This window comes from Helianthus annuus, chromosome 3 (assembly GCF_002127325.2).
Source record: "Helianthus annuus cultivar XRQ/B chromosome 3, HanXRQr2.0-SUNRISE, whole genome shotgun sequence".
Classification (NCBI taxonomy): domain Eukaryota; kingdom Viridiplantae; phylum Streptophyta; class Magnoliopsida; order Asterales; family Asteraceae; genus Helianthus; species Helianthus annuus.
Window position 1 is genome coordinate 85,892,366 of NC_035435.2, and position 72,089 is coordinate 85,964,454.

A 72,089-nucleotide genomic window follows, 5' to 3' on the forward strand; every position below is an offset into this window, starting at 1 on the left:
AGACTGTGTGCGAACATGTGGACAGACATACGCCATCAACAAAGGATTATACGCTGCTTTTCTTTCATAATCCATACTAAATGACATAGAAGAAGCTATTCAAGACTCCAGCTGGGTGAAGGCCATGCAGGAATAACTATTTCAGTTCTGAAAGCTCATAGTGTGGGAACTAGTTAATCTACTGGAAGGCAAGTATCCAATTGGCACAAGATGGGTTTTCCGCAACAAGATGGATGATAGGGGTGTGGTTATCAAGAACAAGGCAAGATTGGTGGTTCAGGGTTTTCTACAAGAGGAAAGGATTGATTATGAAGAAGTTTTTGCTCCGGTTGCAAGACTGGAAGCTATTAGAATCTTTTTGGCATATGCATCGTACAAAAACTTCAATGTGTTTCAAATGGATGTGAAGAGTGCATTCCTCTATGGTAAGGTGAAAGAAGAAGTGTATATCCGTCAACCTCCTGGCTTCGAAGATCCACACTTCCCGAAATGCTACTATAAGTTAGACAAAGCTCTATACGGTCTTCATCAAGCTCCATGGGCTTGGTATGAGACTTTGTCAACATATCTTTTGGAATGTGGATACATAAGAGGAAGAATTGACATGACACTCTTTACAAAAAGAATCGAAGACGATGTAATGTTGGTTCAGATTTACGTAGACGATATCATCTTTGGGTTGACAAATGAAGCTCTTTGCAAGGAGTTCGAGACGCTGATGAAAGAAAAGTTCAAAATGAGCATGATGGGCGAGCTCAAATATTTCTTGGGATTTGAAGTGAAGTAGAGAGAAGATGGGATCCTCATTCATCAAGCCAAATACATTAGGGATATTCTTGCCAAATACAGTATGACCGACTGTAAAACAACAAGTACACCGTTTGCATCTCAGACTGAACTCACACATGAACTTCAAGGAAAACCCGTGAACAAGTCCTTTTATCGCCTAATGATAGGCTCTTTAATGTATCTGACCGCAAGTAGGCCTGACATTATGTGGGTTGTCTGTATATGTGCTCGCTTCAGACTAACCCTAAAGAATCTCATGTAACTGCGGTTAAACGAATCTTCCGCTATCTAAAAGGAACACCTAAACTTGGTCTTTGGTATCCTAAAGATAGTAATTTTGATCTTATTGCTTATTTTGACAGTGATCATGCAGGTTGTAAAGTTGATCGAAAATTGATATGCAATAAATGCAACATATAAATTGTATCAACTAAGGTATAAAACAACCCTTTTTAGTACTAATGTTGAAAAAATGCGTTTCTTTGTTTACTTTCGATTTTTAGGATTAAAAGAGCTTAAACAAACAAAAGGAACAAAATAATGGCAAAAACCAGCATAAATACAGAAGAAAGGAAGTTGATACACTATACATATAACAACCCTCCAAAATATTTCCGACACCCTGAAAATATTTAAAGTGTTCCTACACGTCTTAAAATACACCCCGTATGCGAAAACCGAGCCTAAAATACCATATATAATCAAAAATAAAATAAAATTCAAGTTTTAAGGGAGCTCGCGGGCCGCGAAGGCGTTTCCTTTGTCACACCCCCCAAAATCCACACGCGGAGTACCACCGCATGGGGCGTGACATGACCAGGATCAAGCCACCAATCATATTGAACAATAGTAAATGTAATTCAACCAAACAATATGAAAGGTGTCCCAAAACAAAGTATAGATTCAATGTTTAGCGGAAGCATAAATTGTAAAACCCAACATAAGTTATAAGTTTGAAGTGTCATAAATGTTTATTATGGCATCCACGATCCATGTCCACAACGACCGCGCCTCCCAGCGCAAGCTCCATGAGTACCTATTGACCTGCAAGGCATGTAACAACGAGTCAACAACAAAGTTGAGCGAGTTCACAGCTGGTTGTTTAGTTATAGTATTCGTTTCACAATTCACATGTTCGTTTTGTAAACCATGTATCGTATTTATTTGTATCGCGGCCTTCCAGGCATGTTTGCGAAGATTAGTGGGGGTTTCCCATGCATTCTAGACTAGTTACGTTTGTATCGCGGCCCTCCAGGCATGTTTGCGAAGATTAGTATTCGTATCGCGGCCATTCCAGGCATGTGTGAGAAGATTAGTGGGGGCTTCCCATGTGTTACTAGTCTAGCTGTATCTATAAGTGACCTTCCCCTAACGAGGTCAGTGGTACAAGTTCCAGTAACAATGAAAGAACAGGTGATCATTTAATCCCATTCCCAACCCTGGGAATCCCATGCCTTGGTAAGAGTGTGAACTCACCTTGGTTTGCTCGGCAGATAAACAAAAGGTCACTTGAGCTGTATGGGGTCAACCACGTCCTAACATGGTTACCATACAAGTCAGGTCTATGGTTCACGTAATGCACGTATATGTTCTACACGTATACTAACAAGTTGCATATAAGTATTGATCATGGCATACTCGTGTAAACACGGCAGCTAACAGTACATACATTATATGTTCAACAGTAGAAATCACGTAACAAACAAAGCCCAACAGTGCGACCTAATTACTTAGGCCCGTAACAGTGTGCAAGTATAACAGTATATACGGTTAAATGGTCTCGAGTCGAGACTAGAGATCTCGAGTCGAGACTAGGCGGTCTCGAGTAGAAGTCTTGGTGTTCTCGAGTCGCAACTAAGAAGGTCTCGACTTATGCATTTATCACTCGAGACTGGGTGGTCTTGAGTCAGGTCTCGAGTCGCAACAGGACTCGCAACCGTGGTCTCGAGTCGTGTTGTTGGGGTGCTGGTGATGTGGTCTTGAGTCGAGACTGTGAGTTCTCGACTCGCAACCCGTGTCGAGATCATGAATGTAATAGATTTCCTTATTTTCAGCTCAATTATCTCTGTAACATTTGCTAACAGTTTTGGCAATTTCAACTTAGATCAAATCAACCATTATTCAGCATTCAAACATATTCATATCACCGTAATCATCATCAATTCAAGAACAATTAATCAATATCATACGGAACATACGATCGGATCATGTGATTAACGAATTCAAAGACTATCATGTAACCTATTGCTTATCAATCCCGAATCAAACTAATCAAAGCCAACCCTAACAGTTTCATGACATATATCCACCTTGAAATCAAACACATGTTCCAGATTTACGAGCACAATTTCATTTATAATTTTACTAGCATAGCACCCTAGATATTACATAGATCATAACAATCACAACTTGATGTTTCATAACAATTTAACAAGACACTAACCAGAATACAAGATGGAGCCGGGAAGGTCTTCGAGAGAGAGTTGTCGTCGGGTTCAAAGGAAAACGAGAGAGACGGAGAGGCGATTAGGGTTGATGTGTGTGTTGGTGATTTGTAAGTTATGAAATTCAAAACCCCTAAATGGGTTAATGAACATGCACAAGAGAAGTGGGCCGAACCCATCTTCGGGTTGCCCATGTGTTCTGCGTACAAGATGTGTGGCCCGAATGGGCTTGTGCAATTAGGACAAGTGTTATGCAACTATACTTATATCATTCACATAAAATCACGTAGCACATAATATAACAACGTGGTAACATACATTGAAATCAAGCACATCAATCAATTGTCACACCCCGACCACGTGGAACATACAAAACGTGGCGGAAACGTCGGGGAGTGTTGTAACAGAATCAATTGTTTCAAATCCATGGCATTTGAAGTTTCGTGTTATTAATCAAACATGAAAGTTTACATTGTTTTAAACAAGAACCAAGTAGTACATAACATAATTTAACTAGTTCTTGTCTTGTTTTAAGTCACTAAGGCACAGGTCCGCCTAAGTATGTCTTGATAAGTCCTATGCATCATCTCCTGAAAACACATGTGAAAATAGGTACGTCAGCATAAAAATGCCTGTGAGATACATTGGTTTTGTGAAAACGGAATTCATGACTTATGTTTGAGAAAATGTTTAGTCATGAACCTTGTAATTTGCTTTGTCTTGTAAATCATTTGAAAAACAATAAGATCGGATGATATGTATAAATAAGAGAACACTGTATGGTTAAACGGATAACCATGTAAAATGTGTTTGTATAAGATAATTCGTTTGTAAAACAATTGTTGGTGCACTACATCTGCTGATTGCGTCTAAGTGTCTAGGATCAGGTCTTATATCGTATTCTATAGCATAGGGCACGTAATACGAGAAAACAGGAGTCTGTATAGGTTTTATTTGCCTGGTCCGCTTATATGGTCATAGGGTTTTAGGTTCGCTTATTTGGCATGTCGGTCCGCTTATGTAGACTTGCTTGGTCCGCTCTTATGGTCATATGACACATAAGCGGACCCAAATGCCTATATATAGGGGTCGTTTGAGCGGTCCTTAGTAGGTGATTGTCGAATTCCACACCGAAGCTCTGCCGGTGTGACGATTGAGCTGTAAAACGTTTCAAATCAATAAAACAAGCAGTTAGGAGGAAGAATAAGCTATATCTACTTGCATTTCTTATTATTCCGCATCTGAAACGCAAGAGACAACCTCTGAACGACTCGTTCGGGTCAGCAAACGATCCTACAAGTGGTATCAGAGCTTGGGAGGAGGTTTTCTGCAGACTATAGCCGGATTTCATTGTTTTTTTCTCTCTTCTACACCGTCTTTTCTTCGTTCGGAAAGTTTTAACGGTCGAAATTGTCTCAAAATTTCAAGGATTGTACGCATCTGTATAACGACAAACCCTGGAAAGTTTCATGTTAAAATTCGAAGTTTTAGTGGGTCAAATCGTGTTCGTCATGTTGTTCGCTCGTACTGACGTCATCATGATCCGCTCATAGATCACTGTCTGGTTCGCTCATTTGTACACATTTTAGTCTGGTTCGCTCCAAATTAATAATTTGGTTCGCTCGAGCATACATTTTTGCTTCTGGTTCGCTTCAAAATCACTTCAGATCCGCTTATCTGTCAACACTGGTTCGCTCCAAGGAAGTCTTTTGGGTCCGCTCCAAAGTACATGGCCGGTTCGCTTTTGTGACCAAATTAGGTTCGCTCCAAAATACGGTTCGCCCTTGTGATCATCTGGTTCGCTTATCTGATTAGATCGCTTTTCTGTCACTTGCCTTGAAAAACGTGCCGAGTTAATATGGATTCCGAGTTTTACAAAGCTTTTGCTACATCGACTACTCTAGCCGCAATTGCTCAAGCAATGAATTTAGAAAACGAGACGGGAACGACTCAAAAGCCCCCTAGATTGATGAGCATAGAGGAGTACTATGGGTGGAAGGATCGGTTTGAAAACTGGGTTCAGGCAAATCATCTCAGATCGTGGAAGTGCATATTGAAAAAGTACACATTGCCTCGAACAGATTTGCAGGTTGTTAAAGTGATATCCGAGTTTACTGATCAAGAACGAGCGATGTATAGAGCTGAGAAAATGATGATCAGTTTGTTGCAGCAGGCGGTTAAGGAAGATATAATCATCTTGTTACAGCACGACAAAACTGCTAAGTCGATATGGGATGCTCTTAGGGTTAAATTCGAGGGAAGTGAAAACATGATCAAAAGCAAGAAAGCATTGTTAAAGAAAGAGTTCGATTTGTTTAGCAGTTTGCCGGGAGAGGATACTAAAAGCTAATCGAGAGATACTGTCACTTGGTGCGATCATTGTCTATGTTGGGAGTTGAAAAAGGTCGTGAGGAATGGGTGGATAAATTGGCTGACGCGTTACCTTAGAAAGAGTGGGGAACGTATTTGATGATTTTGAAGAATACTGGTGTATATGACGGGCTGACTATTTCACAGTTCATTGAGAAAATTGAGAGTCAGGATCTTGAACAGCAAAAGATCGCAAGAATGAACAGTCCGAGTGGTCAACAGGACGTGAAGATGTACTACCGGGGTAGTGTTCCAGTTACTGAATCTGAAAGAAGTCCGAAGATTCAAACTGCATTCAGTGCTGGTGATTCAACTGAAAAAGCTGATCAGGGTTCGAACAAGAGTAGCAGCGGGTTTTCATCGTTTCCGAGTGTGAATCCGAAAGAGACTAACACGAGTTTTCAGTCTCCAAGTACAAAAACCGGAAATGGATACATAATTCAATGCAACATAGCTCTTAATCTTCCAGAAGGTCAAAGCTTCTCTGAAGACACGGCTAAAGACCACATGGCACTTCTGGGATCAGTTCTGTTATCATATGAAGGTCTTGTTGCTGGTCGGATCGGCAATCCTATGCTTACTAAAGAGGATTACGATCAGATAGACGCCGAAGAAATGGAACTCATGGATATTAAATGGTGTCTTGCTAGTGTTCTTCGACGAGCTGAGAAATTCAAAACCATTACCGGGAGAAATGACTTTCTTGATGCTCATGTCTCTACTTTAGGTTTTGATAAATCTAAAGTTACTTGTTTTCGATGCAGGGAGAAAGGCCATTTCAAGCGGGAGTGCAAGGGAAGAGAAGCTAACGGAGCACAGAATCCATTCGGGAAAGATGATTACTATCGCAAAGCTATCTATCAGCAAGTTGGTCAATCCCAAGAACCACAGACAGCTCACGGGAGAAAGATTGAAGATCCGAAGAGAGCATGTTTGGTAGATTTCAGCTGGAGTAATTACATATCATCTGAAGCCACAGCAGCACGCATTAGTGATCAAGATGATGAGAAACTACCAGAAGGTTTCAGTTGGGATATGTTTGTAGATAAGAAGGGAGAGGTCAAAGCCTTCATTGCCAAGATTGTCCGAGAGCCAGATTTGTTTGCTACTTGGATGAAATCTATTGGAGAGACTATGAAAAGTGAAGATGAAAAGTCTGTGTCATCTGATGAAAGTTCAGACAGTACTGATAAACTTTCAGAAAGGTCTGGGGAAGTGTTAGAAAGTTCAGATGAAGGTTTACAAAGTTCAGATGAAGACTTACAGAGTTCTGATAAAAATGTACAAAATGAAAATGTTCAAGAAAAAGAAGTTGTTTTTGATAAAACACCGTCTGATTCTGATGTATCAGATGGTGATTCTGATAAGTCTGTACAGTTTGATCAATCACCTGATCACAGCAGCAGTGATGATGAGGAAGAAAAACATATAAATGTTGCAAAAACTCATCTTTCTCCTGAAAGTTTTCATTTTTATTTTGCAGAAAGAATGGAGAAACTAAAGGAGAAACGAGCTGCTAAAGAACAACAATCTGAATCTGAAGGTGATATTCAAAACGCTGAGATTGTTGCTGAGAAGATTACTGAGGTTGTGAACGAAGAAGAAAAGGTGATTGAAGTAGAAAAAGTGGTAGAAGTTGTTAAAACAATCGAAGTTGAGAAGATTGTTGAAGTCGTCAAGCCGTGTGAGAAGTGCTTGGAAGATTGCAAGAATTGTGTAGCTAAAGACGACATCATAGCTGAGTACGAGAAGAAAAAGGAGCAATTACTGTTCAATCTCAACTATGTGAAAGAATCTTACGATGTTCTGAATAAAACAGTAACTGGTCTCCAAAAGACTAACTCAGAGAGAGAACAAGCACTGACGATGTTGAATGCAGTTTTAATGACAAAACAAAAAGCAATAAACTTCTACATCGAAGAAAGTGCTAAGTGGAAGCAAGAGTTGGAGACGGAATAGATAGAGAATGAGAGAATTAGACGTTTATTACAAAGTTATTCTAGTTCTGATTATCTCATTGATCGTATTTACCCAACTGTTGCAGGTATGGAAGCTTTCAAAGATGAGAAGCTAAAAAACAAGAAAGACTGTGGTAAGAAATCGACTGTTAGTTACAACAAATGTCCGCCTCCGATTGGGGATGGTTATTCACCTAGGAGACCAAATGAGGAGCAATTGGAAAAAGCAGTCAATATAAAGCTTAAAACCGACACAACTGACGTTTTACCAGATAACATTGATGTCACGTATACCTCGTCCGATACTGATGATGAGTCTGAATTAATCAAAAAGGTGGTCGATCAGGTGTTGGATACTGATGAGGAGTCTGAGTCGAAATCTGGGTCTGGAAAGCCAAAGTCGTCAGTCAACAGTCAAAATTCGTCGGATAAACGGTCTTATAGTAAAGAATTTTTATTGTCAAAGGCAGATTTGAATGATGAAACATTCGAAGTTGTGTATACTTTGAATGGTTCGGACGAATTATATTACAATAAAGAGTTACCGATAATGAGTATTAAAACGGAACTAGTAAACAAAACTTTCAAACTAATAGAAATTAATATTCCAGAATTAAAGGTTTTGAAAAGTTTTGAAAAATCTAAAAAATACACGTCTAGAGTTCAGCAACGTTTAAATAAGAAAAAGGGCAACAATTCTGGTCGTGGTTTTCAAAAGAAACCTAACCATAATCGTAGCTACAAAAAGAAAGGTCTTGGTTTTGTTCCACCAGAAAATGATAAAAATATGAAAAATTCTAAAACAAAATTTGAATTTGTGTCAGGTGGAAGTGCTGAGGAAGAACAGCAGAAACCGTTCTGGAGACAGTCTAATAAAGAGTTTCTTGCTGAGAGAAAGATGAATGGAGCTGATATTTGTTATCAAAGAGAGACTAGAACCTGTTATAGATGCAATGAAACTGGTCATATTGCATGGAATTGCTCGAAAAGTGCCAACTCAAAACAGGGAGTTTCTCAGAAGTTGAAAGAGAAAGTTGTTGATGTTGACACACCAACCAATAGACCTAAAATTTTTAAGAATTCAAAATTTGAGGTTGGTGAATGTTCAAAGAAGAACAAATATGAGAAGAAAGGAAAAGACAACCAGGTGTGGGTTGCGAAGAAAGGTGAAGTTAATGTTAGCGATGAATCTGGTTCCACAAAGCCAGAAGAGCCACAGGTTGAAAAGAAGATCTCAGTGAATGATGAGGAGTTTCCGTCATTAAAGTTTGAGGAAGTGAAGAAGATAGTCGGAAAAACTGAGATTTCTAATCAGTTTTATAAAGAAAAAGATGAATTTGATGTCGAGAAAACATTCAACGGGAATGTTAAGAAGATATTTGGGAAAATGTTAAGTGGGAGAGCTAAAGGGGTAAAAGATTTATACGCGACTAAAAAGGCAACATACAACCCTACGGCTCAAGAGCTGAAGGCCATCAAGTCTGAAAAGACTTGGATGGAAGTCTGCTTCCCATGATAGTCAAAGGACTACGCCGGAGATCCAAAGTTTATATCGTGGATCAAGAATCGGCATCTTTCTAGTGTTTGAAAAGTTTGTTTGTAAGATTTTGAAATGTGTTTAATGTTTGCAGGATGAAGGACTACGCCGGAGCTTCCAGGTTGGTAATTGCGAAGCAGGAATCGGCATCCTGATTGGTAAAATGGTGATGTAGACGTAACATTCCTACAAGTGGTAACCTTGATCTTACAAGTGGTATTTGTGGTTATATTTTGAGATGTTTGTATTTTTACAAGTGGTACAGAAGGTTCTAAAATGCAAATGGTAAATCAGGGACATTAAATTGTACTTGATTTACTATTCATGGCAAAAGATAGACAAGATGATGAACCACGTCCCCGTTTTTAAAATGATAGACCGACAAGTGGTTTTTATCAACACAAACTCATTTTTCGGAAAAGTCATTTCGATTAAAACAAACTTAAGTGTTTTGAAATCTAAATGAGAAAATGGTTTGTGATAGGGGGAGTTCTGATTGTTTGTGCCGAGTGAATGGCGATTTGATGTGATTCAGTGTCAGTTGTCAAGTTTCTGTACAGTTTGTATTGTTTTCTATGTTTTTCAAGTGGGTCAAGAGTCTTAGTTTTCAAATTTCCTTTAAAATGTGTTTGCATTTTAGGGGGAGTAGGGAAATTTCTAAAAATCCAAAAACATTTGAAAATTTGAAAAAGCCAAAAACATGATAAAGTTCAAAAATGAGTTTCGTTGTAAAAAGAGGAAATGATAGTACATCAGTGAACTATCACGGCACGCTAAAGAAATGTAAAGTTAAAATGTGATAAACAATCTTACTGCGGATGTGTCAGTAGATTTTCGCACATTTAGTAAATTGAAACGAGATATAAACCTAAATCAAACTTGCTTGAGTCGTGGGTAACTATTCTTGGATATATGGGTAACCCCCGAAATCTTGTTTGAAAGGTCCCATATTCTGAAATACTAGGTCTTTATACTCAGTGATATCTGGGGTATTATCCCGGGACTTCTGCTGAATGGAAGTTCTGACCTAGTCCCCGGATAATACTTTCTGCATATGCTTGAAAAAGCGCAGCCCTCAGCATGCTGATGAAACAATAAAATTGATAGTCGCTGCTGTTGAATTTCAAAAGATCCTCTAAAGGGGACCCACCAAAAGTCGAGCCGTCATCTCTCTGCTGAACGGAAGTTCTGACCTGAGCTCTCACGGTTTCGCATCTACCCCTTTACAGATATCATCTGTGGTATACTCACCTGTAAGACTGAATATTTGGGATCTGGATACGGGAGTATATTCAAGTGGAGTGATACACAATTAAGTTTAAGTCTCTAAAACATTAATCTCATATCTTGAATCAATTGAAATTTGTGTTGAGAATTTAAGTGGACAAACATACTGACAATCTAGGTAAATTGTTTAAAGCTTAAAATGAAATCAAGCTTAACGGTGTTGGTGATTAGTCTCAGAAACTGATATGATCCTCTTACACGAACTCACAAAAATATTGTTTGTAAATATTTTCTTTACTGCATTACAGGTTTCTTTATTTCAAAATCCAAAAAGATTTTAGTGTGTTTTAGCTAAATTTTAAAAATGTCAAAAAGATTTTCGACAACTGATGTTGGAAAACTGATTTTCAAAATTCCAAGTGCTAAACATGATGAGCAGCATTTGAAGGGGAGTGTTTGTGTAAATCTAACTGTTTTCGTTAAATCTAACCTTCTTCAAGTGGTTCATCTTAGATATTTGAGAAAGAGCCTGAGTTGTTGCAATTATATGTTTGTTTAGTGAAAATGAGAGTCAAATGTTGGTGCAGAGTTATTTGAAATATTTGTGAAAGAAATTTATTTCAGGGTTGAGATTGTGCAGGTAGCTAGGTTTCAATATATGAAGATCTCTGATGGAAGAGAGTCAAGTTTCTTTTCTGGAAATCAATTCTGAAAAATGAGTAGAGTCAGTTTCTGATTCTAAAGATTACTTCAACCGTTGATGCTGATGAACTTAAGGAATCAAGAGATCTGATCAAGAGAATTAAAGTGTTTTAAAGCCAGACAACGATCCTGAAGATGTTACTGAAGAACAAAAGAATGCCAGTAAATCGAGAGGGGGAGTCTGAAGATTGAAAGAAGATAAAGCCCAGAGACTGATCTAGACGGAAGATGTGAAGACACAGTTTCGTTGTCAGGGTGTATTTGCGACTCCGTCAACATCTGAGGGGGAGTCTGTTGGTGCACTACATCTGTTGATTGTGTCTAAGTGTCTAGGATCAGGTCTTATATCGTATTGTATAGCATAGGGCACGTAATACGAGAAAACAGGAGTCTGTATAGGTTTTATTTGCCTGGTCCGCTTATATGGTCATAGGGTTTTAGGTTCGCTTATTTGGCATGTCGGTCCGCTTATGTAGACTTGCTTGGTCCGCTCTTATGGTCATATGACACATAAGCAGACCCAAATGCCTATATATAGGGGTCGTTTGAGCGGTCCTTAGTAGGTGATTGTCGAATTCCACACCGAAGCTCTGCCGGTGTGACGATTGAGCTGTAAAACGTTTCAAATCAATAAAACAAGCAGTTAGGAGGAAGAACAAGCTATATCTACTTGCATTTCTTATTATTCCACATCTGAAACGCAAGAGACAACCTCTGAACGACTCGTTCGAGTCAGCAAACGATCCTACAACAATGTCTCGTGAAAAGTGTGTTATTTGTATAAAATGTCATATGTCTCAAATTGAAATGATTCAAATAACGCTACTATAACACCCCAAAACCCGAATGTTTATATTGTTGTATGTCCCTTTAGGATATATTATGAAATAAGTAACTAGGCTAATTAACCTAGTTAAAGGAAAGGTAAAAAGCTAAGAAAATATGAATATGGTGCCAATTATGTTTAATTATCAAACTTGAGGGACTAAGATTGCCAAATTTGGATATGGGATTTATAAAACAAAAAAAAATCTCACTCACACTAGGGGTGTGTGTGCGTGAGTTCGATCAGGAGGGAGAAGGAAAGGGTGAAAACCCTAGTTCCCAAGAAAGCTTCAAATTGACAAGGAAATTAGGATCAAATCCGATGCATGAACTCGTTTTCTTGATGATCTAGCCCTAGGAAACATGTGGTAAGTTGTAATTTATGATTCGATGATCTTGCTATGAAGTGGGTTATGATCAATCCATGAAATTGTATGAAATTGATCATGTAGATGTGTTAGAATCACAATATAGACCATGAACTATGCAAGATACTAAGTAATTTGATGATTTTGGATGAAACCCACTTGTAGTAGTGAAAATGATGATATGGATAATCATGCATGTTCAATAAGATTGATGTATGATGTTGTACGTAATGAGTGAGTGTTAGTTAATTTGGGTATAGTATGAAAATTACATGATTCTAATGGAATTTGATGATCTTGGTATGAACTAGTAATATTATGCATAAAATACTTGTACTATGTGCATAGGAAGTAGTATGCACTCCAAGTGTATGATGAAATGTCTAAGTGAAGTGAGGATGTGAGATTTAGGGAGTGGCTTGATATATATGAATGACGTGTGATAATGATGTAACTAGTAGTATACTAACTTAAAGAATGTGCTTTTGATGGAACTAGTGCAAGAATTCGGGTTGAATGTATGTGTTGGTCAAGATTATGCATTAGAGGCTTTTACATTGTGCTTGAACGGGCGATGCTCGCCATGTATTTGTATTAATCACTTAATTGCGATCAAGAAGTGAATGTGTATTAAATGTATAACATATGACCATGTTAGTAAAGGATGATGTTATTAATTACATTAAGTTGTCTAACTTAGCAATGTTGTTGTCAAAGTGTAGAATCATGAAAGCATAAGTATGTGTAAATTGATTTTGTGTATATTATGTATACGACTAGGTGATCGTGTAGTTGTATGTGTCAACAACATTATGTATGAAACGAATGTGATGTTATTAATATGGTCTACTATATCAATACGAATGCTTCTTCAAAGGTTAGAAGTTATATGCTAGAAGGTTGACTTTCTGAAAGTCAACCGAGGAATTATAGTATGATTAGGCATTTTGACACAAGCATAAGAATCAAGAGATCATGGAAAGTGTGTTAGACCAATTATGTGTTATATGTGATAATGATTTTGGATTTCGAAGATATTGAATAATGTGGTTGACAAATCATGTCATATGCATGTTAGTGAAAGTCAATGGTTATAAGAGTTGGTAAATGTGTGTTAATTTGAATGGGCACGAATACTAACATTATTATGGCATGACGACATGAAGAATTGGAACCACACAAGCATGGACCAAGCATGGAGGAATAGCGGGTCAAGATGAGGCAAGGAAGCGGTTTCGAGCACGGATGCACAAGGTAAGTGACTCCAGACTCACTTCTTAGTATACACAAGAATTTTATTGTTTTTGTGAATAAGGGAAATTATGTATGATATAAGATAAATGAAGGTATTAAGATAAGTAATGATCTAGATAGTCGAAGATAGTATGTGGGACCAATCGGGTCGAATAAATAAGAATAAGTGAGGACTTGGTAATAAAATATGTAATGATTAAGGACCCGGGCAAGGGTTCTTAGGCTAATATGTAAGGAATTGTTTTACGGATGTTTAGAAACAAGTTTCAAGTGAAACGGACGCAAAACGAACAAGTTATGCGAGTTTTAGTATTAAATTGGTAAGCTGAACTGGGCATCACCGTAGCTTACGGTGCCACCGTAAGCTACGGTGGGAGCTGGGTTTCCTTTTTCTGCCGTAAGGCAGTCTAGAATTACCGTAAAGCTATTGGGGCCACCGTAAGCTACGGTAGCCACCGTAGCTTACGGTGGAGGTCTGATGTAAATGTAAAGTTTGTGGACTTCTTTGTTTTTCCTTCGAATTCGGACCCCGTGGACACATTCCAAGCCTCGTTAAGTCCTTATAAGGTTCCTCAACCCTACTGAAAGGCTTGGTAAGTTACGGGTGAGTTCGGAACTCATTCTTAAGATCCGAAACATATCCGAAGGATATTTTAAAAGCGTTTATGACATGTGATTAAGTTCGGGATGTGTGAGCGAGTACGCGGGGTAATGAATTAAGTATGCGAGTAGGTATGTTTGTATGTAGTAATGTATGTATGTATGTATGTAAGTATGTGAGTAGGTATGTTTGTATGTAGTAATGTATGTATGTATGTATGTAAGCATGTAAGTAGGTATGTTTGTATGCCGTAATGCATGTATGTATGTATGTAAGTATGTGAGTAGGTATGTTTGTATGAAGTAATGTATGTATGAATGTGTGTAGGTATGTATGTACGTAGTTATGTATGTAATGCTTACGTAGTTTCAATACACTTAAGTATTGACGTTATTAACAGTGTGCCTCGAGAATGAAATGTAGTGCAGGTACTCCATCGAGGTTTCGCTAAGGATTAGACACCCGGATGGAATGACTAAATCTAGAAAGATAACGGGATGGAAAGAATATGTGGATAGAACATATCGAGACTACATGATTAAGAATCTTGTTTGTATATAATGTATGCTAATGTTTCGAATGTATGTGGTGGGTGCAGGTTGTACGAATCACAGATTGTCATCACAAGGAGTAGCGATCAAAGACCGAGTTACTAGATAGATTGTGCGGGAACGCTTGTGTATGTAAATTGATCGACATAAGTTATGCATATATTGTAAAAGTGTTATTTTATAATGAACTTTCAAGTAACTCAAAACGTTTATAATAAAAGAAATTTTGTGGTACGTATTTCCGCTGCGTCTTTTCAGTTATAACGTGTTAGGGCGTTACAAGTTGGTATCAGATCCCTGGTTTGAGAGAAATCAAGTATGAGGAGGTAAATGCTTGAACTCAAACCGGTGTGCTCTTGTGACAAGGACCCGAACAATCCAAGACTCGATCAAGATCTAAGGGTAGATGCCAAGGTAAGAATGTGGTTAAGTATGTATTTGAAGATAACTAACAGTATGTTATGTGTAAGGTAAGCATGATTGCTTGGAAAGGATGATCTGTGAATGCGGTCTAGCACCAGCACCAAGGTATGTAATATCATATATTGACCGAGGTACGTAGAATTAACATATGGGTGCATGAAATGGTAAAACCTATCAAGTAAAAGGAAAATTTTAAATGAAATAGAATAATAAGAGTGGTAATGAAGTTTTGGAAATGTTACACGTGCCGAAACTTAATTCTTGGACATAAAGTGGCGATTACACGAAGACACGAAACGAGTACGTGGATTGTGTACCTGGCCAGTACACAAGAACCGTATGATGTTCGTGAGCCCGTGATAATTGCTACCGGTATGTCCGTTAGAATTAGGTAGTAGGTGGACGTGAGGGTGAAGAGAAATGTAAGACTTTCAGAAATGAAAGCACGAATGATATGTTAGAATCCGCGAGACGGATTCGAAACATGAAAGAAATGAAAGTATGAATGATATGTTAGAATCCGCGAGACGGATTCGGAGCATGAAAGTAATGAAGTATGAATGCAACGCTTGAATCAGCGAGACGGAATCAAGGAATGAAAGGCTGAATGAAATGTTTGGATCCGCGAGACGGATCCAAAGAATGAAAGAGGTGAATGCAATGTTTGAATCTGCGAGACGGATTCAAAACGTAGAAGGTATGCAAAGTATGAATAATGTGCTTGAATCCGCGAAACAGATTTAAGATATAAAAAGGATGAAATTAGTCCACATCAGAATATGTCGATAGTTTGACCGTGATTGTGTTAAATGAGTCATATGGGTAAATGTAAAGTAAATAAACAAAGAGAGTGATTGTAATGGGCATGCAGACCTAAGTTGTAAAACGAAAGAAGGAAGTTTTGAACAAGTTACGTGTTAAATGTGTTGGAAATCGACTCTTAGGAGTCAGAATGAATGACGGGCTATGACCCAGACAATGGTTTAAGTATGAACAAGAAGGGTAAGTTTGTTAAGAATACGAAAATGATGTAATGAATGTTTTTATAAGTAAGCATGAATGGAAGGAAGCACGAATGTGTACCTCAATGCATCTATGATAAGTAAGAAAATTCAGTTTAACCTTAAAAAGTCAAACTGCAAAGGTTGACGAAAAAAAAATAACCAAAAAAAAAAAAAAGAGAAAGAAAGAATTGCGTGTAAGAAATGGAATGTAAGATATGTTATAGCATGTACGCAGGAAATATGTAAAAGAATTATAGGTGACTAATCACCGAGTGGACTCAGTATTTGAATGAGATATGCTAACCGCCAATTTTGTAGGTGGTGATGTTAGAATTCCTAGGGTGATGAAACCCATTGAATTGGGGGAAGGATGTGCACGAGCGGAAGCACACTACACGGATGAAGGAAATCTGGCCTGGTATGGCTAGTACTCGTGAAGAAGCGGATAGATCTGGTTTGCGGACCATCTAATTATGAAACGAAATCGAGGTTAGTAAAAGGTGTAATTCATATTGGATAGGTATGGATTGGTAGGTTGAGAAAGACCTACGAAATGACTGAAAGGGTATGAATGTTATAGTATGGAAAGTTTAATTTTTAACAATTGACATAAGAAGAATGTATGTCAATAAGAAGTGAATTTCAAAATGTTTGTAATAATCGTCGGGTGGTATTGAACTTAAATGCTCGTAACTGTGGAAATTCTAATAGAATATAAAAGACGACAAGTGTTATTAAGAAATGCTAATTTTGATGCTCGGCTTGTTGGCCATGTTCATTTGAACAAGACATTGTAGAAAAGATACGCATGGCATAAATAACAACAGTAACCATGGAAATAATGCTTAGTCTTCGTGGTTTAAGTATGGATAAATAAGTTAAGAAGGGTGAATTAGCTGTAATAATAAGTCCTTTAATGATTATAGTATGCGTATGGTAATATATCGACCCCTCCTATGAGCTTAGAGGTAATCGGGAGTAATGATAGTAATGGAATGTTTAGGATGGCTCATAGTGATCAAGATGAAAGATAGCGTATAATGTATGAGTAGTATGAAATAAATCGATTTATTTCGATTAGCAAATATATCAATGAAATATGCTTAAATAGGAATTTAGAAACAAACCACAGACTAAGGTTTATACAATTAATAATTGTATACAATTGGAATAAATTCGATGAAAGAAATGTTAGTGATGATATGTGTTAAGAGCTAGTATTATGAAGTAAAAGACACTAATAAGAGCTCTGGAGCAGAGTCTAACATAAGTATAATTATGAAAGTAATTTACGTAATATGAGGGCATAGGAACGATGTGTACAATTACGTTCATGAATGAATAACACCTTTGCCAAGATCCCGAATGCGTTTAGGTGGTAGTAAGTATTGTGAATGAACAACCTGAAAGGGGTAAGAGTAGAATTGGTCTAGTTTGAATGAGAAAGGTTTCGGGGACGAAACCTCATTTAAGGAGGGTAGACTTGTAACACCCCAAAACCCGAATGTTTATATTGTTGTATGTCCCTTTAGGATATATTATGAAATAAGTAACTAGGCTAATTAACCTAGTTAAAGGAAAGGTAAAAAGCTAAGAAAATATGAATATGGTGCCAATTATGTTTAATTATCAAACTTGAGGGACTAAGATTGCAAAATTTGGATATGGGATTTATAAAACAAAAAAAAAAAATCTCACTCACACTAGGGGTGTGTGTGTGTGAGTTCGATCAGGAGGGAGAAGGAAAGGGTGAAAACCCTAGTTCCCAAGAAAGCTTCAAATTGACAAGGAAATTAGGATCAAATCCGATGCATGAACTCGTTTTCTTGATGATCTAGCCCTAGGAAACATGTGGTAAGTTGTAATTTATGATTCGATGATCTTGCTATGAAGTGGGTTATGATCAATCCATGAAATTGTATGAAATTGATCATGTAGATGTGTTAGAATCACAATATAGACCATGAACTATGCAAGATACTAAGTAATTTGATGATTTTGGATGAAACCCACTTGTAGTAGTGAAAATGATGATATGGATAATCATGCATGTTCAATAAGATTGATGTATGATGTTGTACGTAATGAGTGAGTGTTAGTTAATTTGGGTATAGTATGAAAATTACATGATTCTAATGGAATTTGATGATCTTGGTATGAACTAGTAATATTATGCATAAAATACTTGTACTATGTGCATAGGAAGTAGTATGCACTCCAAGTGTATGATGAAATGTCTAAGTGAAGTGAGGATGTGAGATTTAGGGAGTGGCTTGATATATATGAATGACGTGTGATAATGATGTAACTAGTAGTATACTAACTTAAAGAATGTGCTTTTGATGGAACTAGTGCAAGAATTCGGGTTGAATGTATGTGTTGGTCAAGATTATGCATTAGAGGCTTTTACATTGTGCTTGAACGGGCGATGCTCGCCATGTATTTGTATTAATCACTTAATTGCGATCAAGAAGTGAATGTGTATTAAATGTATAACATATGACCATGTTAGTAAAGGATGATGTTATTAATTACATTAAGTTGTCTAACTTAGCAATGTTGTTGTCAAAGTGTAGAATCATGAAAGCATAAGTATGTGTAAATTGATTTTGTGTATATTATGTATACGACTAGGTGATCGTGTAGTTGTATGTGTCAACAACATTATGTATGAAACGAATGTGATGTTATTAATATGGTCTACTATATCAATACGAATGCTTCTTCAAAGGTTAGAAGTTATATGCTAGAAGGTTGACTTTCTGAAAGTCAACCGAGGAATTATAGTATGATTAGGCATTTTGACACAAGCATAAGAATCAAGAGATCATGGAAAGTGTGTTAGACCAATTATGTGTTATATGTGATAATGAATTTGGATTTCGAAGATATTGAATAATGTGGTTGACAAATCATGTCATATGCATGTTAGTGAAAGTCAATGGTTATAAGAGTTGGTAAATGTGTGTTAATTTGAATGGGCACGAATACTAACATTATTATGGCATGACGACATGAAGAATTGGAACCACACAAGCATGGACCAATCATGGAGGAATAGCGGGTCAAGATGAGGCAAGGAAGCGGTTTCGAGCACGGATGCACAAGGTAAGTGACTCCCGACTCACTTCTTAGTATACATAAGAATTTTATTGTTTTTGTGAATAAGGGAAATTATGTATGATATAAGATAAATGAAGGTATTAAGATAAGTAATGATCTAGATAGTCGAAGATAGTATGTGGGACCAATCAGGTCGAATAAATAAGAATAAGTGAGGACTTGGTAATAAAATATGTAATGATTAAGGACCCGGGCAAGGGTTCTTAGGCTAATATGTAAGGAATTGTTTTACGGATGTTTAGAAACAAGTTTCAAGTGAAACGGACGCAAAACGAACAAGTTATGCGAGTTTTAGTATTAAATTGGTAAGCTGAACTGGGCATCACCGTAGCTTACGGTGCCACCGTAAGCTACGGTGGGAGCTGGGTTTCCTTTTTCTGCCGTAAGGCAGTCTAGAATTACCGTAAAGCTATTGAGGCCACCGTAAGCTACGGTAGCCACCGTAGCTTACGGTGGAGGTCTGATGTAAATGTAAAGTTTGTGGACTTCTTTGTTTTTCCTTCGAATTTGGACCCCGTGGACACATTCCAAGCCTCGTTAAGTCCTTATAAGGTTCCTCAACCCTACTGAAAGGCTTGGTAAGTTACGGGTGAGTTCGGAACTCATTCTTAAGATCCGAAACATATCCGAAGGATATTTTAAAAGCGTTTATGACATGTGATTAAGTTCGGGATGTGTGAGCGAGTACGCGGGGTAATGAATTAAGTATGCGAGTAGGTATGTTTGTATGTAGTAATGTATGTATGTATGTAAGTATGTGAGTAGGTATGTTTGTATGTAGTAATGTATGTATGTATGTATGTAAGCATGTAAGTAGGTATGTTTGTATGCCGTAATGCATGTATGTATGTATGTAAGTATGTGAGTAGGTATGTTTGTATGAAGTAATGTATGTATGAATGTGTGTAGGTATGTATGTACGTAGTTATGTATGTAATGCTTACGTAGTTTCAATACACTTAAGTATTGACGTTATTAACAGTGTGCCTCGAGAATGAAATGTAGTGCAGGTACTCCATCGAGGTTTCGCTAAGGATTAGACACCCGGATGGAATGACTAAATCTAGAAAGATAATGGGATGGAAAGAATATGTGGATAGAACATATCGAGACTACATGATTAAGAATCTTGTTTGTATATAATGTATGCTAATGTTTCGAATGTATGTGGTGGGTGCAGGTTGTACGAATCACAGATTGTCATCACAAGGAGTAGCGATCAAAGACCGAGTTACTAGATAGATTGTGCGGGAACGCTTGTGTATGTAAATTGATCGACATAAGTTATGCATATATTGTAAAAGTGTTATTTTATAATGAACTTTCAAGTAACTCAAAACGTTTATAATGAAAGAAATTGTGTGGTACGTATTTCCGCTGCGTCTTTTCAGTTATAACGTGTTAGGGCGTTACAAGTTGGTATCAGAGCCCTGGTTTGAGAGAAATCAAGTATGAGGAGGTAAATGCTTGAACTCAAACCGGTGTGCTCTTGTGACAAGGACCCGTACAATCCAAGACTCGATCAAGATCTAAGGGTAGATGCCAAGGTAAGAATGTGCTTAAGTATGTATTTGAAGATAACTAACAGTATGTTATGTGTAAGGTAAGCATGATTGCTTGGAAAGGATGATCTGTGAATGCGGTCTAGCACCAGCACCAAGGTATGTAATATCATATATTGACCGAGGTACGTAGAATTAACATATGGGTGCATGAAATGGTAAAACCTATCAAGTAAAAGGAAAATTTTAAATGAAATAGAATAATAAGAGTGGTAATGAAGTTTTGGAAATGTTACACGTGCCGAAACTTAATTCTTGGACATAAAGTGGCGATTACACGAAGACACGAAACGAGTACGTGGATTGTGTACCTGGCCAGTACACAAGAACCGTATGATGTTCGTGAGCCCGTGATAATTGCTACCGGTATGTCCGTTAGAATTAGGTAGTAGGTGGACGTGAGGGTGAAGAGAAATGTAAGACTTTCAGAAATGAAAGCACGAATGATATGTTAGAATCCGCGAGACGGATTCGAAACATGAAAGAAATGAAAGTATGAATGATATGTTAGAATCCGCGAGACGGATTCGGAGCATGAAAGTAATGAAGTATGAATGCAACGCTTGAATCAGCGAGACAGAATCAAGGAATGAAAGGCTGAATTAAATGTTTGGATCCGCGAGACGGATCCAAAGAATGAAAGAGGTGAATGCAATGTTTGAATCTGCGAGACGGATTCAAAATGTAGAAGGTATGCAAAGTATGAATAATGTGCTTGAATCCGCGAAACAGATTTAAGATATAAAAAGGATGAAATTAGTCCACATCAGAATATATCGATAGTTTGACCGTGATTGTGTTAAATGAGTCATATGGGTAAATGTAAAGTAAATAAACAAAGAGAGTGATTGTAATGGGCATGCAGACCTAAGTTGTAAAACGAAAGAAGGAAGTTTTGAACAAGTTACGTGTTAAATGTGTTGGAAATCGACTCGTAGGAGTTAGAATGAATGACGGGCTATGACCCAGACAATGGTTTAAGTATGAACAAGAAGGGTAAGTTTGTTAAGAATACGAAAATGATGTAATGAATGTTTTTATAAGTAAGCATGAATGGAAGGAAGCACGAATGTGTACCTCAATGCATCTATGATAAGTAAGAAAATTCAGTTTAACCTTAAAAAGTCAAACTGCAAAGGTTGACGAAAAAAAAAAATAACAAAAAAAAAAAGAGAAAGAAAGAATTGCGTGTAAGAAATGGAATGTAAGATATGTTATAGCATGTACGCAGGAAATATGTAAAAGAATTATAGGTGACTAATCACCGAGTGGACTCAGTATTTGAATGAGATATGCTAACCGCCAATTTTGTAGGTGGTGATGTTAGAATTCCTAGGGTGATGAAACCCATTGAATTGGGGGAAGGATGTGCACGAGCGGAAGCACACTACACGGATGAAGGAAATCTGGCCTGGTATGGCTAGTACTCGTGAAGAAGCGGATAGATCTGGTTTGCGGACCATCTAATTATGAAACGAAATCGAGGTTAGTAAAAGGTGTAATTCATATTGGATAGGTATGGATTGGTAGGTTGAGAAAGACCTACGAAATGACTGAAAGGGTATGAATGTTATGGTATGGAAAGTTTAATTTTTAACAATTGACATAAGAAGAATGTATGTCAATAAGAAGTGAATTTCAAAATGTTTGTAATAATCGTCGGGTGGTATTGAACTTAAATGCTCGTAACTGTTGAAATTCTAATAGAATATAAAAGACGACAAGTGTTATTAAGAAATGCTAATTTTGATGCTCGGCTTGTTGGCCATGTTCATTTGAACAAGACATTGTAGAAAAGATACGCATGGCATAAATAACAACAGTAACCATGGAAATAATGCTTAGTCTTCGTGGTTTAAGTATGGATAAATAAGTTAAGAAGGGTGAATTAGCTGTAATAATAAGTCCTTTAATGATTATAGTATGCGTATGGTAATGTATCGACCCCTCCTATGAGCTTAGAGGTAATCGGGAGTAATGATAGTAATGGAATGTTTAGGATGGCTCATAGTGATCAAGATGAAAGATAGCGTATAATGTATGAGTAGTATGAAATAAATCGATTTATTTCGATTAGCAAATATATGAATGAAATATGCTTAAATAGGAATTTAGAAACAAACCACAGACTACCTTAACGCGTCGTTCGCGTAGAACGCGTTTGGAACGCCTAACATCGTGACCACAAGGTATAACCTCGGAAGGTTACCGCTATGGTCACCTAATGTGTTTGGTCGGATCCTAATGATCGACCAAATGGGTCGGGTTCGAAACTATAAGCGATGGTTTAGATCGCTTACCTTACGACCCTATATATGCACTAAACTAAAAGTGACGAGCTAAGCATGTTAGAACATGCTTAACTAAGTTTAGAAAACAGGTTTGGCATCAAAACATACGGCTTTGATGCTCACGAGTAGTTTGGTTACAAAATACGCAAGAATGCGCATTTTGGCCGAAACTACGACTCGTCACTGAGCCTAGATAACGTGGTAATCAGTAGGTATAGTCGCCATGGACTATAACCATCGTGATCACGCTCACGTTATGAAGTTCCAATGAACTTCGTGTTGACCATAGGCTGGTCAACGCAGAAAGTCAACAAAACGTTGACTTTCAGACTCGAAAAGCGAATAAAAGAACGAAAGAACACTTACGAAGGGTCCCCGAATGCTAATCTAGATCAAAATGGCTCAGGTATGAAACAAAGGTTCCAACTTAGAGCTCTTGATCAGATTGTGTGGGTTTTTGCAAGAATGGGGGTGGGGTATTTATAGTATTTCCCGAACCGTTAGGATCGTTTCTTGAAAAACGTGATCGAATCTCGCGCGTACACTTGACGAAAAGTTGTGGTTACTGAAAATGGCCCCTAATGAGCTGAAAGGGCAAGTATGATTTGTGTGGTTGTGGTTTAATCAGCTGAAATCTGCTGACTAATTGATCTTATCTGTTCTGGGAGTCTGACACGCCCCGTGTAAGGATTTGGGCAATCCTTACGCGCCCCGCCTGGCCCTGTCTGATCTTCACCACTTGCAGAATTTACAGTTTTGGTCCCTGTCGCGTATTTAAGCCATTTCTGACACTTCTAAGGCCCGTAAAGCCAACTTTAAGGCCCTAAAATGATGCCTAAACATTGTGGACATGAAACATGCCCAAAAATATGTCGGATGTTGGTTCGTTTGGCCGTACGATCGCGATGTTCGCTTAATTACGACGGAATGCGCATAAGCGCGAAAGACGATCCAAATGACGCGACGAATGGATTTTTCTCATGCCAAACACTAAGACATAATATTAGGATGCTTACATAAATTTTTGGGTGTTCGGATGTATTCAGAACGTAAGTTATGCGCGAAAGTGCAAACTTGTGCACTTTTTGACACTTTTAGTCCCTGAATGACCCAAAAGTTTATTTTAGCATACCAAACCCCTCAAAGCCTATTTCTAAGCTATGTAAAGGATATTTATGGTATGTTTAACTTATGGACATGTTCCGGAATGTTTGTTACAGTTTAAATTGGCATACTTTCGCAGTTTGTCAAGTTTAGTCCCTGTAAGCGAATTAACTTGTTTTTGCCATACCAAAGCCTTCAAAACTTATTTCTAAGTTATGTGAAGGTTATTTAAGGTATGTTAAGTATATGTAGGTGTTCCAGAGTATTTTTCGCATTAAACTGAGTACGTTTTCGCACCAGTTTGCGTATAATTCTCTAGAAAGCGTTGTAGAGTTTGAAATTGAACAAGGATTGATATGTGCAAAAGATACACATATTTATACAAAATCCCAAGTATGAAATACAATATTTCATCAGCTTGGTATTTGTTTGATGGTCGCGGTGACACAGGTGTCACAGTCTCCCTTACTTTAGGAAATTTCGTCCCGAAATTTATTCGTAGGAGTCTATTAGTGACTTTGCCAAATACCCACCAGCGATATGCAAGGTAATATCCTGTCATTTCCTTGACGGTCACTCTTCAGAAACGAAAATGAACAGACGGAGTCATTTTCCTTGATGAGTATTCTTCAGAAATGGAAATGACGGAATAAGCAAACGGATGTTCATTTCCTCAACGGACAAATCTTCAGAAACGAAAAATGAACAGACGGAGTCATTTTCAATGGTTGCTTCATCAGAAATGGAAATGAAGGATTACACAACAGATATTGATTTCCTCAACGGATAAATCTTCAGAAACGAAAATGCATTAACGGAGTCATTTTCAACGGTTGCTTCATCAGAAATGGAAATGAAGGATTACACAACAGATATTGATTTCCTCAACGGATAAATCTTCAGAAACGAAAATGCATTAACGGAGTCATTTTCAACGGTTGCTTCATCAGAGTTGGAAATGAAGGATTACACAACGTATATTCATTTCCCCAACAGATAAATCGTCAGAAACGAAAATGAGCTAACGGAGTCATCCTCAACGGTTGCTTCATCAGAGTTGGAAATGAAGGATTACACAACGGATATTCATTTCCCCAACGGATAAATCGTCAGAAACGAAAATGAACTAACGGAGTCATTTTCAACGGTTGCTTCATCAGAGTTGGAAATGAAAGATTACACAACGGATATTCATTTCCCCAACGGATAAATCGTCAGAAACGAAAATGAACTAACGGAGTCATTTTCAACGGTTGCTTCATCAGAGTTGGAAATGAAAGATTACACAACGGATATTCATTTCCCCAACGGATAAATCATCAGAAACAAAAATGAACTAACGGAGTCATTTTCAACGATTGCTTCATCAGAGTTGGAAATGAAAGATTACACAACGGATATTCATTTCCCCAACGGATAAATCGTCAGAAACGAAAATGAACTAACGGAGTCATTTTCAACGGTTGCTTCATCAGAGTTGGAAATGAATAGGGTTAACTCTAGACACATGACAGAACTTGCTGTGATTTCTATGCACTAGATTCCATAATTATGTATGCATCCATAATTACGTAATCCCTTGCATAGTCCACACAGTTTGTTTGTTAATGTTTTGGGGAAGGATATCAAACTTGTGATGAGGGTGAATAGACTTCCATCGGTTCCCTTTAATTAGATCTACAGGAGATCTTCTTAGTTAGGCCACCAAGGAGTCCTTTCAGCTATATCATCACATGATATCCCTAGCCAGATTTTTGGATCAATCTGTTTAGCTAGACCACTCAAGGGGTCTAATTATGAAGTAGTACTTTATAATCCGAGGGACTTAACTATAACATAGAAGTCCATTGAGGATTTTAAGTAATACCTTTGGGTATCCTACTATGAATCTCTTGTACAAGGATATGTAAGATTCTACGAAGATTTGGATAACATAATTTGGATCACACAACAACACATAAGGGAACACATAAGCACATAGTCACATAATTGTTTAACTTGATTATAATTTGTTATTAACTTGTTATTGATTGAATACGGATATGGAAACCAATCGACGGGTCTCAATGTTCACTGGAATCTCTCTGAGAAGATAGAAAGATCTCCCAAAATTCGATTTTTGATTATAAGGAATCACCACATTCGAATTAAGGTATACAACAATTAAAGACTTACGGGAAATCCTTAGGTACCCTATTAAGGATTTATAGTGGTACTTTGGGTATTTGTCATGTGTTGTAACTTGCGCCTTGTACTTCGTTTCCTTTGAATAAACGGGTACTTAGGAATTACGTGGAAGACGCAAGAGATCATAGAATGGGAGAATTTGGAGGTAGTTTGTTCTTCAAGGAATACGGTTTCTTGATTGACGGTATTGTAAGGGGTATGTCGTTTATACATGCAACCATAGAAATACATTGCAATAAAATATTTATTTATAAACAACGGTAACAACTGTTTCTTGGATCTTGACAACAAAAGAAACTAATACATAAGACGTGATTATTTCTAAACGATGTTGTCTTCTAGTTAGTCAGATGCTCATCCCTGTGCTGGATTTGCATTAGCAAGCTTTGGGCAATTTCTTCGGAAATGACCCATCTCGCCACAGTTGAAACAAGAGCCTGGTAGAAAACGACCTTGAGCAGGATGGTTGCCAGCTTGGTTTGGTGCAGCTGCAGCTGGGCAGACTTTTGCTGTGTGGCCTATAAGTCCACAAGTTTGGCATTTGCGGCACTGTACATTGGCGTGATGATGGAGGCTACATTGGTTGCACAAGGGTGCAGTTCCATTGTATGGTTTTCTAGCAGGGGGTTGAGCTGGTTGGTTGGGGATGGCTTGACCATTGTGAGCGACCACGGCGAAGTTCTGAGAAGCCTTTCGCTTCTTTGACTTTTTAGAGGATCCAGTCTGTTCATCCATGGTCTTTGATTCCCCGATTGGGTTCGATTCCCTGACCGGTTTCTTGACACCTTTTCGGAAAAGTTTACCTTTCCTGATCTTTGATTCAGTCAAGGTTGCAGATAGCTCAATGGCCTGTCTAACTGTAGTAGGGTTGCTACCAGTCACAATGTCTTGTATTGAGTCAGAGAGGCCATCAATGTACTTTTCGATTGCCTTATCCAGAGGTGTAACCATATCCGGGCATAACAAACTTAACTCCTCATAACGATCCGTGTAGGCTCGATGCTCACCGCTAACTTGCTTAAGATCGTCGAACTCCGTTTCCAAAGCCCTGATCTCGTGACGAGGACAGAATTCCTTCATCATCAGAGCTCGAAGCTCTTGCCATGTTTGAGCCAGTGCCACATCGGCACCCCTATCTTTCATCAGACCATTCCACCATGTCAAAGCTCGTTTCTCAAAGATGCTAGATGCGAATTCTACCTTTCGCTCGTTTGTACATTGAACATGTCTGAAGGTGTTCTCTAAACTCTCGAACCATTGCAGAAGTGCAGTCGCTCCTTGAGACCCAGAAAACTTTGATGGCTTAGCCGAGTTGAACGTCTTGAAGTTGCAGAGGGCATTATGGTTGTTGTTGGCTTGGTTCCATTGAGCAAAGAGGTTTGGGAATTGAGCAGCCATCTGCTGCGCAATGATCTCTGCCAGTTCTGCAGTCGCTATCTGGGTTTCGCGTCGAGGAGGCATTCTGAGTGAGAGACAAGAAAGAAAACAAATGAAATGGCATTGGGTAAGAATAGGATGTTACAACTACCGGCCATAATCATGGTTGATGGTCATTTGTTTGAATCCACGAAGCAAACAAACGACACCAAGGCTTGAATCAAAGCAAATAGATCCTCATAGTGTATCGCGAAGACATGCTCGCCTATAAGTGGACACTCACCCCAAGAGTTCCCAGGTAAAAGTGACTGGTCCGATTATGTGGATTTGTACGAACACTCTAACCTTAGACAGAAATCCCAGGGTACAGGCATTCACTCTTCCAGTTTGCACGTGTTCACACTATTTAGGACCCAAAACTTTGACGAGAGTTTTGAAAATTCAAAGGGGTTCAAAACCTTATAACAGAGGGTTCAAAACCTAGTAGTCAATCATCCTAGAACAGATGATTAGTTTTCAAAGCGGTTTTGAAATTTATGTTCTTGTTGTGGTCGTCGCCTAAGGATAGGTGACGGTATTGTTTTATGACTAAACGCAAGTAAACTCGCGTTAGGGTCCTAGGAAGGTTATAGACTAGGTCAAAGCATTACTAATAACCTAATTCCCTATAACCATTGGCTCTGATACCAACTTTTTTGTCACACCCCGACCACGTGGAACATACAAAACGTGGCGGAAATGTCGGGGAGTGTTGTAACAGAATCAATTGTTTCAAATCCATGGCATTTGAAGTTTCGTGTTATTAATCAAACATGAAAGTTTACATTGTTTTAAACAAGAACCAAAGAGTACATAACATAATTTAACTAGTTCTTGTCTTGTTTTAAGTCACTAAGGCACAGGTCCGCCTAAGTATGTCTTGATAAGTCCTATGCATCATCTCCTGAAAACACATGTGAAAATAGGTACGTCAGCATAAAAATGCCTGTGAGATACATTGGTTTTGTGAAAACGGAATTCATGACTTATGTTTGAGAAAATGTTTAGTCATGAACCTTGTAATTTGCTTTGTCTTATAAATCATTTGAAAAACGATAAGATCGGATGATATGTATATATAAGAGAACACTGTATGGTTAAACGGATAACCATGTAAAATGTGTTTGTATAAGATAAGTCGTTTGTAAAACAATGTCTCGTGAAAAGTGTGTTATTTGTATAAAATGTCATATGTCTCAAATTGAAATGATTCAAATAACGCTACGATATGTAATACCATACAAACACTTATATATAGGAAGTACCAGCGGCGTATCCACCATGCTTGTATCATATTACACACGCCTCGTTACTTAATCACTTACTCAAACCAAACCATCAAGATGAAATGTTTAACAATTGTAGAAATGTTCATGTATAGTCAAACGTCTATTGTCAAATGTAAATCATGTCAACGGATACAATTGGTTCACACGGTTCAATGGTTACCAACGGTTTATATAATCAAACGGGTTTAGACGGTTCACATAGTCAAATGGTCACAACGGTTCAAAATGTAGCATAATGTGTTCATATGCTGGATGAGCATATGCAACAGAAATGCAATGTAAAACAATGTACTAAGTACGCACACAATGGGCATACATAGCATGTAATGTAAAGCAATGTACTAAGTACGCACACAATGGGCATACATATCATGTAATGTAAAGCAATGTACTAAGTACGCACACAATGGGCATACATAGTATGAAATGTAATGTAATGCAATGTACTAAGTACGCACATAATGGGCATACATAGCATGAAATGTAATGTGAAGCAATGTACTAAGTACGCACACGATGGGCATACATAGCATGAACACAATGAAATCATGTACTATATATGTACTATCGAACATAGCAAGTACATGATGTGCAAATCGGAAAGCGTGAAAGTAACAAGTAGGCACATGTGTTTCACCCCAAAACAGTTTGGAAAACAGTAAAAGAGGGGTTCAATGTACTCACCTGAGATTGCTTTGAAGTCCTTGTATAACAACGAAATAATGCTAGAGGTCACGGAATATCAAACGGCACCTAATAGGTAGCTATGTTAATATACCGGACCTAAATCGGAGGATCGGATAGTATGCGGGCTCGTAAACCAAACGAGTATGGAGACTCGTGTAATATGGTTTAATAAAGCCTTTATACTAAAGTGAAACCTAATCTAAGTGCTTACGGCCCGTTACGACCCGTTTAGGTAGCTTATGCTACCTTAACGCGTCGTTCGCGTAGAACGCGTTTGGAACGCCTAACATCGTGACCACAAGGTATAACCTCGGAAGGTTACCGCTATGGTCACCTAATGTGTTTGGTCGGATCCTAATGATCGACCAAATGGGTCGGGTTCGAAAGTATAAGCGATGGTTTAGATCGCTTACCTTACGACCCTATATATGCATGATGTGTGGTAAAATACACATATTTGTCCCGTGTAAATTGTATAGTTTTTGTATAGTTTTTATTTGGTTTTATTTAGTTTTAGTGTTATATTTGATTATTTTGTGTTGGGCTAGGTCCTGGTGCAAATGGAGCAAAAATGAGTAATAAAGAAATAACCAACCAGTTGGGTAGAGTAGAGCGCCAGTGACAGAAGTAAAATTACCGCTATTTTTCGTGAGTGGGCCGAACCCGCTATCTTTATGTTATTTTGAAAAGAAAGGCTGCCATATAACCCAACAATTAAACAGAAGGTTATGGAGATATGGAAGTTTGGAAATTAAAGATGAGTTACGTTGATATATATCTTGGTGAAAAGTGGGCTCTACTAATCTTGTGGGCTAGGTCATTAAGCACAAAAAGAAAATAAATAAAGAGTGAGGGACTTGGCTAATACTCTCGACAACAGCAACAACAGGGATTGGGCCTATTATTTATTGGAAAAAATACATAGATGGACTTGGGGAGAATTAAGGAATAGTATTCCATATACCTACTGCAGCACATTATTATTATTATTATTATAAAATGATATAAAGAAAGATACGAATAAAAAAGGAGAAGGGGGCTGTACTCTTAGACGGCAGAAAGAAAGAAGAACAACATTCTGTTCGACGGCAGAAGGTCTTTAAGGAGAAAAAAAAGCTTAGTTCAAGATTCAAGGCTAAGGAACGGGATCCCAGTTCACTTTGTAAACGTGTTAGTTCGGTTTAATTACTTTGTGTTATTAGACTCTATGAACATGTTTTCATTATTGTTTGAGACCTGTTTATCGTTCTTGACTATGATTATTGGCTAGTTATTTTTCTACCCGGGTTTGTGATGATTATTCGTGTCAATCAGTAATTTCTCGGTTTTGGTAATTTTATTGATGGATTAATATTAAAGTAAGAGACCTAAATATTTTTGACTAGATGTGTGTGTGCATACTTTATTCTAATTTATTGTCGTTCAATCGTTCCTCATGTGTCTTTGTGAATGTCTTTCATGTATAGATGCATGTTAGGTTACCTACTTTGTGTTTGTAACTAGTTTATGGTTTACTGAGCTCGTATCCCATAGGAACATTGTTTGATAATTTAGAGGAGTTTAGTGTTCTACCTATTCTTGAGACCGGGAGGAGATAGATAGTTAGGATTGTCTTTGGTGCTAGGTATTTAGGTGCAGTGAGACCTGGAGGAGATCTGTCTAAGTGGCCTAGTATTATTTGTTTTCCTAAGTCTTGTCAAGTGTTTTTAGGTTACCCCGTGCACTCTACGGTGTATTGTGATTAGTGAGACCGAGAGGAGATCTAGTCTTTGGGTACTTTAGTATTGTTGGAGAGACTGGGAGGTGATCCAACCCATACCAGTGAGCTTTATTTGACCTTTAGGACCTTAGGAGAAGTTGATGAGACCGGGAGGAGATTCAAAATATCTTTAGTCTTAGAGTGTCGTATTATTAGAACCTGGTTCCATCATAGTCACCATTGCCGAGAGAAAACCGATAGTCGCGAATAGGATTCCAAACCTAGGTAGTACTTTCTCATCCTTGATTTCACCTTAGTAGCCTTCAGCCTGCGTCTAGATAGTCTAATTCATCTTAGTTAATTCCTTTAGTTTAATTAATTAAAACTTCAATATCCAATCAAATCAAATAAACCACTTAAGTAACTAGTTGAGTCAGAGTCTAGTTTAGCGTCGCTAGTGTCTCATGGGTTCGATACTCGGACTTCATTAGGCTTTACTACGTACGATAGGTACACTTGCCTGTCAGTGGTCTAGCAGTTAGATAGTCTTAATTTATAAATATAAAACTAGGGTGTCTAGATTAGGTTTAGTTTTTATAGACCATAATTTGCACATCAAGTTTTTGGCACCGCTGCCAAGGACACTTAGGCGATTGCGTTATTAGCTTTGACTGATCTTATTTGTTTAATTGGTCTTATTTGTAATTTGAGTCCTAGAGTTTGTGTGTATTAGTAGTGTGTCGAGTCATTATTTTTGTAAATATATTTTATTAGTTAGTTAGTTTTTTTCCTTTCCTTTCTCTACTTTGTGCTGTTTTGCTACTCTCTTCATGGCGGGTTATCATAGCGAGTACCCTCCATATGTTTGGGCGTTCGTGGAATCATGTCAAGTGTTCGCTCAGATAACGTCAACAGCACAGGACCAAGGAGATCCGAGGTTTCCCGAAATGTTCACCATTCTTGAGCGAATGATAGAGACACTGAGTCAAATGATTAAGGAAAACATGAATCAGCATGTGGATCTAAGGTGTCAACACTGTGGTGGACCACACTGGTATGAAGATTGTCCAGTTTACATGAATCAGAAGAAAAATCAAAGTACAATGTGGTTTACATGGGATGATTACTATGCTAATAATATTGGCTTTGAGAGCTATGAAGGAGTGAAAGAAGAAGAAGTTGAGGAAGAACAGGTTAAAAAAGAGCTTCCGGTGATCCAGAGTTGTCAGATTTAGAATTGGAGACGACAATGGACATATCAGTCCCACCTCCGGTTCAACAGGACGTAACGCCTAATTGGTATTCCACGCCATGGTATTATGGTCCTGAACCCATTGATGATGACTTCTGGAATGATGATGAGGGGGAAGACGTGAATGAGCCACTTGACAAGATGGAGAATGAGAGAGAGATGCATATACCATCTTGGGAGGAGGAGTTTGGTGATGAGTTGGTTGGTTTTCAAATTCTTGAAGATGAAGAATTTGACCCGGTTGGTGATCTAGCATATCTGGAGACATTGCTTGAAGAGAAGCCGACCATGGAGGTCAAACAAATACCAAACGCAGAAGAAGAGAAAGTGGCTGACGAGTTTAATAATTGGCCCGTGAAGGATTTAGATATTGGATTGCCACATACACCAACAAGAACACGGGAGAAGGCACGAAGGAACTTGGATCGACAAAGTTTGAGAACACAAAGATGGTGCAAAAGGAAGTTCAAGGAAACACGAAAGTGCAGAGACAACCATCTTCCTCGTTACATGCATCGTATCAGGTTTCTTCCAGGTAAGTTCAAATTTTGGTGGTCTGACCCGTTTAAAATTTTTAAAATATTTTATTATTCCACCAATAAACTTCTAATTATCTTTGAGGACCGAGTGGAACTAAACGGGTTGGACCGGGGTTGGATAAAGGAGAAACCTCCTGATTAAATTAAAGTGTGGGTAGTTTGTAGAGTTTGTATATTTAGTCATTTATTTTGTACCATGAGTCTAACTTAGTAGTTGTGAGTCGTTTGTTTTAGAGTCGGTACTGCTTTGGTTTTGCTTGTTTTTGTTAATGCAGGTTTGGATATGTACCACCCGTACTCAATCTCCATTCGGGTGATTTTGGAGCTGCTTTTCAAATTTCAAGGCATTTACCAAGTGTACTAGTCAGAGTCAAAGCCGATCGCGAATGGAATGCTATACGATCGAGCTGGATTGGACGAGAGTTTGGAGCTTACACGTTATAAAACCAGCTAAGTCCTTTCCAATTTGCCCTTAGTCTTTTTATTTCTTATTTATTTTTGTCTTTTGAGTCGGTTTCCATCCTACATTGAGGGCAATGTAGAGTTTAAGTGTGGGGATGGAAAACTGTCGTTTAGGTCTTAGTTAGTGGGTCTTGAGTCATAAAAATTTAAAAAATAAAAAAAATAAAACTTAAAAATGAAAATAAAATAAAAAAAATCAAAAAAATGTCTTTTGAATAAAGAAGTTTGCAAAATTAATACGGAAAATGATAGAAAAGATGGGTTTTTGTTCGGGTTCAAATAATGATAATATGAGATTAATTAAGTCGAGCTTGTGTCTAGTTAGGGATATGTGAATAGGCCCGGATTTGGTTTTAGGTCCCTTTGATTTAATATTACCTTAATTGTCGGTCTACTGGTGGGTACTCATCTGGGAAAAATGGGAAATTGAAACCGCCAATAAGAGTATAAGGAACACCGTTATAAGTTAAAACCGTTAAAATTTTTAATGATGAAAAAAAAGAAAAAAATGAGCTAGAAACTGAATGAAAGTAGCGCAGGCCTATGTAATCTTGGTTGGGGATAGCGACTCTACAGCCGGAATGCCTCTGGGATGTGTGAAATCGAACTTGCAAAGAAAGAAAAAGTACCGAAGCCTAAGTAATCCGAGTTGGGGATAGCGACTCTACAGCCGGAATGCCTCTGGGTTAGGGAAAGCAACGTCTACGCTCAAGAAAAAAAAACAATGAAAAGAAAGAAAAAAATAATGCTGAAAAAAAAAAGAAAAAAATATTTGATTATAAATTCTCTTGGTTTTGATATAAGACGGTTGGGAATTGGTCCAGTGATCGTTCCTTTTGTTCTATAAGCTTGAGGTGGGATTAGGTGGACCGTAGCTTCTAGCGTGAGACCCTAGGTAGATTGACCGCACTTGAACTAAATTTGCATGATAAGGGACTTAGAACTGAGTTTGGGTTTAAAGGGACAAGCATATTTGCAATCGCGGCTAACACAAGTTTTGATTTTAACAAGTATAAACAAGTTTTTTTTGACCCGAGTATTTATCCATCTCTGATTCCGTATGCATAGATTCTTTTTCAGGGACGAAAAAGGTTTAAGTGTGGGGATATTTGATGTGTGGTAAAATACACATATTTGTCCCGTGTAAATTGTATAGTTTTTGTATAGTTTTTATTTGGTTTTATTTAGTTTTAGTGTTATATTTGATTATTTTGTGTTGGGCTAGGTCCTGGTGCAAATGGAGCAAAAATGAGTAATAAAGAAATAACCAACCAGTTGGGTAGAGTAGAGCGCCAGTGACAGAAGTAAAATTACCGCTATTTTTCGTGAGTGGGCCGAACCCGCTATCTTTATGTTATTTTGAAAAGAAAGGCTGCCATATAACCCAACAATTAAACAGAAGGTTATGGAGATATGGAAGTTTGGAAATTAAAGATGAGTTACGTTGATATATATCTTGGTGAAAAGTGGGCTCTACTAATCTTGTGGGCTAGGTCATTAAGCACAAAAAGAAAATAAATAAAGAGTGAGGGACTTGGCTAATACTCTCGACAACAGCAACAACAGGGATTGGGCCTATTATTTATTGGAAAAAATACATAGATGGACTTGGGGAGAATTAAGGAATAGTATTCCATATACCTACTGCAGCACATTATTATTATTATTATTATAAAATGATATAAAGAAAGATACGAATAAAAAAGGAGAAGGGGGCTGTACTCTTAGACGGCAGAAAGAAAGAAGAACAACATTCTGTTCGACGGCAGAAGGTCTTTAAGGAGAAAAAAAAGCTTAGTTCAAGATTCAAGGCTAAGGAACGGGATCCCAGTTCACTTTGTAAACGTGTTAGTTCGGTTTAATTACTTTGTGTTATTAGACTCTATGAACATGTTTTCATTATTGTTTGAGACCTGTTTATCGTTCTTGACTATGATTATTGGCTAGTTATTTTTCTACCCGGGTTTGTGATGATTATTCGTGTCAATCAGTAATTTCTCGGTTTTGGTAATTTTATTGATGGATTAATATTAAAGTAAGAGACCTAAATATTTTTGACTAGATGTGTGTGTGCATACTTTATTCTAATTTATTGTCGTTCAATCGTTCCTCATGTGTCTTTGTGAATGTCTTTCATGTATAGATGCATGTTAGGTTACCTACTTTGTGTTTGTAACTAGTTTATGGTTTACTGAGCTCGTATCCCATAGGAACATTGTTTGATAATTTAGAGGAGTTTAGTGTTCTACCTATTCTTGAGACCGGGAGGAGATAGATAGTTAGGATTGTCTTTGGTGCTAGGTATTTAGGTGCAGTGAGACCGGGAGGAGATCTGTCTAAGTGGCCTAGTATTATTTGTTTTCCTAAGTCTTGTCAAGTGTTTTTAGGTTACCCCGTGCACTCTACGGTGTATTGTGATTAGTGAGACCGAGAGGAGATCTAGTCTTTGGGTACTTTAGTATTGTTGGAGAGACTGGGAGGTGATCCAACCCATACCAGTGAGCTTTATTTGACCTTTAGGACCTTAGGAGAAGTTGATGAGACCGGGAGGAGATTCAACATATCATTAGTCTTAGAGTGTCGTATTATTAGAACCTGGTTCCATCATAGTTACCATTGCCGAGAGAAAACCGATAGTCGCGAATAGGATTCCAAACCTGGGTAGTACTTTCTCATCCTTGATTTCACCTTAGTAGCCTTCAGCCTGCATCTAGATAGTCTAATTCGTCTTAGTTAATTCCTTTAGTTTAATTAATTAAAACTTCAAAATCCAATCAAATCAAATAAACCACTTAAGTAACTAGTTGAGTCAGAGTCTAGTTTAGCGTCGCTAGTGTCTCGTGGGTTCGATACTCGGACTTCATTAGGCTTTACTACGTACGATAGGTACACTTGCCTGTCAGTGGTCTAGCAGTTAGAGAGTCTTAGTTTATAAATATAAAACTAGGGTGTCTAGATTAGGTTTAGTTTTTATAGACCATAATTTGCACATCAATGCACTAAACTAAAAGTGACGAGCTAAGCATGTTAGAACATGCTTAACTAAGTTTAGAAAACAGGTTTGGCATCAAAACATACGGCTTTGATGCTCACGAGTAGTTTGGTTACAAAATACGCAAGAATGCGCATTTTGGCCGAAACTACGACTCATCACTGAGCCTAGATAACGTGGTAATCAGTAGGTATAGTCGCCATGGACTATAACCATCGTGATCATGCTCACGTTATGAAGTTCCAATGAACTTCGTGTTGACCATAGGCTGGTCAACGTAGAAAGTCAACAAAACGTTGACTTTCGGACTCGAAAAGCGAATAAAAGAACGAAAGAACACTTACGAAGGGTCCCCGAATGCTAATCTAGATCAAAATGGCTCAGGTATGAAACAAAGGTTCCAACTTAGAGCTCTTGATCAGATTGTGTGGGTTTTTGCAAGAATGGGGGTGGGGTATTTATAGTATTTCCCGAACCGTTAGGATTGTTTCTTGAAAAACGTGATCGAATCTCGCGCGTGCACTTGTCAAAAAGTTGTGGTTACTGAAAATGGCCCCTAATGAGCTGAAAGGGCAAGTATGATTTGTGTGGTTGTGGTTTAATCAGCTGAAATCTGCTGACTAATTGATCTTATCTGTTTTGGGAGTCTGACGCGCCCCACGTAAGGATTTGGGCAATCCTTACGCGCCCCGCCTGGCCCTGTCTGATCTGCACCACTTGCAGAATTTACAGTTTTGGTCCTTGTCGCGTATTTAAGCCATTTCCGACACTTCTAAGGCCCGTAAAGCCAACTTTAAGGCCCTAAAATGATGCCTAAACATTGTGGACATGAAACATGCCCAAAAATATGTCGGATGTTGGTTCGTTTGGCCGTACGATCGCGATGTTCGCTTAATTACGACGGAATGCGCATAAGCGCGAAAGACGATCCAAATGACGCGACGAATGGATTTTTCTCATGCCAAACACTAAGACATAATATTAGGATGCTTACATAAATTTTTGGGTGTCCGGATGTATTCAGAACGTAAGTTATGCGCGAAAGTGCAAACTTGTGCACTTTTTGACACTTTTAGTCCCTTAATGACCCAAAAGTTTATTTTAGCATACCAAACCCCTCAAAGCCTATTTCTAAGCTATGTAAAGGATATTTATGGTATGTTTAACTTATGGACATGTTCCGGAATGTTTGTTACAGTTTAAATTGGCATACTTTCGCAGTTTGTCAAGTTTAGTCCCTGTAAGCGAATTAACTTGTTTTTGCCATACCAAAGCCTTCAAAACTTATTTCTAAGTTATGTGAAGGTTCTTTAAGGTATGTTAAGTATATGTTGGTGTTCCGGAGTATTTGTCGCATTAAACTGAGTAGGTTTTCGCACCACTTTGCGTATAATTCTCTAGAAAGCGTTGTAGAGTTTGAAATTGAACAAGGATTGACATGTGCAAAAGATACACATATTTATACAAAATCCCAAGTATGAAATACAATATTTCATCAGCTTGGTATTTGTTTGATGGTCGCGGTGACACAGGTGTCACAGTCTCCCCTACTTTAGGAAATTTTGTCCCGAAATATATTCGTAGGAGTCTATTAGTGACTTTGCCAAATACCCACCAGCGATATGCAAGGTAATATCTTGTCATTTCCTTGACGGTCACTCTTCAGAAACGAAAATGAACAGACGGAGTCATTTTCCTTGATGAGTATTCTTCAGAAATGGAAATGACGGAATAAGCAAACGGATGTTCATTTCCTCAACGGACAAATCTTCAGAAACGAAAAATGAACAGACGGAGTCATTTTCAATGGTTGCTTCATCAGAAATGGAAATGAAGGATTACACAACAGATATTGATTTCCTCAATGGATAAATCTTCAGAAACGAAAATGCATTAACGGAGTCATTTTCAACGGTTGCTTCATCAGAAATGGAAATGAAGGATTACACAACAGATATTGATTTCCTCAACGGATAAATCTTCAGAAACGAAAATGCATTAACGGAGTCATTTTCAACGGTTGCTTCATCAGAGTTAGTGTTCCGGAGTATTTGTCGCATTAAACTGAGTACGTTTTCGCACCAGTTTGCGTATAATTCTCTAGAAAGCGTTATAGAGTTTGAAATTGAACAAGGATTGATATGTGCAAAAGATACACATATTTATACAAAATCCCAAGTATGAAATACAATATTTCATCAGCTTGTTATTTGTTTGATGGTCGCGGTGACACAGGTGTCACATCAATCAAGTAACGTTCATACAAGTTGCGTCAAAACACAAAGAAAGGTTCTGGAATACGGGTTGTCACATTATCCCCAAGTTGAAAGAAATTTCGTCCCGAAATTTGGCACGTACTCACTGAGGAAGCTAGTTAAGTTGCATTGTTTTCCTGGGGTGTCACATCCTCCCCCCGTTGGTTTGGAATTTCGTCCCGAAATTCCACAGTAGCTTCAGCCTCAGTTGTGGTTGTACTGTTCGCGAACAATTGGGGATACGTTTGTTTCATTTGGTCTTCGCGTTCCCAGGTGAACTCTAGGCCACGACGGGAGTTCCAATGAACTCGAACAAGAGGTATTCTAGTGTGCTTGAGGACCTTAACATCCCGGTCCGTGATTTCGACTGGTTCCTCGACGAATCGCAACTGTTCGTCGATAGTGAGCTCCTTCAAAGGAACTATGAGGGTCTCATCTGACAGACACTTCTTCAGATTCGACACGTGGAGAACGTTGTGAACTCCACCGAGTTCTGTCTGTAGGTTTAGTTTGTAGGCCACTTTGCCTATTCTTTCTAGGATTTCGAACGGTCCGACATACCGCGGATTGAGCTTGCCTCGTTTTCCAAAACGAACTACACCTTTCCAAGGTGAGAATTTGAGTAGCACTCGATCCCCAACCTGGAACTCGAGTGGTTTCCTGCGCTTATCAGCGTAGCTTTTCTGACGGTCACGAGCTGCCGCCATTCGTTGTCGTATCTGTGCAATTCTTTCCGTTGCGTCTACCACAAGTTCTGGACCAGTAATCTGACTATCACCCACCTCTGTCCAACAAAGAGGTGATCGTCATTTACGCCCGTACAATTCCTCAAATGGAGCGGCTTGAATGCTGGTGTGGTAACTGTTGTTATACGAAAACTCCACTAACGGGAGATGTTTTTCCCAGCTGTTGCCGAAGTCAATTACACATGCCCGAAGCATGTCTTCTAGAGTCTAGATAGTGTGCTCAGACTGCCCATCCGTCTGAGGGTGATAAGCTATGCTCATGTCTAATCGAGAGCCAAAAGATTTGTGCATCACTTGCCACAGTTCTGAAGTAAATCGTGCATCACGATCATAGATAATAGAAGTCGGCACCCCGTGCCTTGAGACAACTTCCTTGAGATATACGTCTGCTAGAGTGGAGAACTTATCCGTTTCCTTAATAGCCAAGAAGTGTGCAGACTTAGTGAGTCGATCCACGATCACCCAAATAGTATTATCCCACGTTGAGATCTAGGCAGACCGGTAACAAAATCCATGGAAATTTCCTCCCATTTCCATTGTGCTATCTTTGGTTGCTGAAGTAGGCCTGATGGTTTCTGATATTCCGTCTTGACTCTCGCACAAGTCAAGCACTTGCTAACATAAGTTTCTATGTGGGCTTTCATGCTAGGCCACCAATACGTAGTTCTAAGGTCGTGGTACATCTTATCTGAACTAGGATGTACCGAGTAGCGAGACTTATGTGCTTCATCCATTACAAGCTCGCGTAAATTGCCATAAAGTGGAACCCAGATGCGTCCCATCACGTAGTAGGCGACGTCTTCCTTTTGTTCTAACCGTTGCCTTGAGCCGCGTAGGGCTTCAGCCTTGACGTTTTCTGGTTTCAATGCTTCTACCTGAGCATCTCGTATATGTGCTGGAAGACTAGACTGGATGGTAAGTTGTAATGCTCGTACGCGTCTAGGCGTAGTGTCTTTTCGACTGAGGGCGTCAGCCACAACATTGGCTTTGCCTGGATGGTACTTGATGGCACATTCGTAATCGTTCAAAAGTTTGACCCATCTTCGTTGACGCATGTTCAATTCCTTCTGCTTGAAGATATGCTCGAGACTCCTGTGATCGGTGTAGATGGTGCACTTGGTACCGTACAGGTAATGTCGCCATATCTTAAGCGCGAAAACAACAGCTCCCAGCTCTAAATCGTGCGTAGTATAGTTCCGTTCGTGAACCTTAAGTTGACGTGACGCATAAGCAATGACCTTGTCATGTTGCATTAACACACATCCAAGACCTTGAATGGATGCGTCGCAATATACCACAAAATCATCTGTGCCTTCAGGCAATGAGAGGATAGGTGCGCTGTAGAGCCTATCTTTTAAGTGCTGAAAAGCTGTTTCCTGTGTATTACCCCAGCGATAGGTGACACCCTTCTATGTCAGTAGTGTAAGCGGTTGTGCAATTTTTGAGAAGTCTATAATGAACCTTCTGTAGTAACCTGCCAAACCCAAGAATTGGCGAATTTCCGTTGGTGTACGCGGTGCAGGCCAGTTCTTAATCGAGTCTACCTTGGATGGATCCACATGAATCCCGTCCTTGTTTACCACGTGGCCTAGAAAGTGGACTTCACGAAGCCAGAAGTCACATTTTGAAAACTTGGCATATAACTGCTCCATTCGAAGGAGTTACAAAATGAGTCGTAAATGCTGCTCATGTTCCTCCTGACTCTTAGAGTAGATCAGAATGTCGTCGATGAAAACTATTACAAACTTGTCCAGGTAAGGTTTGCACACTCTGTTCATAAGATCCATGAAGACTGCAGGAGCGTTTGTTAACCCGAATGGCATAACTAGAAACTCGTAGTGGCCGTAGCGAGTTCTGAATGCTGTTTTGGAGACGTCCTCATCCCGGACTCTCAGCTGATGGTAGCCTGACCTCAGATCTATCTTCGAATAATAGCTCGACCCTTGCAATTGGTCGAACAGGTCGTCGATGCGTGGAAGAGGATAGCGATTCTTCACAGTCACCTTGTTGAGTTCACGGTAGTCAATGCACATCCTGAAGGTACCGTCTTTCTTTTTCACAAATAGTACTGGAGCTCCCCAAGGCGAAGAGCTAGGACGAATGAAACCCTTATCCAATAGTTCTTGCAGTTGCTTGGACAGTTCTTCTAATTCTGATAGAGCTAAGCGATACGGCGCACGAGCTATTGGTGCTGCTCGAGGAGCTAGCTCGATCTGGAATTCGACTTGGCGATGAGGCGGTAGCCCAGGTAATTCCTCTGGAAACACTTGAGGAAAGTCGCGTACTACAGGAATATCCTCTAATTTCTTCTCTTTCGATGATGCGTCAGTAAACAGTGCCAAAATGGCAGTGTGGCCCTTTCATAAACACTTCTGGGCCTTCAGGAAGGAGATGATGCCAACCACGGCACCACTCTTGTCGCCTTGAACTTCGAGAGGTTCTTTACCAGAACGGGGAATACGAACAATCTTCTCCTTACATAGGATCTCTGCCTGTTGTTGAGACAACCAGTCCATACCAATGACGATGTCGAAACTACCCAGAACTATGGGAATGAGATCGATAGAGAAAGTCTGACCAGCGAGGATAAGATTACAACCCTGAACTATGTGGGTGGCCTCTAGACTCTTACCGTTGGCTAACTCTAAGACATGCTTGGTGTTTAAGGGTGTTGGTGTGCGCTTTAACAACTGACTAACTTTTTGAGACACATAACTGGTATCGGCACCCGCATCAAATAATACAGTAACATAAAAGTTGTCGAGAAGGAACTTACCCATCGCCACGTTAGGATCATTCCTTGCATCACCTTGACCCAGCACAAATGCACAACCCCTAGCGCCGTTGTTATCATTGTTTCCCCCGTCGTTGTTCCCATTGCCCTGATTATTGTTGTTGTTGTTCTGATTCTGGTTTAACTGGGGGCAGTCTCGCTTGAAGTGGCCTTCAGCACCACACTGATAACATCCCCTGTTGCCTCGCTGCTGTTGTTGCTGCTGGTTTCATGGAGCTGGTTGTTGTTGTTGCTGATTCTGATTCGCAGGTCGTGAGCTCCTGCAATCTTTAGCTTCATGGCCCATCTTGAGACATCTCTGACAACGACCCTTGTTGCACTGGCCATGGTGGTGCCTGTTGCATGTGTTGCACTTTGGGAGGTTTCCTCGGTATCCACCCTGTCTTTGATTACCAGAAAATTGCTGACCAGGGCTCTGGTTGTTATCAGTCTTTCGCTGCTGTGCCTGGGACTGAGCTGTAGCTGAACCCTTGCTGGAATCCCCATCCCATTTCCGCTTGTTGTCACTGGGAGTAGTGGAAGTGGTAGCATTAGTAGCACCGATACGTTTGGGCAGCCTGTTCTGTTCCACTACCTGATCTGTGAGGCGATGAGCAAGACGTGTTATATCCTGGATATTTGCAAGGTTGGCCGATGTCACGTGACTTTGAATTTCTGGTGCTAGCCCTTTGAGATACAATTCAATACGCTTGATAGGAGGGTCCACCATAGTTGGACACAAGATGGCCAGCTCGTTTGACCTTTTCGTATAAGCCTCAATCTCCGACCCCGTCATTTTCAGATTGAAGAACTCCACCTCCAACTTGTGGATGTCATCTCGTGTACAGTATTTCCGCTTGATCAGTTCCTTGAAATCGTTCCAAGGGGTGGCGTTAGCAGCTGCAAACCCTAAAATCTGAACTTGCGCATTCCACCAGGTCAGCGCAATGCCTTCGAGAGTACCAGTGGCGTACTTCACCCTGCGAGCCTCAGGGCATTTACACATCTCAAATACGGACTCGAGCTTTTCAAACCAATGGAGGAGTCCAACTGCTCCTTCATTGCCACTGAATGTGCTAGGACGACAGTCCATGAAGGTCTTAAAGGTGCATACAGGTTGCTGAGCGTGTTGACCTATTGTGTGTAAGAACAGGACAAGGTTCAGCACAAGAGTTGGTTTAGGAGTGTAGGATCTAAAGATCCTAGAGTGAGTTGCTACTACAGGATATACCTCCTGCTTGGGCGGCTGCAAGTGCCGCAGCAACTTGTTCGTTAATCAGAGCCGTCAACTGGGCTTGTGTCATGTTAACGCGTCCACTCATGATCTTCATATCAAAGGGAACATAAGTGAGAGAGGTTCGCGAAAAGTGCGATGACAGAAGAGAGTAAGCACACAAGTGTTCTCAAGCAATAGTGGTTACGTTTATCTAAGCGTACCATGAAAAAAGTTCTATGTAATCTAGCAAGTAGGCAATGTAAACATGAATAGCAGTACCTATAGTGTTGAGTCTTGCACGTGGAGCGAAGCGTCGTTGTGGATCATTGAGCACTATACAGGTTATAGTCTGGTTTTAATAAAAACATTTTCCCCTTATTAAAACCAAGTTCGCTATAACCAATGGCTCTGATACCAAACTGTCACACCCCCAAAATCCACACGTGGAGTACCACCGCATGGGGCGTGACATGACCAGGATCAAGCCACCAATCATATTGAACAATAGTAAATGTAATTCAACCAAACAATATGAAAGGTGTCCCAAAACAAAGTATAGATTCAATGTTTAGCGGAAGCATAAATTGTAAAACCCAACATAAGTTATAAGTTTGAAGTGTCATAAATGTTTATTATGGCATCACGATCCATGTCCACAACGACCGCGCCTCCCAGTTCAAGCTCCATGAGTACCTATTGACCTGCAAGGCATGTAACAACGAGTCAACAACAAAGTTGAGCGAGTTCATAGCTGGTTGTTTAGTTATAGTATTCGTTTCATAATTCACGTGTTCGTTTTGTAAACCATGTATCGTATTTATTTGTATCGCGGCCTTCCAGGCATGTTTGCGAAGATTAGTGGGGGTTTCCAATGCATTCTAGACTAGTTACATTTGTATCGCGGCCCTCCAGGCATGTTTGCGAAGATTAGTATTCGTATCGCGGCCATTCCAGGCATGTGTGCGAAGATTAGTGGGGGCTTCCCATGTGTTACTAGTCTAGCTGTATCTATAAGTGACCTTCCCCTAACGAGGTCAGTGGTACAAGTTCCAGTAACAATGAAAGAACAGGTGATCATTCAATCCCATTCCCAACCCCGGGAATCCCATGCCTTGGTAAGAGTGTGAACTCACCTTGGTTTGCTCGACAGATAAACAAAAGGTCACTTGAGTTGTATGGGGTCAACCACGTCCTAACATGGTTACCATACAAGTCAGGTCTATGGTTCAAGTAATGCACGTATATGTTCTACACGTATACTAACAAGTCGCATACAAGTATTGATCATGGCATACTCGTGTAAACACGACAGCTAACAATACATACATTATATGTTCAACAGTAGAAATCATGTAACAAACAAAGCCCAACAGTGCGGCCCAATTACTTAGGCCCGTAACAGTGTGCAAGTCCAATAGTATATTTGGTTATATGGTCTCGAGTCGAGACTAGAGATCTCGAGTCGAGACTAGGCGGTCTCGAGTAGAAGTCTTGGTGTTCTCGAGTCGCAACTAAGAAGGTCTCGACTTGTGCATTTATCACTCGAGACTAAGTGGTCTCGAGTCAGGTCTCGAGTCGCAACAGGACTCGCAACTGTGGTCTCGAGTCGTGTTGTTGGGGTGCTGGTGATGTGGTCTCAAGTCAAGACTGTGAGTTCTCGACTCGCAACCCGTGTCGAGATCATGAATGTAACAGATTTCCTTATTTTCAGCTCAATTATCTCTGTAACATTTGCTAACACTTTTGGCAGTTTTAACTTAGATCAAATCAACCATTATTCAGCATTCAAACATATTCATATCACCGTAATCATCATCAATTCAAGAACAATTAATCAATATCATACGGAACATACGATGGGATCATGTGATTAACGAATTCAAAGACTATCACGCAACCTATTGCTTATCAATTCCGAATCAAACTAATCAAAGCCAACCCTAACAATTTCATGACATATATCCACCTTGAAATCAAACACATGTTCCAGATTTACGAGCACAATTTCATTTATAATTTTACTAGCATAGCACCCTAGATATTACATAGATCATAACAATCACAACTTGATGTTTCATAATAATTTAACAAGACACTAACCAGAATACAAGATGGAGCCGAGAAGGTCTTTGAGAGAGAGTTGTCGTCGGGTTCAAAGGAAAACGAGAGAGACGGAGAGGCGATTAAGGTTGATGTGTGTGTTGGTGATTTGTAAGTTATGAAATTCAAAACCCCTAAATGGGTTAATGAACATGCACAAGAGAAGTGGGCCGAACCCATCTTCGGGTTGCCCATGTGTTTCGCGTACAAGATGTGTGGCCCAAATGGGCTTGTGTCACGGCCCCCGACCCGGTTTGACCCGTTTCAGGAGCCGCGGGACAGAAAATCCCGTGGTATTTATTTATTTATTTTTTTTTCAGCGGAAGTCTTAACAGGATCGTTTTAGACTTGAAAAATGCCCGAATATTATTTATTTACATTTCAGGATAAATTCCGTAATTTCATTATTTTACAAACATGTTTATTTAATTGAGCCACTATTTCAAGCTTGATGGTGCTCCGTAGCACGTGTACTGAAATCACAGTATGTCACCTGAAACATGTTGTAAAAAGGTTTTGTCAGCGGGGAAATACTGAGTGAATCATTCATTTTGATAAAAACGACACATAGTTATAATTTACAGCATAAGAGCGATTACTATGGCAGTATCTTAATTAATATCTGGTCTTGCCACCCGTGTGACGATGGTCATACCACTATTGGGTCCAGTCACCCAATTAGTGACGTTTTGTCACTGTTAGTTCTTATTAGCCTAACCCATGTTAGGGCTTATTGCCTAACTGTGAGAAATTAGTAATGTGCACAATACCCCACTAACCAGCGGTCAAGATAACCACGACTTAATCCCTGTAATTATAACGTTTTGAAAATACTTTGAGGTATTGTAAAACAGTTTGAGAAAAAGAGAATGACTCACATTGCAGATTTATCGAGTAAAGTATAAGCCTACTGTTTAGCCTTGATTACATCTAATTTGATAATAATGCACACACAATAGGTTAGTAACTTAATACAGCAGTTACGTCAATTCACGAGATCAAACCCTCACAATGATTAACAAGTGCAATACTTAATAATTCAATCGGATTCACAATGAATAACAGAGCATAGTCCGAATTCGAACAGCACTCAGATATTCAAGTTGAAATCACGACGAATAATCAAAGTAGAAACTCAATTTGAGCAGCACTCGGACAATCGTTGGATAGTTATAATCGATCGGACGTTGAATCGTAATAGTGATCGAGTTATTACCCTGATTGCGGCAGCACTTCGTGATCGTGTGTGTGTTTATTGTAGTGTTTCTGCCTTAATTCGACGCACACAGAGTATTTGGACGTCGTTTTAACTTCCCAGATCGAGTCCCAAGGTCGGCTATTTATAGCCAGAATTTGGCCTTGCTTACGGACCGTAAGCCTGGTCCCTTACGGTCCGTAAGGGATACCTAAATGTCCAAGGCTTGCCATGCACGGAAGTAGCTTAGATGAGTCAAAGAAATTAGCCAATCAGAATTAAACAACGAGTTTTGAGGATAATTATTCAACTAGGTTTTGCCCCCCTTGAGTTTTAGGGGTCCTGATCCTGATTCCGATTGTCCTGAAAATTTTAGGGCTAGTGCAGAATTAATTGGGTGTCTCAATTAGGGTTTTCTTATTGACTAATTATTGTTCTATTTATTGATTTTAGTGACAGTTGTTACATCCTCCCCACCTTAAGAAAAATCTCGTCCTCGAGATTTACTGAAATAGATGAGGGTATTTTTGCTTCATTTCTGATTTTAGTTCTCAAGTGTATTCTGATCCTCTCTTTGAATTCCATTTGACTTTGATCAACACTAGTCGTTTGTGCTTGAGAACTTGATCTTTCTATCTTATTTTTGTAATGGTTTCCTTACCATTTAATTTTTCCATTTGCCTCTATACCTTGAAGAGGTACTACCAGGGATTAGTCTGATAGACATTTCTTGAGATTGGATACATGAAATACATCATGTACTCCATCTAGCTCTTCTGGTAGTTGTAGACGATAGGCTATTGGTCCTATACGTTGAATTATAGGAATGGTTCTACGTACCTTAGACTTAGCTTTCCCTTCATACCGAATCTAATAACTCCTTTCCAAGGAGATACTTTTAATAGTATTTTGTTTCCAACTCGAACTCCAACGACTTTCGTCTAGTATCTGTATAACTCTTCCGGCGATCCTTAGCCGTTTTTAGCCTTTTCGTAGTGATACTTAAATATCACAGTCGTAATCACTTATGGATAAACTTTATGGCTCCTAATTCTAAATCTTGAGTGGTATAGCTTTCTTCAGGCTTTTCCAATTGCCTTGATGCACACACAATTACCTTTTTGCGTTGCATTATCCTACCTCCAAATTTTAGATTTGAAGCATCACCATATACTTTTAAAATCTTCTGTTCCTTCTGGTAAGGCTAGGGTTGGGACATTTGTTAAATTATACTTTAAGATTCTAAAGGCTTCTTCTGGTTTAGATTCTTATTTAAACTTAATTGTTTTAGCTTAGTTAAGAATATATCTATCTGAGAAATGTCCTTAATAAACTACCTTTAGCATCTGTTTAAATCTACAAAATTCCTAATTTCCACTTAGGGATTGCGGAATTTTCCATTTTGTAATTTGCTGTTATCTTAGCAGAATCTAAGTGAATATCTTCATGATTTACCATATGACCTAAAAATTGTACTTCCTGCAGCCAGAATTCACATTTTGAGAATTTGGCATAAGGTTAAGAGTGCATGCAGGTGTTCACAATGTTCTTCCTGATTTTTGGAATAAATGAGTATATCGTTAATGAATACGATTACAAATTTATCAAAGTATGGTTTACAGATTCTATTCATCATGTCCATAAATGCGGCTGGAGCATTGGTTAATCCGAAGGGCATGACTGTAAACTCATAATGACCATACCTAGTTCTTGTTTTGGTCAAAAATTACCTAAGCAATTTAGTGATCAAATTAGTTAAGTGAGGTAGTGTGCTGGAAAGTGTTGCTGAAAATGTGCTTGTTAAGTTGTTTATAAAATCAGTGTTCAGGATACGGCTCAAGATATTGAGCTGTATTATTGATCAAACAATGAGCAAAAAGTAAAGTAAATAACACGAGATGTACGAGGAAAGCCCTTGATTAATCTAGATCGCCGGCATAAAACCTCGGGAGCTGACAATCGCAGCTGCCTTGTTCTTCTTATTGCTTCAAAAATCAGGATACAGTGCAGGATGTGGTGCGGATCGACTAAGTGTTACCATGTGATCTGAGTACAAGTGTAGTGATTGCTGTGAGCTAGAGAGCAAGAGTGAATGGAAGTGTTCGTGTAAAAAAGTGTGTGCCTTAAACTGATCCACCACATCTATTTATAGTAAAGATAATATAACAAACTATCCTAAACTCCCGGGATCCAACGAATATTCCCACTTGAACGTTGAGGACCAAGTCTTTCGGCTTCAACGGCTTCCTCATAACAAATTCGCCCGAGTCTTTAGGAGAAGAAGTCCTGATGACCGTTAGTAGCTTATAACCATTAACCTGCACGTGTTTAATTTACTCAACCTCAGGATATCGCCCGGGATGTTAGCAATATTCTCGTCCAGCATCCTGGTCATAAATAAACAATTACAAGCGGGATATTAGTCAGGATATGTATACTCAGAAAATGACCCATAACAATTGTCCCCAAAATATATCGGTTGGTATACCAATCCAACAGATATATTTTAAAGCTTATCTCGTGAATCGAGGCAATTAATACGATTGGACATGCGAAGTGACAATGTGCAACTTCCCACGCGTTTTTTACTCGATGGCTATCCATTTAGCCCCTATATCTTCTCTCTTTTCATTTGATAAACCATCATCTCCACCGGAATCTTCAGGTAAATTCCTTTCTCTCCTTCTTCTTCGTTTCTTTCTTCTCCACGGAAATCCCTTATGGCTAGCGGAACTAGATCCCATACGGGCGACTCGATTCCAACCTTCGAAGCCCAAAACCTTCTAAAAGAACCCGAGAAAGAGGTCTGCTCCTTTGACAACGCTAACATTGCTGCCTTGCAAGCTTCCAGTGCTTTCCCTGTTGGTACAGTCATCCGTCCCTTCGACAGAGAAGTCCGATCGGATTTTTCTTCCAACGTATGGGTGTGCTTCTTGGCCTACCCTTTCTCCATCGGACTCCGGTACCCTTTCCCGGCTTTTATCTCTCGTTTCTTTGAACTAACTGGTCTTAGTCATGCCCAAACCATGCCCATGGTTTGGCGCGTACTGGTGACTCTGGACCAGATCAGATCTCGATTTATCCCCAACCTTTGTATTGAAGACCTCCCGATGGCTTACCGTCTTCGTTCTCATGGCAACAGTCGTTTTCTTCTTTTCTCAACCTCCAAAAACCCTCTTGTTCTTAGAGCCACAACGAATGAGGAAAAATGGCAACGAAAGTTCTTTTTTGTAAAAAGGGATTCCATCACTGGAGGTTTTGATCTTCCAGTGAAGTGGTTAACTTCTGGTAGGATTTAGGGTTTTAGGAATATCCCCAACCGTATCTTAAAGCTATATCCTGAACTGACATCTCTATTTCTTGTGCAGCAAATTTCAAAGATTTAGCCCCTCCAAGCGCTGAATCAGATTCAAGAATCAAAAGCATTTATCAACTTCCAGAAAGCGAGAGAACTTTTTCTCTGTCATTTGCAAGTTCATGCCAAAGATCCAGCTCCGACATGTCTGGTAAACACATTAGTACATAACAAACAAATAACTTATGAATATTCAAGAGTTAAACGTTTTCCCCTTTTATGCAGCCCCAGTCAAAGCTCCAGAGGTCTTCGACCTTGACGAATTGGATAGCTACTCTTCTCCCATCCCGGTAAAGAAAGAGCCAAGCCCTAAGGCTCCCACCTCTTCCAAACCCAGCAGCTCGAAAGCCGTCACCACTCCCAAGCCTCCTCCAACCACCAGGACCCGTGCTTCCAGTGCTCGGAAGAGGAAAGAAACAGATTCCCCGGCTGTCTCTGAGGCCTTTCCATATGAAAACTATGGATTTAATGAAGCCAGCGGGTTTATGACTTCATTCCTCAATCAGGTAAAAATCCTCATCTGGTATCCTGCACATGTATGTTAATTATTATCCTGGATATTTTACACATATGTTGATACCTGTACTTTTGGTTGTAGGGTCTGGAACGTCTCATGTTCCTTTACGAGGATGCGTGCGGGCTTAACAAAATGTTGGAGATCAAGCTCAAGAAAGCTGAAGAAACCATCGCCGATCAAGGGATGATTGCCGCTGCCAAGTCTAAGCATTATGAAGACAAATTCAAGGTAATGGCCCAGGAGCACCAAGCCGCTATACGCAAGGCCAATGAGGACGCCCAAGCCAAGCTGGATGCTGCTCATCTTCAATACCAGCAGGATATGACCTCTTACCGGGATGGCCTTAAAGGATCCGTTGTTGTTTCTCTTCTCCAAGCCAGGTTAAGGATGGCCTATGAAGCCGAGGCCTTGGGCTTTGAATGCCCTTCCTGGAATGTCAAGGCTTGGGAAACGAAACTAGTGGATCTCAAGGGCACCCCTGTTGAACGTCCTGCAAAGCATGCTGGTGGGGATCCTCCCAAGGCGACGGATGCGGCGACCGAGGCTGGTGGTGATGCTGAGAAGAATCCCGAGGGTGATGCTGGTGCAGGTGCTGACGAAGCGATGGTTGAAGAGGGTGCTGCCCCTTGAAAGCAGCGAAGTGGGCGATGATGGATGTTTATGCCTAGGCCGGAGCCCACTTTTTTTTAATTTGATGGTTGTGGTTGCCTGAACAATTTACTTTTCCTGCTTTTGAATAATTTACATTTCCTGCACTTAGACAATATGATGACCAAAGGTGGAGGGATCCTGAGTTTCAGGACGAAGCCCTTGGTTATCAGTTAGTATAGTTTATTTTGAACAATATAACAGTGGATGGGTCCCGGTTTGAGACGAAACCTTCAATCTGTTAAGTAAATCTAGTTAAGAACTTATCGTGCTTTTGGTGGATGGGCCTCGGTTTGAGGTGAAACCAAAAGCACAACTTTTGACCTGTTAATAACATAACTATCTTTTGACTTGTTTTCTGTTACTTTGCATTACTTGGTGTAACCCTTAGCTTTGCAAAGAATTTCATACTGTTATCTCACAAAATATCCTGATTAGTATCCTCAGCAATATACTATAAACTTTTTATTAGATAGAACTTACAAACACCACTTCAGCTTCGTAGAAATTTTTTTGATGAATAACCACTTTTAAATGATCAAAATCCCAAACTATTACTAGTTTCAAACATCCTAATCAATTATTCTGAAAAAGACTTTGAGAATATATCAGGATATTTGTCCTTTTTATAAAACATAATGTCATTAAAGTCCGCAAAGGAAAGATCATACCAGAAATAGGATATAAACCTATTACCAAACTTCAATCCCTTTGCAATTCTTCCCATAAAGATGTCCCCTGTGCAAGGTACTTAGTGCATTAGTTCCAAATCCTATCTCTTTAGCTTTTGCACCACCACCTTAATGGGAATGTCCCCTGCGTACAATGCCTTCAAATACTTTAGAAATCTTCTGAATGTTAGTTTTCATCATTTAGGCAATTTTTCATGTTCCAGGGGCAAAACCCAAAGGTGTACTGGAGATAAAATCCTTATATCCTGGGGAAAATCCCAAATTTTCATGCGCTACAGGCGGGAGTGTATAAACTCCAAGACTTAGAAAGGTGAAAACCTTTAAACCTTAGAGAGTATGAAAATACCCTTTCATGAGAGAGGGTGATCAATCCTCATATACCTTTAGGATTCAGGATATAGCCAATAGTGACGAAATTGTCAGCCACTTTTACATGGACTGGTCCCGCCACCTTGAACTATCCCCGAATAACTTGTGCTCCAGGCGGGGTGTTTAAACCCAATTCGGAAGAAAGGTGAATACCTTTAAACCTGTGAAGGGATCAGTATCCCTTAAACGTGAGAGAGGGGGCCAATCCTCTAGTCTTTCGAGTTATCCTGAGCACATATCCTGGAGCTACATCCTGAAACATATCTTGCAAAACAATTGTAAACTAAGGTGGGTGTTAGCTTGGCTAACACCTCTCCGATGCTTAAGTCAGTATTGGGTTTCAAAGAATGAATTAAACCAAACATATTTAAAAAAGGTAGAGTTTATACCATCCTGAGTTAGAAATTAAATTCTAAACTCACTTGAAATAGAGCTTGAGGTGTATAGCATTCCAGGACCTTGGTAGCATATCCCCCTCCATATTCTTGAGTCTGTATGCTCCTTTCCCTGCTTCTGATTCAACCTCGTATGGTCCTTCCCATTTTGGGGCTAGCTTGCCATCGGCAGGATTGGTAGTATTCTGAAAAGCCTTTCTTAGTACCCAATCTCCAACCTTAAACCTTCTGGTCCTAATGTTCTTGTTATATGCCCTGGATATTCTCTGTTGATATGCTGCCATCCTTAGCCTTGCCGCATCTCTTTTCTCATCTATAGTGTCTAACTCTTGACACAAGGCTTCAGGATTCTGCTCAGGACCACTTAGGGTTGATCTTACAGTGGGTATTGTCATTTCTGTTGGGATTACTGCCTCTGCTCCAAATACTAAGGAAAATGGAGTTTGCCCAGTAGCATTCTTCACAGTTGTCCTGTCAGCCCATAGGACAAATGGTAGTTCTTCTGCCCATCTTCCCTTCTTAGCCCCAAGTCTCTTTTTCAGATTGTTGACAATTATCTTGTTTGATGATTCTGCCTGCCCATTCGCTTGAGGATGTACTGGAGTAGATGTTATCATTTTGATTTCCCATTTCTTGCAGAAATCAGTGGTCCTCTTGCTTATAAACTGGGACCCATTATCACAAATGATTTCAGCTGGTACCCCGAACCTGGTCAGGATATTCCTTTTTATGAAGGACACTACTTCTTGGTCTCTAACTTGGACAAAGGCTTCAGCTTCAACCCATTTAGAGAAATAATCCGTCATTAAGTGATCAAATTAGTTAAGTGAGGTAGTGTGCTAAAAAATGTGTTGAAAATATGCTGGTTATGTTCTTTGGAAAAACAGTGTTCAGGATACGGCTCAGGATATTAAGCTGTATCTACGATCAAACAATGAGCAAAAAGGTAAAGTAAATGACACGAGATGTACGAGGAAAGCCCTTGATCAATCTAGATCGCCGGCACAAAACCTCGGGAGCTGACAATCGCAGCTGCCTTGTTCTTCTTATTGCTTTAAACTTCAGGATACAGTAGATCGCTAAGTGTTACAATGAATTTGTGTGAGAGTTGCGAGAGAGCAAGTGTTAGAGTGTAGAGAGTGTGATTGTGATGTCCTAGTTGATCTGATATACCCACCTATTTATAGTAACGAATTACAAACAATAATCCCTACAAATATGGGCTACTCCGAATATTCCATTATGAACGTTATAAACCGAGTAATACGGCTCCAACGTCTTCCCTTGAACGACTTGGACCGAGTCTTCCGTGGAATAGGTCTTGTTAACGTTGCTAGCTTCTAACCCACGTGCCTGCACATAATCCATTAGTAATCCCGAGGATACCATTCAGGATGTTACCGATATCCTGAACTAGCATCCCGGATGTAAACAGATACAATATAAACAAGATATATATCAAGATATTTTTCAGGATATGGGCTCAGAATTTCACCCATAACAGCAAGATACAGGGATAATGGTTCACCATCTTCAGGCTTCATCAATAGAGGCGCGGTTGAGAGATAGTGCTTCAAATCCCGTAGGGCTGCTTCATGCTTCTCGCCCCATTCAAATTTCTTATTCTTTTTCAGGATATCATAGAATTCTTTACACTTTTCCAAGGATCTTGAAATGAACCTATTCAGGGCTGCCACACGTCCTGTTAACCGCTGAACATCCTTCATGTTCGAGGGTGATTTTATATTCAAGATAGCTTTAATCTGCTCCGGGCTCGCCTCTATCCCTCTTTTTGTCACCATGTATCCAAGAAACTTTCCTGCCCCCACTCCGAAATGGCATTTAGCAGGATTCAGCTTCATGTTGTATTGATCCAGGATATCAAATGCTCCCTTGATATCCTGGAGGTGATCCTCAGCCTTTTTAGATTTCACCACCATATCATCGATATACACTTCCATGGTGTCCCCCAGTTTGTCTTTGAACATCATGTTCACCATTCTCTGGTACGTCGCACCTGCATTTTTTAAACCAAAAGGCATAGCAGTATAACAGTAAATACCTGTTGGTGTCATGAAAGCAGTATCCTCCTGGTCTGAAGGTTCCATTTGAATCTGCTGGAATTCTGAGGATGCATCCATGAAGGTTAACATTTCGTGGCCGGCAGTGGCGTCCACCATCGAGTCTATATGAGGCAGAGGGAATGGGTCTTTTGGACAAGCTTTGTTCAGGTCTGTGTAGTCTACACAGACTCTCCACTTCCCATTCTTCTTTTGAACCACTACCACATTTGCTAGCCATCTAGGGAATTTGACTTCTCTAATCATTCTAGACTTCAATAATCTTTCAACTTCCTCTTGGATAATTGCATTCCGTTCAGGGGCGAATTTCCTTCTCTTTTGTTGTATAGGCTTGTATGACCTATCAATTCCAAGCTTGTGAGTAATAATGTCTTTTGATATACCTGTCATATCCTCATGCTTCCATGCGAATGTAGACATCCTGCATTTCAGAAAGTTAGTTAATTGTTCTTCAATATCCTGAGGGATATTGGTTCCTACGAGCACCGAGATATCAGGATTATCCTGGTCCAGGATTACTCTTTTCACATCCTGCTCCGAAGTCTCCATGATATCCTGGGCCCGCATCTTTAATTGCTATGCTGGACTTGGTTTGGCCGAGGATTTCATTGAGGATGAGTAACATTCTTTTGCTTCTTGCTGATCACTATCGATTTTGACAACTCCCCAAGGGGTAGGGATCTTAATGCATTGGTGATATGTTGATGGAACGGCCTTCATATCGTGAATCCACGGTCTTCCGAGGATGATGTTATAGCAGGATAGAGAATCCATCACACAGAAACGTTGCATCTTGTTGACTCCTTCGACATATACGGGCAGCTTTATCTCTCCCACTGTGTTCCTAGCTTCTCCACTGAAACCAACGAGCACAGTAGACTTCGAAGTGATATCCATCGGAGATACATTCATTCTCTTCAGAGTCTCCAGTTGGATTATGTTGACGGAACTGCCGTTATCAACCAGTATCCTGCGTACAAAATGGTTAGCCACATATAACGTTATTACCGGAGCATCATGGTGAGGATCCTGGACAGTATCCCTGTCATCAGCGTCAAATGTGATCATTTTGTCAGTTGTGAGGGTAGTCATCTTGATAGGTTTGTCTCCCCTCTCAGCCTTAGCTTCTTTTGCATGTCTCTTTGCCGCTGAATACGGAGTCCCACAAATATCGGATCATCCCGAAATAAAGTTGATTATCTTGGCATCCGGGGGAGGTGAGGCCGCTCGCTCAGGATCCTTTTCAGTATCCTGTCCTTTGTTCTTTTTTCTGCCCAAGAGATCTTTCAGATATCCCTTGCTTAGAAGATAGCTTATTTCCTTCCTCAAAGCAATGCAATCCTCCGTAACATGTCCAAAATCCTCATGGAAGGCACACCATTTGTATTTATCCTTCCAATCAGCTTTTTGTTGATTCTTCCGAGGCCACCTGGCTTTATCTCCCAGACCCTGCATAGCATACATTAGTTCAGGTATATTAACAGAAAAACAATATTCAGATAATTCAGGATATTCTTCAGGATCCTCGTCTTCAACAGCATTCACTCTCTTGTTATCATTTTTGCCATATGGCTTGGAGCGATATGGCTTATATGAGGACTCTGATTTCCTGTTAGTCGATTCGTACGATGAGGATGCATTCATCCTCTCTTGCATTTTCTTGTCATCCTCCAATCTAATATATCTCAGAGCCCTGTTACGAGCCTCATCAAGATTCCTGCGGGGATTCATTACAAGATCCTGATAAAACTGAGAGTCCTTTTGCAACCCCATCTTAAAGGCTTGCACAGCTGTTGCAACATCAAGATGTGGGATATCCAAGGATTCTCGACTGAATTTGTTCACATAATCCCTCAAGGATTCCTGAGGTCCTTGAGTTACCTGTTTTGGTCAAAAATCACACAAGGATAATGCAACCAAACTCTATGTAAACGGGGAATGATGCTTGGTTTGATGAATAAAGTAAAGGATCACTTTAAGGTAAAATATGCAAGTGACACAAGGATTTATACGAGGAAAAAGCCCTTGATCAATGAATGATCTCCGGCATAAAAAACCTCGGGTGATGGCAACTACCGATCACCAAGCTTCAATATAAAAAACAATATTTTTACAACTTCGGATGGTAACGAGCTAGGTACAAGGATCACTATAGTATCGTATGCTAAAGCGTGTGAGAAATGTGTTGTGTTTTCCGAATGTGGAAGAGTGCTACTTATACAAGTGTGTGTGGTCGTATTTTAGGTAAATAACCTAACTATTAGCTCGTTACCCCTTCAAGAATAGAAGTAAATTTAGCCTAAATTATCGCCCTTAAATTGTGCTGAGTTTCCTATTGTCCATAACGTCCATCTTTGATTATGCATATGCCAAAGTAGCGTGATAGGTTCCTTGTTTACATTGCTAAGAGCGGATCCTACTCGAAATTCCTGCAAGATAACATTAAACCCAAAGAGAATAATCGTTAGTATGAGGATCCCTAGGATGGTCCGTGATCCTGTCCCTGGAACTCTTCTGAGGATCACTATCTGTCAAAGAAACAAGGATCACTGATTAGGATCACATGTAAGGATCACAAGTCATAAAAATCCAGCCCTAACAATTGCCCCCAAAATATAAGGAGTATTTATCTAATATAAACGAGTTATATTTTGCCGGTCTTATCTCTAACTGACTTAACGGATATATAGCCGTTACAATGGAACTATCCGTTGCGATCTGACGTCACGGAAGTGACAACCCTGCACGAATCATCATTATAAATAGAAATAGGGATAGGATCGAATGCATTTAAATTCAAAGCGACTCCCTTTATAACCGTATTCGGAAGATCAACCAGGTATTCTCCTTCTCATCTTCTTCTCTTTTGCTCTGTTTTTCTTCTTCTTTCCATTCTTCTATAAAGATGTTGCTCCGGAACTCCCTGCATAAGGATCCTAAGAAGAACAGCCCCTTGAAGGGTCAAGGGATCATCAAAGATTCTCCCACCGAGAGGTGCTGTTTTACCGATCCTCAGATCGACAGAATCCGTCAATGCTTTCCGGCGAACACTCTCTTCAAGTCTTTTACCCCCACTGCTTTGAGTGATTTTATTTCTGATACTTGGGTAGCTTTCCCGGTTACTCCATTCTTGATAGGATATTCGTATCCTTTCCCTCAGTTCACTCAATCCTTTTTCTCTCTTACCGGCATCTGCTATATCCAGGCTATGCCCATGATCTGGAGGGTGTTATACACCCTTGAGAGGATCATTGAACAAGAGGGGATAGACCTTGGTATGGCGGAGCTGGCTGAGATGTATGATCTTACCACTTTCGGATCCCATCGCTATTTGTTTAAGCGAAAAGCTGGGGAGGATCACCCTGTCTTCAAAGTTACCAAGAACGACACGAACTGGAAGCGACGGTTCTTTTTTGTTAGGAGAGATACCATCCCTGATGGGAAGGATCTGCCCAAAGAGTGGGCTACTCATGGTAGGATAGAGGATCCTGGAAGGATCATCATAAGACCTGTTCCTTAGGAAGAGGATCACTGATATTTTCTTGTTTATTGTGCAGCTATCTCTATCTCTCGTCTGAAGTTGACACCCGCTGCAAAAGAGAGACTTTTGGCCTTCAAGAAGCTTGATCCGGAGACAAGAACTTTCCAGGTTGCTACCCAGGATTCCCAAGAAGTATCCTCTGCCTCTGTCACAATGTCAAGTAAGTATCCTCATTTAGAAAGTAATTCTATGTAGGATTTTCAAGTTTAATTAGAATACTTATCTTATTTTGGTTGTGTAGGTGCTGGAAAATCCTTTAAGTCTGCTTCCAAGTTCGGTATTGCTGATCTTACTAATGTCAAATCCTCAAGGAAGAAGACTCCTGCTAGCCCAAGTGCGTCGGCCCCTAAAGCACCTATTAGGGGAAAAGGAAAGAAGAGAAAGGCCTCTGAAGCCGAGGATCTCCAAGGTCTGCCCCTGCTCCGCCAACAGTTTCTGGATTACTTCAACGAGGTAAGGATCACTGCCCCTGTTTGTGTATCCTGACAGTTTTGAGGATCACTTGTTTCTGATGTTATGCCTTGTCTTCCTTGCAGAAATTTGCTGAAATAGAGACTTATGTTGGCCACGTTGAGGATCAAGACCGCCAAATTGCTGACCTCCAACAAATGGGTGTGCTGAAGGATCTCAAGATTGCTGATCTTGAGAAGGAGCTCCGGGCTACCAAGGATGATGCTGCCAAAATGCTGATCAAATTTGATTATGAGAAGCATGATATCACCCAGGAAGCCAAGGTTTCTGCTGCAATAACCATGTATAAGATCCAGTTGCAGATGGCTGCGGAAGCTCAGGATCCTGCCTTCGACAAAAGCACATGGGACGTGGAGGGCTGGAAGGCGAGGCTGGGAGAGTTGGAGGATGATGAAGAGGCTGAGGAGGTCCCGATGCTTGAGGGTGGTGATGTTGGCAAGGATCAGGGTGGAGAGGCAAGTGGAGCTGGTGGTGATGGTGCAGCGAAGGCTTGAGCTGCAGGATTGGGCGATGAAGGAAACTTCTAGACATAGCCGGAGCCCAATTTTTTTTTGTGTTTGTTGATGTTTTTAAACAATTATGGTCTGTAACTCCGAACAATAGGTTTAGGGTTGAGGATCCAGGATCCTTCAGACAATAGGTAGGATTACACATGGTGGAGGGATCCTCTGTTTGGGGGATGAAGCCATTGTGATCCTGCCGCCTTTTATTTACCTGCATGCCATGACCGCACAAACAATGGACACCCTTTGCCAACCCATGTGGACGGGCCACGTTTTGCTGGTAGAAACGTGGGTTGGCAATTTTGACAACTTTGAAGGGTTTCGAACCTTTGTTAATAAAATAACTCTAATCTTTTTGGCTTATCTCGTGTTGTTATCCTTTTAATTTCCAGTTGTTTTAGTACATATTTGTTTGAGTAAGAAAAGTTAGGCAAGTTGTGTTTAAGAAATTTAGGATATGATCCTGGATCAAATATCCTATAATCGAAAATTTTCAAAGTAGTTTATTTTAAGGATCATAGGTTCAGTTGTCAAAGTCTAAGGGTTATTTAAACAAATAATGAGTGAAATTGGAAATAGTTAAGGATCATACCTGAGGATCCAAGTTAGGATCCTAACCTTTAATCAGGATAACCGTAAGTGAAACTTTAATGGACAATAAGGATTAAGGATCCTTAATTGTTTAACTTTGAAAACCTGAAAAGTAGAACATAACCTGGGACTAAGCCAATATAAAAGATAAGTTAGTAACTGGGGACAAGCCCAAAGGATAACTGGGGACAAGCCCAAAGGATCACTAGGGACAAGCCCAAAGGATAACTGGGGACAAGCCCAAAGGATAACTGGGGACAAGCCCAAAGGATCACTAGGGACAAGCCCAAAGGATAACTGGGGACAAGCCCAAAGGATAACTGGGGACAAGCCCAAGGATCGTATGTAAACTGGAGTATGGCCCTTACTGGCGACTATCCAAACTTTGTGACATGAAAATGCCAAAACCTCAGCTAACGTGAAAACGTTAGAAACCTTAGGAACGGATGTATGGTACGTCTACCATTATACGTAGGATCTTGGGTATAGCCAGTACGATGAGGTTATCAGCCCCTAAAGCGAGTACTGGTCCCAAAGACGTGAACTATACCAGGATCATCGTGCGCTACAGGCGAAAACTGGGGACAAGCCCAAGGATAACTGGGGACAAGCCCAAGGATCTGAGTTGCTTCTGAAGATTGTTGACATTATGCTAAGGATACCTGGACTTATCAGAACTCAACATCTCGTGAGAGAAGGATGAAGGATACATGATCCTTATCCTTAAATAAGAAGATATGTAAATGAGAGTTCGAGCTTAGGACATTACCAGAGTAAGGATCATTGATGCTTCAGGGATCCTTAAAGGATACTTCCAATGTAAGGATCACTCATGCCAGAAGGATCCTGCTTCACATGAAATATTTCTTTAAGTGAACAGCATTCCAGGCTCTTGGTAACAAATTTCCTTCCATGGTTAGCAATCTATATGCCCCCTTTCCTGCTTCGGCTTCAATCAAGTAAGGGCCTTCCCACTTTGGTGCCAATTTCCCATCAGCAGGATTGATGGTATTTTGGAATGCCATCCTTATCCTAGCCAGATCCCTGATTTCTTCAATAGTATCCAAGTCTTGAGCCAGGTTTGCATCATTCTTTTCAGGATCACGGGTACTTGTTCTAGCAGTTGGAACCACCATTTCTGTTGGGATCACTGATTCTGCCCCCAAACACCAAAGAGAAGGGTGTTTGACCAGTAGCATTCTTGGGGGTTGTCCTATCAGCCCAGAGCACATAAGGCAATTCCTCTGCCCATTTCCCCTTCTTGGATCCAAGTTTCTTCTTCAGATTGTTGATGATGATCTTGTTGGATGATTCTGCTTGGCCATTGGCTTGTGGGTGGACCGGTGTTGATGTTATCATCTTAATCCCCCAACTGTCACAAAAGTTAGTAGTCCTGCTCCCAATAAATTGGGAACCATTATCACATACAATTTCAGAAGGAATGCCAAATCTAGTTATAATGTTTCTCTTAATAAAGGATATAACTTCCTTTTCTCTGATTTGGGCAAAAGCTTCAGCCTCTATCCACTTGGAGAAGTAGTCAGTCATGGCAAGCATGAATACTTTTCCACCAGGTGCCTTAGGGAGCTTGCCAACTATATCCATCCCCCATCTCATAAATGGCCAAGAGGATGGAATAGGATGTAGAAATTCAGCCGACTGATGAAGGATATTGCTGTGTCTTTGACAAGGATCACACTTCTTAGCATACTCCACAGCATCCCTTTTCATAGTTGGCCAGTAGTATCCTGTCCTTAGGATCCTTGAGAACAATGCCCTGCCCCTAGTGTGGTTTTCACAATCTCCTTCATGGAAGTCTTTTAACACTTCTTGAACTTCAGGATCCTCGATACATCTTAAATATGGTCCTGCAAGAGATCGCTTATATAGCACATTATTCAAGATTGTGAATTGAGATACCTTAATTCTGAAGGCCCTAGGATTTTCTCCCATAGGAATCTCCCCATGTTGTAAGTATCCCATGATTGGTGAGATCCATGATCCTGAATAAGATTGAGTATCCTCACTAGGGATCATTGCAGTATCCTCTTCTATTTCCATGGCCATCTGTTTTTCAATAGCAGGCGCCAGGATATGGATGATGGGGATACTTATATCCTCTGGGATCTTCAAAGATGATCCTAGATTGGCCAATGCATCAGCTTCTGTATTTTCCTCCCTTGGTACCTGTGTCAAACTGAAAGAAACAAAGGAGAGTGCCAATTCTTTGACTATCTCTAAATACTTGGTTAGTTTTTCACCTTTAACAACATAGGATCCATTGAAGTGATTGGTGATTAACAATGAATCCACGTATACCTCAAGATACCTGATCCTCATATGTTTAGCGATTTGTAAACCAGCGATTAAGGCTTCATATTCAGCCTCATTATTAGTGGCTTGGAACTCACAAGCTATGGAATGGGGTATTATGTCCCCCTGTGGCGATTTTAGTAGTATACCAAGCCCCGTGCCTTTGACATTTGAGGATCCGTCAGTATGTAGTATCCAAGGATCCTTAGTTTCATCTAGCTGCTGGACTTCCAATTCGGCTTCCTTTTGTAAATCACTACTGAAATCAGCCACAAAGTCTGCTAATGCTTGGGATTTGATGGCTGTTCTGGGCTCATATCTTATATCATGGGCACTAAGCTTTACTTCCCACTTAGCCATTCTTCCGGACATCTCTGGTTTCCTGAGGACATTCTTAATTGGGAAATTAGTTCTAACAACAATAACATGGGTTTCAAAATAATGTCTTAGTTTAGTGGATGCCATAATCAGTGCAAGGATAAGTTTTTCAAGGTGTGAGTACCTGGATTCAGCATCAAGTAAACTCTTACTTACATAATAGACATGGTATTGTGTACCTTCATGATTCTTAACAAGGACTGCACTTACTGCTTTTGAGGATACCGCAAGGTATAAGGATAACACATCTCCTTTTTCTGGCTTCATCAATGCTGGGGCTGAAGACATGTATTCTTTTAGGGCTTGTAAAGCATTCTCATGCTTTTCAGTCCATTCGAATTTCTTGTTCTTTCTTAGGATATCATAAAATTCTTTACACTTTTCTGAGGATTTGGATATGAATCTGTTTAGAGCTGCTATCCTGCCTGTTAGCCTTTGCACATCCTTAGCGTTGGCAGGGGATTTGATATTCACCAATGCTTTGATTTGTTCCGGGCTTGCTTCAATGCCCCTCTGGGTTACCATATATCCTAAGAATTTGCCTGCTTTAACACCAAAGTGACATTTTGAAGGATTAAGCTTCATGTTATAATTATCAAGGATATCAAATGCTTCCTCCAAGTCCCTTAGGTGATCCTCAGCTTTTTTGGATTTCACCACCATATCGTCTATATACACTTCCATAGTTTGTCCAATTTGATCTTTGAACATCATATTCACCAGCCTTTGATATGTTGCACCTGCATTTCTTAATCCAAAAGGCATAGCAATATAACAATATAAACTGGTTGGGGTCATAAAAGCCGTATCCTCTTGGTCAGATGGTTCAATCTGAATTTGTTGGAATCCAGACGATGCATCCATAAAGGTTAACAGTTCATGACCCGCTGTTGCATCCACCATGGAGTCAATGTGGGGTAATGGGAAAGGATCCTTGGGACATGCCTTATTCAAATCAGTGAAATCGACACATACCCTCCACTTTCCATTTTTCTTTTGAACAACAACCACATTGGCCAGCCATTTTGGATACTTAACTTCTCTGATCATACCTGCTCATAGTAATCTTTCTACCTCTTCCTGGATAATGGCATTTCTTTCTGGTGCAAACTTCCTCCTTTTTTGATGGATCGGTTTAACTGACCTGTCAATGCCAAGTTTATGAGTAATAATATCCTTAGATATACCTGTCATATCCTCATGTTTCCATGCAAAGGTAGATTTTCTTCTTTTGAGGAAGGATACTATGTCTTCTTTCATTTTGCCAAGGATCCTTGATCCGATGTAGATTTTGGATTCAGGATCATCGGGATCCAAGAGGATTTCGTCCACATCATGCTCTCTTGCCTCCAAGACACCCCTTAGAGGATACTTTAATTGCTATTGCTCCCTTGGTTTCGAGGCTGGTTTCATTGATGAGGTGTAACAATCCTTAGCCTCCTGTTGATCACTATCGATCTTGATTATTCCCCATGGGCTAGGGAGCTTCACACATTGATGGTAGGTGGATGGGACTGCCTTCATATCATGTATCCAGGGCCTGCCAAGGATAACATTACAACAAGACAAACAGTCTATAACACAAAATTTTTGATAATTATGTAATCCTTCCACATAAATTGGGAGTTTGATGTCCCCCAGGGTTTTCTTAGTTTCCCCACTGAATCCCACGAGTACGGAGGATCTTGGAGTGATGTCGGATTCAGGAATACCCATCTTCTTCAGAACATCAAGCTGGATAATGTTTACTGAACTTCCTCCGTCAATAAGGATCCTGCGGACAAAGTGGTTAGAAAAAAAGAGAGTAATAACTAAACTATCATGATGAGGATCCTGGATGTTAATTCTATCATCCTCATCAAAGGTTATGATTTTTCCTTCCGAGACACTCGATGTTCGAATAGGTCTTTCTCCGTTATCCATTTTAGCTTCCTTTGCATGCCTTTTAGCTGCTGAGAAGGATGTACCACAGATGTCTGATCCTCCAGATATAAAGTTGATCACTTGTGGATCTACTGGAGGAGCTGGAGCTTTCTCAGGGATCCTTTCAGGATCCTGAGTCCTTTGCTTTTTTCTTCCCAACAACTCTTTTAGATGCCCCTTTTCTAGCAGATATCCAATTTCTTTCTTAACGCGATGCATTCTTCGGTTAAATGCCCAAAATCCTCGTGGTATGCACACCACTTCGATTTGTCTTTAGTTCCGGCTGGTTTGTCATTCTTTCTAGGCCATCTGGCTTTTTCTCCTAGATTCTGCATTGCAAGGATTAGTTCATGGTTATCAACGGAAAAACCGTATTCAGAAATTGGAGGATAATCCTCATCATCCTCTTCTTGGTCAACGACATGCACGTTCTGGTTGTCATTTCTATTGTAGGATTTGAATCTGCTGCTTTTGAAAGAGGATCCTTGCTTTTCTTGTTTTGAGGATCCTACTTGTCTTTCCTGGATCCTTTTGTCATCCTCTAGAAGGATGAACCTGAGTGCACGAGTTCTTACTTCATCTAGGTTCCTGCATGGTGTCATAACAAGATCATCATAGAACAATGAATCCCTAAGCAATCCCATTTTGAAGGCCTCAACAGCTGTGGCCATATCCAAGTTGGGAATGTCCAAGGATTCTTTACTACACTTGGTTATATAATCCCTTAATGATTCATTATGACCCTGAGTTACCCTATATAAATCACTAGTCAATCTTTCAAATTTTCTACTACAAGAGAATTGATTATTGAATAAATTAACTAGATTAGCAAATGAGGTAATAGAGTAAGGGGGAAGACTTAGCAGCCATTTAAGAGCTGATCCAGAAAGAGTGGATCCAAATCCTTTGCATAGGCATGCTTCCTTTAACTTTTCTGGAATTGGATTGATCTCCATCCTCTCCCTGTATTGTGCTATGTGTTCCTCAGGATCCGTTGTACCATCATACAGCTTCATAGTAGGGATATGGAATCTTTTGGGTATCTCAGCATCACAAATTGGTGGTGCAAAACGAGATACCTTATGGCTTCCATCTGCAATCTCCGGGATAGGTTTGACTACCCCTGGAACACTTGATATCATATCCTTCAGTTTTGTAGTTCTCTGGCCATAGCATGATTGATACCTGTATCCTGCATGAATCCATGGTTAGTGGTAAGAGAATTATTAAAAGTGTTACCTCCCATCGGGTTCAAGTTAGGAACATTGGATGTGAATCCATATTGCTGGGATTCTGGGATGATGGATGGACCAGTGGAAGCAATGGTCTGCATCGGAATAAAATCTCCTTGATGGACATCTAGACTTCCTGTTTGCAAATTCTTCAGGGATCCTGGTATCTGAAGGGATCCTTGAACCTGGGATGATCCTGGAACGAAGGAGGATCCTTGAACCTGGGATGATCCTGGAACAAAGGAGGATCCTTGAACCTGGGATGATCCTGGAACAAAGGAGGATCCTTGAACCTGGGATGATCCTGGAACGAAGAAGGATCCTAAGCTCATGAAGGATCCCATATGCTGGGTGTAGGATCCTGCCAGTTGGAAATATGATCCTGATGCCTGAGTAATTGCTGCTGGGCCGAAATGCACTCCTCTTGATCCAACCATATGTTGAATGTCTGGGACCTCTGATGGCTGAGAAGTAATCATTGGAGTATCAAAATTCAAAGATTTGGGCATCAGTGGGGAATGATCCTCTGCCGTTTTCTTTTGCCTTTTGAGATCTCCGATTTCTCTGAGGATCCTGTCATTAGTTTCATCCTGCTGCTGCATACGATCCCTCATCTGCAAAATCAAAGTAAATATTGTTAGGGCTGGATTTTTATAATACATGATCCTTACATGTGATCCTAACCAGTGATCCTTGTTTCTTTGGCAGATAGTGATCCTCAGCAGAGTTCCAGGATCAGGATCACGGACCATCATAGGATCCTCATGCTAACAGTTGCTTTCATTAACTTTAATGTTGTTTTGCAGGAATGACTAGCAGGATCCGCTCTTAGCATCACAATCAAGGGACGCGTCTTTACAATTTTGGCACACGCTCAATCAGAGATGAACGTTGCAAAGGATATGGAAACTTGGCATGATTTAAGGGCGACAATTTAGGCTAGATTTACTTTTATTTCTAAAGGGGTAATGAGCTGATTATTAGTCTTTTTACCTAAAATAGGCCACCTACACTTGTATATATAAATACTCTTCCCCATTCGGAAGACACACAACACAATTCTCACACGCTTAGGCACACATTACGATAGTGATCCTTGTACTCAGCTCATTATCATCCGAAGTTGTAACCATATTTTGATATATTGAAGTTGGTGATCGGTAGTTGCCATCACCCGAGGTTTTTTATGCCGGAGATCATACATTGATCAAGGGCTTTTTCCTCGTATAAATCATTGTGTCTTTGCATATTTCATACTAAAGTGATCCTTTACTTTTTCAATAAACCAAGCATCATTCCCCATTTACTTAGAGTTTGGTTGCATTATCGTTGTGTGATTTTTGACCAAAACAGTTTGGCGCCCACCGTGGGGCAATTGGTGCTTCATTCATAAGAAAACTTTCTGTTCGAAATCATTTCAAAGAGTTACATGGCTTCATCATTGAAGAATACATCCACAGCGATGTCGGCAGTCAATTCATCTACCGGCATTCCACCTTTGCCTCCACCACCAGCTGGATCTCAGAAAAATGCTGAGAAGAGACCAACTTCTATCTCCTCTAAACCATCATCTTCTGCTCTAACTTCTTCTGTTCCCAGTACTAGTGATATATTTACTTTGATTTTGCAGATGAGGGATCGTATGCAGCAGCAGGATGAAACTAATGACAGGATCCTCAGAGAAATCGGAGATCTCAAAAGGCAAAAGAAAACGGCAGAGGATCATTCCCCACTAATGCCCAAATCTTTGAATTTTGATACTCCAATGATTACTTCTCAGCCAACAGAGGTCCCAGACATACAATATATGGGTGGATCAAGAGGAGTGCATTTCAGCCCAGCAACAATGACACAGGCATCAGGATCATATTTCCAACCGGCGGGATCCTACGCCCAGCATTTGGGATCCTTCATGAGCTTAGGATCCTCCTTTGTCCCAGGATCATCCCAGGTTCAAGGATCCTCCTTCGTTCCGGGATCATCCCAGGTTCGAGGATCCTCCTCTGTTCCAGGATCATCCCAGGTTCAAGGATCCTCCTTTGTTCCAGGATCATCCCAGGTTCAAGGATCCTCCTTCGTTCCAGGATCGTCTCAAATACCAGGATCCTTCCAGATGCCAGGATCCCTAAAGAATTTGCAAACAGGAAGCCTAGATGTCCATCAAGGAGATTTTATTCCAATGCAGACCATTGCTTCCACTGGTCCATCCATTATCCTAGAATCCCAGCAATATGGATTCACACCCAATGTTCCTAACTTGAACCCGATGGGAGGTAACACCTTAAATAATTATCTTACCACTAACCATGGATTCGTGCAGGATACAGGTATCAATCATGCTATGGCCAGGGAGTTACAGAAGCTGAAGGATATGATCTCAAGTGTTCCAGGGGTAGTCAAGCCTATCCCGGAGATTGCAGATGGAAGCCATAAGATATCTCGTTTTGCACCACCAATTTGTGATGCAGAGGTACCCAAAAGGTTCCATATCCCTACTATGAAGCTGTATGATGGTACAACGGATCCTGAGGAGCACATAGCACAATACAAGGAGAGGATGGAGATCAATACAATCCCAGAGAAGTTAAAAGAAGCATGCCTATGTAAAGGATTTGGATCCACCCTTACTGGATCAGCTCTTAAATGGCTGCTAAGTCTCCCCCCTTACTCTATCACTTCATTTTCTAATTTAGTTAACTTATTCAATAACCAATTCTCTTGTAGTAGAAAATTTGAAAGATTAACTAGTGATTTATATAGGATAACTCAAAGTCATAATGAATCATTAAGGGATTATATAACTAAATCCAGTAAAGAATCCTTGGACATTCCCAACTTGGATATGGCCACGGCTGTTGAGGCCTTCAAAATGGGACTGCTTAAGGATTCATTGTTCTATGATGATCTTGTTATGACACCATGCAGGAACCTAGATGAAGTAAGAACTCGGGCACTCAGGTTCATCCGGCTAGAGGATGACAAGAGGATCCAGGAGAGGCAAGTAGGATCCTCAAAACAGGAAAAACAAGGATCCTCTTTCAAGAACAATAAGTTCAAATCCTACCATAGAAATGACAACCAGAACGTGCATGCTGTTAACCAGGAAGAGGATGATGAGGATTATCCTCCGATTTCTGAATATTGTTTTTCTGTTGACAATCACGAACTAATCCTTGCAATGCAGAATCTAGGAGAAAAAGCCAGATGGCCCAGAAAGAATAACAAACCATCCGGGACTAAAGACAAGTCAAAGTGGTGTGCATACCACGAGGATTTCGGGCATCTAACTGAAGAATGCATAGCATTAAGAAAAGAAATTGGATATCTGCTAAGCAAGGGACATTTGAAAGAATTGTTGGGAAGAAAAATGCAAAGGACTCAGGATCCTGAAAGGATCCCTGAAAAGGCTCCAGCCCCTCCGGCGAATGCACAAGTGATCAACTTTATTTCCGGAGGATCAGATATTTGTGGTACATCCTTCTCGGCAGCCAAAAGGCATGCAAAGGAAGCAAAAATGGATAATGGAGAAAGACCTATTCGAACATCAAGTGTCTCGGAAGGAAAGACGATAACGTTTGATGAGGATGATCGCATTAACATCCAGGATCCTCATCATGATAGTTTAGTTATTACTCTCTTTATTTCTAACCATTTTGTCCGCAGGATCCTTATCGACGGAGGAAGCTCAGTAAACATTATCCAGCTTGATGTTCTAAAGAAAATGGGTATCCCAGAATCAGACATCACACCAAGATCCTCCGTGCTTGTGGGATTCAGTGGAGAAAGAAGAAAACTCTGGGGGACATTAAACTCCCAATCTACGTGGAAGGATTACATAATTATCAAAAATTTTGTGTCATTGACTGTTTATCTTGTTGTAATGTTATCCTTGGCAGGCCCTGGATACATGATATGAAAGCAGTCCCATCTACCCACCATCAATGTGTGAAACTCCCTAGCCCATGGGAGATAATCAAGATCGACAGTGACCAGCAAGAGGCTAAGGATTGCTATACCTCATCCATGAAACCAACCTCGAAGCTAAGGGAGCAATAGCAATTACAGTATCCTCCAAGGAGTGTCTTGGAGGCAAGGGAACAGGATGTGGACGAAATCCTTTTGGATCCTAGTGATCCTGAATCAAAAATCTATATCGGATCAGGGATCCTTGGCGAGTTGAAAGAAGACATAATATCCTTCCTCAAAAGAAGAAAATCTACCTTTGCATGGAAACATGAAGATATGACAGGTATATCTAAGGATATTATCACTCATAAACTTGGCATTGACAGGTCTATCAAACCAATCCATCAAAAAAGAAGGAAGTTTGCACCAGAAAGGAATGCCATTATCCAAGAAGAAGTAGAGAGACTACTTCGAGCAGGTATGATCAGAGAGGTAAAATATCCAAAATGGTTAGCCAATGTGGTTGTTGTCCAAAAGAAAAACGGAAAGTGGAGGGTATGTGTCGATTTCACTGATCTGAATAAGGCATGTCCCAAGGATCCTTTCCCACTACCCCACATTGACTCCATGGTGGATGCAACGGCGGGGCATGAACTGTTGACCTTTATGGATGCATCATCTGGATTCCAACAAATTCAGATGGAACCATCTGACCAAGAGGATACAGCCTTTATGACCCCAACCGGTTTATATTGTTATATTGCCATGCCTTTTGGACTAAGAAATGCAGGTGCAACATATCAAAGGCTGGTGAATATGATGTTCAAAGATCAAATAGGACAAACTATGGAAGTATACATAGATGATATGGTAGTCAAGTCAAAGAAAGCTGAGGATCACCTAAGGGACTTGGAGGAAGCATTTGATATCCTTGATAATTATAACATGAAGCTTAATCCTTCGAAATGTCACTTTGGTGTTAAAGCAGGTAAATTTCTAGGATATATGGTAACTCAGAGGGGCATTGAAGCAAGCCCAGAACAAATTAAAGCATTGGTGAATATCAAATCCCCTGCCAATGCTAAGGATGTGCAAAGGCTAACAGGCAGGATAGCAGCTTTAAACAGGTTCATATCAAAATCCTCAGAAAGATGTAAAGAATTTTATGATATCCTAAGGAAAAACAAGAAATTTGAATGGACTGAAAAGCATGAGAATGCTTTACAAGCCCTTAAAGAATATATGTCCTCAGCACCAGCATTAATGAAACCCGGAAAAGGAGATGTGTTATCCTTATACCTAGCGGTATCCTCAACCGCTGTAAGTGCTGTCCTTGTTAAGGATCACGAAGGTACACAACATCCTATTTACTATGTAAGTAAGAGTTTACTTGATGCAGAATCCAGGTACTCACACCTTGAAGAAACTTATTCTTGCATTAATTATGGCATCAACTAAGTTAAGACATTATTTTGAAACCCACACTATTGTTGTTAGAACTAAGTTTCCAATCAAGAATGTCCTCAGGAAACCAGAGATGTCCGGAAGAATGGCTAAGTGGGCAGTAAAGCTTAGTGCCCATGATATAAGATATGAGCCTAGAACAACCATCAAATCCCAAGCACTAGCTGACTTTGTGGCTGATTTCAGTAGTGATCTACAAAAGGAAGCAGAATTGGAAGTCCAGCAGCTGGATGAGACCAAGGATCCTTGGATACTACACACTGATGGATCCTCAAATGTCAAGGGCACAGGGCTCGGGATACTACTAAAATCGCCACAGGGGGACATAATACCCCACTCCATAGCCTGTGAGTTCCAAGCAACTAACAATGAGGCTGAATATGAAGCCTTAATTGCTGGCTTGCAAATTGCTAAGGATATGGGGGTGAAATATCTTAAAGTATATGTAGACTCATTATTGATCACCAATCACTTTTAATGGATCCTATGCTGTTAAAGGAGAAAAACTAACCAAATATTTAGAGATAGTCAAAGAATTGGCACTCTCTTTTGTCTCTTTCAGCTTAACACAGGTACCAAGGGAGGAAAAACACAGAAGCTGATGCATTGGCCAACCTAGGATCATCCTTGAAGATCCCAGAGGATATAAGTATCCCCATCATCCATATCCTAGCTCCTGCTATTGAAAATCAGGTGGCCATGGAAATAGAAGAGGATACTGCAGTGATCCCTAGTGAAGAAGCTCAATCTTATTCAGGATCATGGATCT